We start from the raw sequence: 72,089 nt of genomic DNA on the forward strand, positions 1-72,089 counted from the left end.
CTGAAAGCAAAATAACTCAGTTAATTTCTGCACTGCTTCCATTTTATATTCTGAAGCATATCTACATTAGAGTTATGATGCAGCAAAATCTAAAAATAAGTAGACCAAAAGTAAACTAGTCAACTCAGAAAGAACAGCAGTTTTGCTAGTGCAGTTTGGTGCACAGCAAGGATTAATTTAACCTATTAGATACAGCTAAAGTAGTCCATACTGAACTCCCAACAAAGTTGACAATCAGAGGGAAGATACTGTATAGGTATAACCTGTGTTAATGTAAACATTTTGTAGAATTTGTAAGAGTGACAAATTTTGAGATATATTCATTAATGAGTTTATATATAGGAAAATGAAATAAAAACATGAAAAAATAACATTTGAAACATGAAGCACAGTTAGAAGAGCTTTCTTTCTGACAATTGACAAGACTTGGAACATCTGGCTACTTATTGAAATATTTGCAAAAAGCAGCTCTCTATGGCAGGAAGAACAAATCACTTTGAGGATTTTTGGTTTTAAAAGGTATTCAGATAAGTTAAAAACCATATTCCCTTAGGACCTATGTTAATCAGAAAAAAAAATGGTTGCAAAGTTCATGGCCTGGTCATGGTAATAATGATATATTTCATGGGTTAACACGTTAAAAGGAAAAACATATTAAAGATGCAATTATCTATGTTGCTTAAGCAAATTATTATCAAAGGTTATGCATGTCTTCTCAAGGATAAGCATGAATACAAATTAACATGTCTTCCAACTTGTGTTTTATTAAGTCTTCACATCACTGCAACGTCAAGTAAAGTTCTCACCCAATTGCACTTGACTGCATACAGTACAACAGATTCTCAATTGGTGTAGATCTGCTTACTTCAGGGGAATTATGATGATTTGTCTCAGTAAAATGTATTTCTGGGTTGTTTATATTATGAATCTAGGCTTCATTTAATTTTGCAGAGTTTTTAAAATCAAAATGAAACAAATGTTAACCCAATTATTTGCTTTTTCACTTGCTTCTTTAGCTATTTGTCAGTAGGATGAACGCACCTGATTCTCAAATACGTGTCCATATCTCTTGAGTTAGAAAATAATTGCACTTTTCTGAAATACAAGAAAGGTCACTGAGATAATTTGCTTTATCAACGTAATTTTACATCTATTCAGAGCACTTTTTTTTAACTTCTGTTTCATGCTTAGAAAGTCTGCAGACTGAAATGATTCTATGTTAAAATGTTTGCTTTCCAAGTCTCTCTATCATCATAATTAAAATATCAGTGTGATTGTTTACATTTTATAGTCTTTCATCCTGGAGGACTTTCAAGCACATCTCATTTTTTGGTAGTAGCAACTTAACAGCATAAAGTGAGGAGAATGGGTTAGCAAGAATAGTTTATAATCTTCCAATAACATTGTTTTCTTAATCTTGTCCACAGAGATGTAGCTAGAAAATGGAGATAGTAGCTAATTAGTATCCCAAACCCATGAAGTTGTAGAAATGTTGAAACTACTTGGTTTATGCAGCAAAATGTAACTGTAGTTCTTTCTGTATGCTACTGGCAACTATGAAGGCAGAGATCACAAATGCTTGGCTTGCTTACAATTACTCCATCTCTGCTGCTGGAAACAAAGAATAGTTTGAGAATCTGTGGTCAGGAAACAGAGGTTGGTTGCTTTGCCTCACATCTGCATGCCCACCTGAGGATCTTCAGGCACCCAGTTATTACACATACTGACAAGAGGAAGAAAAATCATAACAGGGCTACTGGAGAGCTGCTTAATTGTGATGGAGAGCTGTAGGGGTGAAGATACGGCTTTTGAAAGTCTATGAAGATGACAAAATAACCAAAGCAAGCTCAAATGCTTTTTCAGTCTTCTGCTTTTGAAAGTGTGCTAAGGTCTGTCTGGCCTGTGTTTCTGTTTTCTTCCAAACTGCTTTTTGCCAAAGGTAGTATATGTGTGTGTATATTTTCCTGGAAAACATTATAGCTGTAAAACACAACATCCTATCATTTCTGCATTTGTGCCTATCCTTCCAAAGTTTTTAGACAGCTTCCTTCTGTAAAATGGAAGGTCAGACAAATAAAAGCTATTGGTGATACTTCTGGTTATAAATGTTCTCTCCCTCCCTGCCTTAGCTTTTAAAGCTTGTGTTATTCCAGAGAGCAACTGGATGAAATTCATCGTCCCTTCAGAGACTGATCTTTTTTCAGAATGTCTTCTCTCTTCAGAAAGAATGATCTCTTTTCTGTATAAGTCAGGAAACTAGTACGCATGTATCACTTCTCCCATCTTATGTATGATCATGAACTTTTCAATGACTCTTTTGTGATATTTATTCTGTGGTGATGTTTTCTCCTTTTCACATGCAGCTATCCTTACTCTGTTTTCACAATCAATGAGGAAGTCAAATAGAAAAAATTGTCCTCAGTTTCCCAAGCAAATGAAAATGTCATCTCTGTAGTGAGTTCTTGCTCCAGCAGGAAGTAAAAATCATCAGTTTTGACAGAGGAATCTTGAAAGAGTCAGAGTTTCAGTCCAGGCGCTTTCTGAGGACTTTTCTGAAATGTCTAATGTCTTCAGCATCATTCTCTTATGACCCAGAACAGTTGTATTCCAGTTTAACATCATTGACCTCCTTGAATTATTCCTTATATTCCTTGCAAAGATGCGAGGTAGAAATCAGGCCTGCATGGTGGATATATGTGCTGAAAATCATAATAGAATTTTTTTTTCTTGTTAGTTTTATAACCTTTTCTTAGAATGAAGCAGAAATGCTGCTAGAAGCACTTCTATTTCTGAACCTGAGTGGCATAGATAGCTCAGAGCTTTCTGGAACTGAAAGAGAAAATTCTTTCAAAAGCACTTCGGAATTTTTCAACTGAAGAGGAAAAATGAAATCCCCAGTAAGGATTTGATGAGGTTCTGCTTTTTCTCAACAGATTTACTTCTTCAATTCTTGCCCTTTTAATTCAGCTTCAACCTGCAAGGGGTCCACCATTTAAATTATTAATTTTCTCTTTAAATATAGAAGCATTGTGCTTAGTTCCATGACCTTAAAAATATTTTCATATTGCAAAAGATGCAATATTTTCAATCAAAGAGATTAAATATTGCTATTGCATTGTCTTGGGCTTTTTGTCTCCTTTAGCTTTAGCTATGTTTTAATCTCCTAATTTGATTCATTGATGAGACTACAAGTAGACAGAGCAATGTCAGTTATCCTATGGATCCTTTTATTACGGCTTCTGGCTTTGCCTTGACACGGAGGAAAAGAAAAAAGCACAGAGAGAAAGTTAAACACATCTTGTGCTAATGTAATGATGAACAACAGTGATATAGCCCCATTGTGGCACTTCTGGCAGGGGACAACGACACTCACGAAACAGAGAGTGACATGAACAAGCAAGAGTAAAAGAAAGGAGCATGTAAAGAAGGTAAGAAGAATGATCTCATAAATTAAAAATTAAGTTCCTTCTTCAATTCCTGTAAAGTGAGATCCCCATGGAGAAAATCTGGCATGCCATTAGCTTTTGCTATTCTATTTTATTGAAAACTCTAAGGAGAGAGAAATTTACTCATTTACATTTTGGGGAGTGACTCCAAGCCCTTGCATTTATTCATTTATTGATTTCGAAATCAAATGTTTCATGATAGTCTTTATCAGGTAGCATAAGCTGCAGCAGGGAATCCTGGCTGTGCAATTTATTTTCTTTTTACAGCATTAATAAGCATTGCATTTAAGAACAGGACAGCCTCTTGTAATTTCTGTAGTCTTTAGGATTCTTGCGGCCGTTAAGTGTAAATCAGCAGAAAGACTGCCTGCATTTGCTGAAAGGAAAAAAAAAAAAAAGCTGATAGTGCCTTCCTGCTCTGCAGCCTCATATTTGTTTAGAATTTGGTCAACTATTACTTTCAACAGGAACTTGAATATCAGAATTATTTATACAGGGATTTTCAGTGATCCGTTGAAAAGATATGAATTCTAAAGTTCACCATTTGCTTTATTTGTAGAGCTGCTTCAGTCCAAATCATTTCACAGAGATGTCTTTTCCTCCCTGCCCCCCTGCCCCAATTCCTCTGTGAGATATAATGGATGTTTGCAGAGGTAAACATTTCACATTCTATCACTGAAGCTCTCTTCTCCCATATTAGTATAGGAGACATATGGTAGAGCCTTGTTAAGATGATTATCTGGGATCTACAGAATTTGCTTCTGGGTGTGACATAAACTAACAAAAGAGGAATTTTACAGAATGTAGTTGCTCAACTCTTCATATCTCATATGAGAGACATACAACACAGAAATGATAATCCTTTGAAGACAGAACAATTTCCTCTCTCCTGAGTGAAAGGCCCCTCAGTTGTAGAACTAATGATGCTTCCCAGCATAAAAAGCTCTGTGTTAATGGTGGAGAACGCAAGAATTCGGGGTGGAGCAGGGCAAAGTTAAAGGAATCACTTCTGTGTTTGTTTTTTCTTTTCTTCCCCCCCCCCCCCCGCCTTTATAGGACCAGGGGCTGAGGTGGGAGCAAGCAGAAGGGAAGGAAGGATTATTCTGTCTTTCTCATTTCTGTTTTGCCTGGCACCACCATTTGGGCTGTATCCTCGACTCCGTATTCAAGCGTTTTACCATCTGCTCATTCTATATGTCTTTAATTGCTTGCTTTAATGATTGAGATAGCAATATTCTCGGATTCCCTTTGGTTTGTGCCTTATATGACCTATGGGGTTCCCAGAAGTAACTGACTGGATTCTTATGTATGTAGAACAATTGCAAGAATGCCAGTACTAACCCATGTCTGTCTTTATGCAGTTATAATGTTAGCAGAATAACTATAATTGGTTTAGGGCTGTGTTAGAAAATATTTTTAACTGGTTTCAGCTGAGATAGAGTTAATTTTCTGTCTAGTAGGAGGTATAGTGCTGTGTTTTGGATTTAGTGTGAGAATAATGTTGATGACACACTGATGTTTTCAGTTGTGGCTAAGTAGTTGTTGTTTCTAGACTAAGTCAAGGCTTTTCAGCATCTCACACTCTGGCAGGTGCACAAGAAGCTGGGAGAGCACAACTGGGACAGCTGACCCAGACTGGCCAAAGGGTTATTCCATACCATATAACATCATGCTCCATATATAACTGGGGAAGCTAGCTGGCTCAGGAACAGGCTGAGCATCAGATTGTTTTATCTTCCTTCTGCATATGGTGAGCAATTGCATTTGTGCGTCACTTGTATTACTGTTATTATGATTGTTGTTGTTGTTGTTATCATCTTCCTTTGTTATCCTATTAAACTGTCTTTATCTGAACCCACAAGTTTTTTTGCACTCTCCTCCCCATCCCCTTGTTTGATGAGGGGTGGATGAGCGGCTGCATGGTGCTTAGTTATCAGCTAGGGTTAAACCACGACAGGTCTTAAAGTGAACCTCTCTGTATACCACTTTCCACTGTTAGCTTCTTATTTAAGAACACTTATTTTGGAGATTTTCATCCGTGTGATTGTTCAAATGAACTCATGTCTTAGAGTGCATTGCCTGAGACTTGGGTCTGCAGAATTACTTTTCTTTAAATGCTTCAAAATTCCTATTTGCTCTTGGGAGGTTGCTTTCATTATGCTTTCATTCTCCATCAGTAAAATATGGGCAATAGTGTTTCTCTGCCTTCTACAAGCAAGTTAAAGAGACTACTTGTAGTAATGAAAACAAAAAAGCCTAATTATAGAGGTAGTAAAACAGATTTTTTTTTTCCCCATACACATCTTCTTTTCCCTAATTTCTCTGCATCTAAAATGTGTGCATGGAAGATCTGTGATTGTACCTCAGTAGTTATGGAAATCAATAATTTTTGGATCCTATTTCTCTCATTTAATATAGAATCTGTGGTCCTATATATGAATGCCACAGTTGGTGCTGGACTATTGTCATGAAAATTTGCAACTGGCCATCCCAACCAAGGAGAGATGATAGGAGGCAAACTATACAATTACAAGAATAAATATTTATTTACGCACATGAGGTGTCCCATTCATATTGGGGCACCCTGAATGTTGTTTTACACAGGATTTTTATACCCTTCAAATGTTCAGGTGCAACACAATTTGACTAATCACTGAGTAGTTACTGATTACTAACCATAGTAACACATTGCAAAGCAACTGTATTTTTGTAGTGTTCTTGAAGCTTATCTATTGATCCTGATGCCCCTGGAATCAGTCTTGTTGTAGTGACTTACCTATGACACCAGATAATGCTGGTAGGATTTCAACGGCATGTTAGATGGCCTAGGATGCTGGCATTATCTCAGTTGTCTAGGGGTATCCTTTGTTCTTCATGGACAGCTCTAAGCATCTGAAAAGCAAAGTCCTTATTTCCAGGGCCAGGCTGTCTTTTAGTTTGTTTTACTTAAGCATGAACAATACCAAAGTCTCTAGTAAAATTTCATTAACTTATTACAATTCAGTATATAATGTGAACTAATAGATATATATTAACAAAGTTAATACATATTTGTACTATAAAGAGTGATTGATATAATAGTTAGGGAAGGGAACTTTCATAACACTATAGAAGATATAGCTCTAATGAAAAAGCAGAAATGTACCTAGGTAGATTGTCCTCCATTTGTCACAGCTACCATCATTGTATTTTTACTTGTAGAACATTTTTGTGCCTTCTTAAAAAAAAAGTCTTAAAGTCTACATTCCTCATTTCTGTTTGGCTTTGCAACACAATTAGAGGGATTTACACCAATATTTAATTTATTGATTGCAAAATTCAAGTACAAATGTGATGGACAGATCTTATAGAAAACATATCATGAGGTGATTTACTCAAGCAGAAACAAAATCTTTTAGAGTACAGGGTAAAGTTTGCATCATCTGACACCAAAAGCTTGTTTTTACTACAGATTAAAGTCTCTTGAAAAACAGGAGAACAAGGAAGAGGATTGTAAGAAAACAGTAAAGATAGCAAAAAACTCAATCGTATGAAGTCAGAGTTTAAAAAAGGAACAAATAATTCCTATAAGAAAATATGAACAGATCTTAATATAAAAGGTTTTCTTTTGTTTTATTATCCCTCACTGATTTTCTTCACTCTCTAAGATTTTCAACTGTCTCCACTGTCTAATGCATACTTTCATCACCTCTCTATTTTAATATCCTTTAAAGCTACTTCCATTATCACCTTCTTATCTTAAAGCTTGTTTCATACCCTTTTGATCTACTGATTAGTGTTTTACCTTCTGATCCCTTTTGTGTTTCCTCTTTATACAACTTGACTCTGTTTTCTCCTAATATGAATTTTTTTTTTTTTCACTCTCATTCTTTCTTTCATCTTTGGATTTATATTGTATCTCCAATTCTTCTTTTCTTTGGTTGAGCTCTCTTATTGTTTTTTTTCTTTTCCTCTTTCCTTCTCTTCCTTCCCTGAAAATGACCCATGACCATAAATGCCTCCTATAATTTCTATTTCTAGTGTGTATTTTTTAACCTTTTCCTTTTTTTTATATTCTTCTTTTTTTCTTTTTCTTTTTCTTTTCTTTTGTAGCTGGCACATGTACACAGCCCTAGCTGTTTTTCATGGCTGTAAGTCAGCTCCAAAGGTATGTGTTACTCTAGTAAAAAAAAAAAAAAAAAGTCAAACAGAATAAGAATTATAGGAAATCAAGTGCACTTTCTGGATGAGGAACTTCAGTAATTAAATTGTTGCATAGCCACTAGGTGAAGGGAAGTAATACAAAGTGCTTGAGATAGAACTAAGTGGAATTACGGAGTTGGTTAAATTGGATTTGAAGACTTAGCTAGTGACTAAACCCAGAAACACATGGAAAGCTATCCTTGTGTGCTACCTGAAACAATTAACATGATGTTTGAATGCTAAGTCTGCAGACATGATACTTGCCAAGTGAGGTAACGTATTGAAAAGCATTGTTATGAGCACTGTCCTGGCTGGCCATCTGTGGCAGAAGATAGATTCTTATTTAAGTGTAGAGTGTCTTTTAAAGACAGCACATAAAAGAATATGGAGAGCATTTGTGCTTTGAAAACAATATGGTCCTTTCTTCCTGAAAATACTCGAGACAGTCAAAACACTTTAAAAATACACAAGAAAGGGTTAGAAAGACTTTCAGTCTGATAGGCACATTCCCACCCTTGTTATGGGGTGAGGTATCAGGTTGACTGAAAGCAGAACCTAAAGGCCGTGCATAAAGACATCACAGTAAATGTGCTTGGGGCAGTCCCAGGATGATTCTGTAGTCTCTTATTTTATGTTTTCTTCTGGGAAATGTATTTAGACCTCTTTGCTGAATGGCATTTATTATAATTGTGCATATTCATAGGAAACCGATTCTGGCATGACTTGAGACAGCTAAGGGACGAAAAGTAAAGGGCTCATGATACTGATCTCCAAATGATTAGGTAGTTGGTTTTATGCTAAAACCACATTACATTTACAGATTCTTCTAGGTAACCAGGTTCAGGTGGGAGAATGTCTTTTGAGGTTGTTCCATTTGCACAGCTTTTATGTATAATGACCTAGATTCTGCAAGATGCTTTCATTCATGTAAATAGGATGAAGGCCGTTGAAGTGCTGTTTTGCCAGACTGGAAGGTGTGATAGCAAGTGCTTAAACTGCTGTGTTCTTTAAAACATAATGAATGGAAAATACATCACGTAGCTTTTCTAGACTTCAAGGCTAGGTTTGTAACAGTGACCCTATTTATTTAGGTGTGCTGTCAATAATTTGAAAGGATGCACAACAACGTATACAGCTAGTGAAAGCGGCAGCCTTCCAAAAAACTATCAAGAGGCAATCAGTTTAAAAAACATTGTCTAACATGTAATTGAACGAAATGGAAAGATATCTTTTTAAGGAAATGAAAGAAAGGCTCAAGGCAGTTATGATTTTAAAGGATGCATAAATAGTCAAAGTTGAAAAGCAGCAGCATGTTGCACACATATCAGGTCCATCTAGAGGTAATCTCAACAGAATCACAGTGAGAGTAACATGTAATTTATAACACACAAACTTTCAAACTGAAAAGGTCCTTTTAAATTTATTCAAAATTGTTAAATACTTTGTGGCATTTGGAGAACATTTATTCTCCCAATCTGTGGATAACCTGTGTCAAGAGAGGCCTTAAAATGGTTAGGATACTTGCATGGTCAGGGTTCTTCGTAAACATCGTTTGCCAGCATCTCACAGATGGCTACAGTTATTTAAACTTGTGGTATAACCAACACTGGTTACAAAACAGAGCATTTGCCCAAAGAATTTGCCCTTCAGACAACTTACCAGTGTCATTAACTGTATAATAGTTTGTGTGTTCAAATGAAGGACAAATGGTTCAGTGCAGGATTCCCTAGTATTTGGCTGCCATCATGATATATGGAAAAGAAAGATTGAGCTGGTTATTCACCTTTTCAAAAGAAATTTGCAAATGCAAAATTAATAGTTCCACATTTAGTTGGAATCACAGAAAGGCAGGGCTGAAAAAGGCCACAAGAGATCATTTTGGATACATAGGCCATTCATATGCATAATATTTCCCATCAGTTTGACCTGATACAGACCTAGTTTGCAGAATATAAGGCTGTCATACACTCCGGGATCTCTGTGTGCCCTTTTTCAACTTGGTCAGGGCAAATAGAATAGTCAGTGTGTGTTCATTGCATGCATATGGTGCCCAGGAGGTACTCCACACTTTCTTGATGAAAAATGTGGGAGCCTCGAACTAAGAAAGTTCAGCAAATGCTAGAAATGCTAGAGGTGTAGAAATTGAGTATGATCAAGAATGTGTTGGCATGATGAAGAGAACCTTAAATCATTCTGAGCTGATTTAGAGATAAAGCTACTACAGAATGATCCCACAGCTGACATACCCACTAGCCTATACTGACAAATGAAAGGAGTCAGTTCAGCAAGAGAGAGCCAGTATACAATACCACTTGCAATCTCCCAATTACCTCCTCCCAAAGAAGGGGATATTAAAATAGACATAACAGGGAAGAACATTGAAAAGTCTGTTCAGTGAGAAGAGCAAGATCTTGCCTTTGCCTTCTAGCTCCTGGAATACACATTCATACATAAGAAAACCAGACAATAGTTATTCTCTGTTCTTTTAGAACTTTTCTTTCTTTCTTCCTTTCTTCCTTTCTTCCTTTCTTTCCTTTCTTCCTTTCTTTCTTCCTTCCTTCCTTCCTTCCTTCCTTCCTTCCTTCCTTCCTTCCTTCCTTCCTTCCTTCCTTCCTTCCTTCCTTCCCTTCCTTTCCTTCCTTTCCTTCTTTTCCTTCTTTTCCTTCCTTCCTTTCTCTCTTGTTGGAGTATTGCATTTAATACTGACATGAGCTCAGAAAGAGAAGCAGATATATCAACATAAGCCTAGGGCAGACATACATGAAGTAAGCATTAAGCACAGCTCTCCAAAGGTGAAAAGCTAATGAATTAAAAACTGCTGCTCTTTCTGTCTTACTGCACTGACTTGTTAATTGCAGAAAGTTATGCATGATCTATGCTTCAAGTCAAGTGGGCAGAAGGAAAGTGAGTTGGTAAAATAGTTGACAACAGTTAAAAATTACACTAAAAATAACCCAGTCCTTTTACAATATATTATTTTCAAGTGCCTTGGGATATCGTGTTACATGAAAAGTGCTATGCTAATTGAAATTGCTATCTCCTTTCATAATAATTGGCTTTATTAATCCCTTTTCTCCCAACTGCTAGAAAGTGAAGAGGAGAAAGAAAAGGCAGAAGCCTCCCACTTCTTGCAGTTCAAAAACAGGGAAAGACAGTGAGACAATTCTCTAGGAATGGTGTGGGACAATTATGATCAAGTTATAGGCTGCAGACACACACATGATCTAGGTTAGTTAGATTCTTTTTGATGGGTAAGAATTCAAATAGGAAGAGTAGCTAAGTAGAGCTCTAAGGATAGAGGCCGCTAGGGTATATAATGGGATGGTCTTGTAATTTTCAAGGTGTTGTCTTTCTGGGGTTGTGTGTGCTTGGTGTTTCTTAATAAGAAAATCTTCTGCAGTAGGCACTGGTCAGGAGTAATAATAATCAAAAAGACATATGACTTCATTTGTAATCCGAGATGGCATTGGGATGGAGACATTTCCCATAGTTGTGTTATGAATGTGGTGGTGGGTTAAGAAACAGAGATGGGAGGAAGTTACATGGATGTATGCCCAGGATGGACAGTTTATTACAAAATTTAATTTAGTTGAAAGTCTGGAAGAGAAGGTTGTTGGCATTTATTTATTTTTTAAAAGAACACATACAGCTAATTTATTCATTTTCTCTTTAGCGTTTTTTTTTTCTTCTTCTTTTTGTCTTCTTTCTTCTCAGCCACTAAAACTGACCAAATATTAAGAAATTTGTAAAATTTTTCAATTCAAATATTGTGGTCAGATCTTGTTTGCTTGAAGAAAGGATCGTATGTGCAAATACTTGTATGTTTTCTTCCAGATCTTTCAGTGGGACAACTGATAATAAAATTAATTCTTCATACCACTTAATTCCAATTTTAATTCATTTTGATTGAACTGAATAATGAAAGCTTCTAACTTCCTCTACACACTTTATCTTTCTATGTGTGGACATGTATAGCATCATGGCATATCCTCGCACAGCATAGGTAAAGAAGCAATATTTGTTTATAAGACATGTAGTATGAAGAAAGGGCCTAGTATTTGGTCTGATTTGGTACAAATTTTAACTTTGTTGTGCTAACATACCGTCGTAATGGGTAGCTCTGATTTACAGAGGAATTAGTGAGATGGAAAGCTTTAACAGTAGATTAAGTGTCAATTTCACATGCAATGGCATGGACTTTTATGATTATCATCATTGTTTTCTGCATGGATATATCCAAATTGAGTTGCATAGTTTAAACTTTATATTTGGATTTATTTTTGTGGGGGTTTTAAAATTGCCATGGCTTGCTCTTTAGAAAAGTAAAGCTCAAGTTTGTTAGTAATTCTCTGTCCAACTGTTAGAAAAAAATCCATTCTCTGAGTCCATGATAAAGAATATTATTTAAAAACATTTCAGGACTTACTGAAACCCTAATGCTTCCCTAGTTCTGTTTCCGGGCAGCCATGCACCAACTATGTGGTTAAGGTATCTTCATTCATCAGAAACACATGATGAGCCATTTAGCAATCAATTTAGCAATGTATTAGCAATTGCCTGGGTAGGTAATTAAATAATGATAATAATAAATCATGATAATGTTTTATCAGAGAAAAAGCTCCATAGGTGTTGAGTAAAATAATTTTTGTTTCCAAAACTCTGGAAAAATATATGTCCATTCAGCTTTTATTGTTTCCATTTAGAGGAGGAGGAAGAAAGAAGATGGGCAGGTAATGATGGAAGGAGACCTCACCCAGTTCGGGTAGCAGTACTTTAGCAAAATAACATATACAGTGTGTGAATGACTGAATTTAGAAAGTGTTAGAGTGGATTTTGAACAGTGCCAAGTTGTATGTAGTATCCAGAGTAAGTATATCTGAAGAGTCAATGTCCTGGTTTAACTCCAGCTGGCAGCTAAGCCCCACACAGCTGCTCGATCACTCCCCACACAGTGGGATGGGGGAGAGAATCAGAAGGGTAAAAGTGAGAAAACCAATGGGTTGATAAAGACAGTTTAATAGGTAAATCAAAAGCTGAGCATGCAAGCAAAGCAAGACAAGGCATTAATTCACCCTTTCCTATGGGCAGGCAGGTGTTCAGCCACCTCCAGGAAAGCAGGGCTCCATCACATGTAATGGTTACTTGGGAAGACAAACACCATCACTCTGAATGTCCTCCCCCTTCCTTCTTCCTTTCCCCATCTTTATATGCTGAGCATGACATCATATGGTATGAAATATCCCTTTGGTCAGTTGAGGACAGCTGTCCTGGCTGTGTCACCACCCAACTCCTTGTGCACCACCAGCCTACTCACTGGTGGGGTGATGTGAGAAGCAGAAAAGGCCTTGACTCTGTGTAAGCACTGCTCAGCAATAACGAAAACATCTCCGTATTATCAACACTATTTCCAGCACAAATCCAAAACACAGCCCCATACTAGCTACTATGAAGAAAATTAACTCTATCCTAGACAAAACCAGCAGGGTCATATAGGTAAGTATGGAAGTCCTCCTGGAAATTAAATTAAATTAGATGGTTATGTATAGACAGACAGGATTCATGCATTTGTTATTATGGAAATATGGAAAATATTTCTTCACTTGTATCCAGGTCATACATACACTGTATTTACTGATTTACTTTTAACTCCCTTTTCTGTTCAGGTTTCTTAACCTGTTAGCCCAGCAGTCCAGGAAAAAAGTTAGTTCATCAAATCTTGATAATAAATATAAAGTCTGGTGACTTGCCTGACCTCAGATCATGTCTAATGACAATTCCATTTACCATTGACCAGATAGTCAGGATGATCTCAGGGTGTGTGATTATTCTGAGACTGTGATGATCAGCTTGTTGCAAACAAGTTTGCAATATAATTTCTCAACTGTGGCTCTCTGTTGATTCCTATTTACATTCTCCAATACCTTTAAGTTGTAAGGATTGAAACTGAGGAAGCTAAGAACTTCAGTTTTTGAAGTTCTAAAAAATAGATTTCCTATTAATGTTTTATTTAAATTTACTTAAATTAACTAAATGTTTTACTTAAATTCACTTAAATAAATAATTAAATTTACTTAGGTTTACTGAAATTACTATTTAACAATTTTCATGGCATAATGTTGCTCTGCTGACTCTCTGAATAATGTGATTGGACATATATGTAGGAACAATAGGAAGAATTTCTCATACATTTGAAGCTTAGAGAAGAAAGATAGGTGTATAAGGCTGCTCCACAGGGAGCAGGGTTTATGGGCAATGTATGAAGCTGTAGTCAGAAAGTTAGAATAATCAGAGGAGGAGACCCATGTATTTTGAACTAAATTCAGCCACAAAATAAATGCTAGTGCAAATGATATGTCCTTTAAAACTAACATCACTTGGTACCCTCTGTCTGAGCTAGGATTAGAACTAGGCATCATTTGCCTCAGGAACTTATGTCTTGAACCTTTGCAGAGCTAGATTGCTGCTTCCTCCTCCTCTTTTGTTCCTTTCCAGCTGAGGAGAATCACTACTCGAAGTTTTAAGGTTATTAATTTAATCTATTTTTTAAACATTTAACTTTGTTTTCCTGGTGGCTTTTTCTATATGAGGTGCCTTAATCCTAAAGACCTGTGCATTTACAGAGTTGCTTACAGTGGTGAGGCACTGGAAGAGGTTGCCCAGAGAGGTTGTGGATGCCCCATCCCTGGAAGTGTTTAAGACCAGGTTGGATGAGGCTTTGGGCACTGTGGTCTAGTGGAGGGTGTCCCTGCCTGCAGCAGGGGGGTTGGAACTAGATGATCTTTAAGGTCCCTTCCAACCCTAACCATTCTATGATTCTATGATTCTATATATGAAATACTTTGAAATGTCATATAAAGTATTAGGTTATCATCATCATCTAGTTGCTAATAATAGATTTCCACAAAACCATCAATAACATTTAATTTATAATTCTGTATAATCATTAAAGTTTACTGTTACATTTCTTCACATTATTTTCTTTAAAAATTCAATAACAAGTGAATTTACTTAGATTTACTGAAGTTAATATTTAACAATTTTTGTGGCATAATGTTGCTACTACATAAAGTTGTAGGCATCATATGCTCCTACATAAAGATGTATATAATACTTCCTTTAAGTATGACAGAGTTAAAGCTTCAGATGTGCTTGCTGAAGGAAAACGAACCAGCAGCTCTTAAAAGGCTTTTGGTACTACTGTGGGATAGAGCTGTAAATTTCCACTGATTGATGCTATGAGATCATTTGGGTTTATCTATATTCATTTATATTGCAAAACCCAGTATTTTTGTCACAAGTTTAAGGCTCCAAAGTGATGTGTCATACAACGAAGATTACCCCAAAGAATTAAGAACAAAGTTTGTAAAATGATTCCATAGCTAAATGAATGTGGAGTGCTTAGTCTCTGATGATCTCAGATTTGAAAGGTAATTCTACTTTTTTTTTCTTTTTTGTGACCCTTGAGGAATGTTACATCTTGTTTAAAAAATCTAAATATGACTGGGCTAGTATATCTATCCTTTCTTATTTGAAAGCAGGAGTGATAAAAATACCTTGGAGAACTTCTAGTATAACCTTTGCAAGCTTTCAGAAATCTGAACTATTCTCATTGCTGAGCTTTACTTTATGCTTAATCAAAATCTTGGAGAGAGGTCCTGACTACATGGCAGACAAGTTTGCAGTCAGTCATGATCTCTCTCAAACAATGAAAATATGTGACAGCTGATTCTAGCATCTTCTCTTTGACCCTAGTGTTAATAACGGGGGCTTGCCTCTCTTTAGACAACATATAAACACATTCCTTTTTTAAGCTAAACCAAATGTATGTAAGAGTTATTTAAGAGTGAGAGAGAGAGGAAGAGGGAGTGAGCTGAATCTCTCAGAAAGCTTTATTTTACTTAGATAGATAGGAGCTGCCTTGAGAAAACTAAATTTATGGAGTACTCTTTTAATAATATGCTGGGTTAGTTCCTGAGGTGATATATAGTTCTCATATGTGTTATGTGAACTCAGGAACTCTTTTATGTTTGGGGCCGAATTACTCATACCTGCATCAATACCAAGCCAAGTTTGTTACTACTGCTGGGCAAGGAAAAAGCTGGTAACTTATATCCAGTGTCAACTCTCTGATACCATTTGAACTTTGTAGATTGTACTACAAAGCCTATTCTTGTACTGTGTGAACTGCACCGTTAACTGTGATAGGATTTCTGCAAACATTGTGAACTCTATCAGTCATAATAATTTTGCTAACTTTTTTTCTAAAGTTGGGTGAAAGGGAGGCCATGAGCTCTGTTGCAATTGGTCCAGTGATGAAGAATTTGAATTTACTTTTCAAAACTTACTTACTGATCATTAAATACAAAAATAGAAATGTTATGACTAAATCTTAAGTATTTTAAATCACATAGGGCTCTTTAAAAATAGTATGTGACCTGCTACATAAACTCTGGGCATCAGTGTATATAGCAATGCCCTTTAAACACTGTATTGAATTCAAGAATCTTATTTAGAAAAAAGGATGTTCCTGTTGTGCAGTAGATCTGGGGATTTTTCTGTTTCGAAGATGGGGTTTGTAATAATATCAAATCTGTCAGAACTATTGAAACAGAAGGCAGACCATTTTCATACTAAGAAACTGCATCAAATATAAGCACTAGCTGCAGATCACCATAGCTCACAGCTAGCCATTCTTTGCTCAGCATCCAAGATTTTATGGAGACTTTGGTGTAAGAAACACCTGAGATCTAATACATATAGCTTTAAATAATTCCTGAAGAAATGGAATGAAACGGTTTTGCAAAGAACGTGTAAACTGATTTGCGGACACGGACTTGTTTAAGCAGAACAGTGCATGATTTTACACAAGTTCTTGTCAATGTTCGGTATTTGCTGTACTTCAGAAGTCAATTGAACTTTACATATACTTGGCAGCAGTTTGCTCCAGGTGAGCTTCAGCGTATTGCCTATCATACTGACTAGTACTGTCTTATTCATTCCTTGTAATTTCTGGATCTGTCTGTTGCCATCTCTTGTCTATGCAGCATGTTATTTCACTGCTTTTAGAGTACTTAGTACAAAAGGATTCAGCCTCAGGATTAGAGTACTGACATGATATGGTATTACAAGTAATCCAATAATAATAACAACAGTAAATCACAATGGATTAAATTGCATTTTACAGATAAAAAGAAAGATTATCAATTACATAGGGTCATAGAATCCTAGGAATCAGGTCAGAAGGGGCCACAGGATCTTATCTATTCCAGCCTCCTTTTCCAAACAGGTTTGGGAGACATACTGCGTCTGGTTTTCAATGATTCTTTGTATGTACAGCCATGGTACTGTCCCTTTCTGCTTCATGTCACAAGAAAAATACCACCTCGATAGACTTCTTTGGGTTTTTTCCTGGAGTCATGGAAACTACACGATATGTGCATATATATTCATGGTCTGATTTTGGCAGGTTTTGTGTGAGTGTGCCTGTGTGTGTGTGAAAGTTGCAGTACAGCTTCCTAATGAAATAGATAAGGAAGTTCATTCTGCTTGTTCTGTGTATGTCAATTGGATCATTCCCCACGAAGAGTAACAGAATAGAATAGTATACTCTTTTCATAGTTACACTGTTGTCCTTCCTTGGGAATAACAAAGTTAACATCTATGGTACTGAATATCTTTCCTGAGCTTTCTGTTTGCAGCATACCTCTGGCATACTAGCTGTTAGTACATCACAGTTTTTGTAAGGAATATAGTGTAGCTTTTGAATTTGGGAAACTTTCAGAGACTTCAAATCTTAAAACAGCTTATCATTTTAATAGATCAAAATGCCTTGAACATCTGGGGAAAAAAAGCTCATCTTTTTGTAAATTATTTATAATTATAAAATTAAAAAACCATGATAGATTCAAATACTGGATTTTCTGTTCAAGTCAATAGTTCTCCAGTGTGGTAGAATGAATGATATGTGTTATTATTAAATTTAGGGGAGTGTGAAAACTGCTAATTCTACTTTTCTTGATATAATTGCTATATTTTCAAATGGCATTTTAAAACATTTATGCTATAGTTTAATGCAAATTTCAAACCACCATGTTTAAAAAATATGAAAGCACTTCATTTAAGAACATCATACGTTCCCACTCCTCTTAATCTGAAAACAACCTGATACTTTTTGATGGTGTTTTTGTGAAATGCAGTCTCGCATGCACACATGTACGCACGTACGCACATGCTTTTCCCTCTCACTCACTTACGTTCCAGTGTTGTAGCTGATTTGTGCTTTTGAGTCCCATGTGTAACCTTTACAGTTGTGACAGCGATTAAAGTTTATCAAATGCCTTTGGTGACTTGAACTGTCAGAAAGCGGCAAGAGTGGCTGATGCATTTCCTGGCCCCACCTTCTGGGGTAAAAATCCAGTTCCCAAATCCCTTTCCCAACATAAGGCTTTCTAAGCTGTCAAATGCTTACTTGTAAAACAAATAAAAAAGAGAAAGTGAAAAGTAAAAAAACAGGTACTGAATATTTTTTTTAGATGAAGGGAATGCAGCTTTGTATGAGTTTGTATGCAGCCTGTTATGTGAGAAACCCCCAAACAATGTGCCATTATGGGTGCATTTAGGCAATTAAAGACAGTTATTTCAATCTGTAAAATATATTTATAGGTTTAAGGATAAATATCACCTAATAAGCACACTGGCAAATACTGAATCTTACAACTGTTACCAACTGTTCTGTAGAACAGTTAAGTGCAGGGAAAAATCCATATTTCTCAAAACTTACAGGCTTTAGATCAGAATTAAAAATTGTCTCACTCCCAAGCCACAGTCAAATCTCCAAGCACCCTTGGAGCTGGATAGAGTACGATTCCAAATTTTGAATCTAGGCTGGGTTTGATCTGATTGTTTTTTGCTCAGTGAGCTTGTTTTTTATTCCTACAATTAAGTAGCTGAAACTGCAGAAGTATCATTTTTTGCACAGCATTTAAAAGCTAGCCTCTCTGTCTCTCCGGGTGCCTCCTATGTTTTATCTGCTTTTACTCCATAATTGGTCTCCTCATTTTCTGACCCATTATACTCCATGCCTATAGAAAAGGTTTCTCTTCAGCCTGAGTGCAGCGGAAGAGCTTTATAGGGACAAATTAGATAAAAAACTTTTGAAACTAATTTTTAAAGTCCTGGGACTTTTAAAAGCGCACTTGTATTAGAAATATTGTAATCATAAGTCTGTTTGTTTGTGCAAAATAGTAATTCATTCTCTAGAAGAAGATCCTTCCTACTCACTGCCTGTAGTGGCTATGTCTGTGATGCTTTTGAATGTGAATGGTCCTTGCAAAGAGTATAATTACTGTGCTGTAAAAACAAAGGCAAACTACTTTAGTATGCAAAACTTGATTTTCTGAGTGCGCCTGCAATTACAATTTACTTACAGGCATAGGAAATTACTGTAACAGTCATTAAATTTGCTCTTAAGTATTTCTATTTGACTCAAAGGGTCAAAGGAGATATTACTTTTGCCTGATGTGTTATTATAATACACCACAGTGAATAAAAGTTGTATTTTAAGCTGCAGTGTGGAAGAGACAAGACTTTCATTTCAATGCAAAGGCCTGGAAATCAGGAAAATAAAACCTTTCATAAGCCAAAAACATGTCTTTTAGGCTAGGTATCAGATCAGTGGAGAATAGATAGTCAGCATCTTTGAAAATCAGACGTTACATTGCTAGAAATGTAGAGACCTAGGAATTGCTATTGCAGATCACGTGAGTTCTTCAATTAGTGCAGTTTCCTATATCTCACAGCAACTAATGCCAAATGCTTTAGGAGAAGTATAAGTACCAAGGAAGGCTATGCCTGAAGCATGAAGCTTGATCTTTCCACATTTTTATTCTTACAAGGAGGAAGATATTCTTTCTTATTAATGTCCAGATTTCTCCCTGCCTCAGTTGATTTCTTGAGGGTGAAGGAATGTTAAATAGACTTTTCTCCAGCTGCAGTTCCTGATTATTGGAGGGTCACCTCTGTGCTCCTTACCTGGCACACAGATCAGGGAAACTGCAGTAAAAAGGACATTTATGCTCCAGAAAAGGACCTTTAAGATAGGACACTAGCCTGAGTTTTAGAAGTGGTCTCAGTACCTTATTGGAGACAGGGTACCTTGGAGACCTTTTATCAGTTAACTCATCTGGGCCTCAATATGTCATTTCTAAACTAGGGATAATGGCATTGCCATTGGATCCTTGGAAAGATATTATGGGAGTTAGCAAACTAAAGATTAAAGAATGCAAGGAATTTGCACAGTCACAGTTACCATATGACCGAAGTGACACAGATGAATGCATTATTTTAGTATTATATTCAGTACTTTGAGATGTTAATCTCATATGACCATGACATTTTTATTTGAAATAAATAATTATTAAGAAAATGTATATTCTGATGACTTAATATATTATATACTTCCCTTGTTTGTAACACTTCTACAGCAGGCATATGTTATGTCCTTCAGAGCTAAATTTTTTTTGGTGCTGTTCTACATGTTCCTGAGCATGGATGCATGTTTCAGATCAAAAAAGAAACATACTCTGCAAAGCTGTAGATAAAAACATGAGAGGCTGTTGACTTTCTGACTACACAAGACATCCTTGTACCACTATGATTAGTGAAATTTCAATGTAATAGGAAATTTTAGGAGAAAGACTTTGCCGAAAAAGGATACAAGAGTTGCATGATGACTTGTTCCTGTAAGATCTATTTTTGCAGATAGTAAGGCATATCAACTTTTCCCCCAGTTAAAACTCCTTTTCAGTTCCACTGTGAGCAGTTTCCTCTGCTTTTCAGTCATTCAGATACCAAGTCCCTGATGACCCATTAGACTTCAACCAAACCAACAGTTATAAACACCCTTCTGTATGAGGAATTCATTATGAGCCTTTAACCTTCCTTTGTGAAAAGGACAACAAAGGAATGCTAGTGCTTAGCAAAAAAAAGGAAACTCAATTTGCTGTTTCACTGTTAAATTCATATATATAGTTATTTCATATATATGGAATATATATAACTATATGTAAGCTTTATATATTAGAAACTATATATAAAACTATATATTAAACTATATATAATTCATATATACAGTTATTTCAGATAACACCATGAGGGTATTGGAGAGTGGAAGAAGGGATAAAATCAATGAGATCAAGAACTTTTGGATTTCTGGCTAAGCAGGGTATATGTACAACAAAAATGGGACAAACAGAAGATAAAAAGCAAATATTACACTTCACATCACTATGTATTATTCTATTCTGCTGAACAAATTGAAGATTTATGAGGTGATGCATACAAATATCTCTCTATAATATGTCTTTTGTCCAAATGCTCCTTTGCTAATTGTGGAACACAAGGAAAAAAAATAAATAATGAAATAGATTTAATTAATCTTCAAAAACTGAATAGAAATTTACCTGAATCACTATCTTAGTATTATATACAAGATCTGTTATAAAATGACAAATTCCTCACTGGTCTTTTTTTTTTGTAGACCTGGATCTTATACTAGGAAGAGCATATGAATGATAGGAATCTCTGTATATTTGGATAATTATGCTTAATTTATAATTTCTTTCACTGTCATTCTATCAATTCAGTTGTCAATACTATAGAAATAAAATACGTTCATTGTTCTAGCACTGTTAGCTTATGTTTCATAATGCCAAAAATAAGCTTAACTCAAAGAAGGGGTTATTGATAGACAAGAAACTAGTTTCATTGGAAACTTCCAGCTTGCTTGGAGAAATGCAGTCATTAAATTAGGCCACAGAAATTAAGAAAAGCATCTTACTCTGGTTTGGAAAACAGGACCCAGTGAGAAACCTGCTGCACCTAAGACCACCCCAGAGTGTTTTAGGAAGGCAGAGAGCCCATCACTCAATGTTCTGACACAGTGGCAGAACCTTGATCTTCCTGGGGAAAATCAAAGGAGGGACTCATTAGATCTTTGTTTTCCCTCTCCTCTAATCAGAGTTAATTCATCCGTTTTGCAGAAGTATACATGGGTATATGTTAAGCAACTTGAATCTTTTGTTCAGCTTCCAATTTACACTTGTCTTAATGCATCTTGGTTTTGCTAGTACATTCTTACATAGTAGCACCACATGGTACTCCTTACTAGGAAATAAATTCTACAGCCTTTGAGAAGAGTTATTGCATAGAGCAGTGTTAGAGGAAAATGTATCGTGTTGGATCCAACAGCCTGAGACAGGTGAGGCTGCTGCTGCTCCATGTGCCCAGGTCAACTTGTCGTGAGGCTGAAGATACATTCCCAGTAGGCACATGCACACAAAGCACACATGTACACTGCATTTGTACATACATTCATACAATATATACATACATGGCCAGACACACAGATCACAGACACTCAGAGCACTTACATGAACACAGACAGCACCAACAACCTCATCCTTTTCCCCCTTCTGGCTGGGCAGGATGGATGTCCACTAATGAGAATATATATGGCAGGCTGGAGACATGGGCTCCTGTGAACCTCATGAAGTTCAACAAGGCCAAGTGCAAGGTCCTGCACCTGGGCAGGGGGAATCCCAAACATGGGTACAGGCTGGAGAATGAAGGGATTGAGAGCAGCCCTGAGGAGAAGGACTTGGGGATATTGGTGGATGCAAAACTGAATATGATCTGGCAATGCACGCTTGCAGCCCCAAAAGCCAACCGTACCCTGGGCTGCATCAAAAGAAGTGTTGCCAGCAGATCAAGGGAGGCAATTGTCCCCTCTACTCTGCTCTTGTGAGACCCCACCTGGAGTACTGTGTTCAGCCCTGGGGCCCCTATATTAAGAAAGACATGGACCTGTTGTAGTGGGTCCAGAGGAGGACCACAAAGATGATCAGAGGGCTGGAGCACCTCTCCTATGAGGACAGGCTGAGAGAGTTGGGATTGTTCAGCCTGGAGAAGAGAAGGGTCTGGGGAGACCTTATAGCGGCCTTCCCGTACGTAAAGGGGACCTACAAGAAAGCTGGAGAGGGACTGTTTACAAGGGCCTGTATTGATAGAGCAAGGGGTAGGGGCTTTAAACTGAAAGAGGGTAGATTTAGATTAGATATTAGGAAGAAATTCTTTACTGTGAGGGCGGTGAGGCACTGGAAGAGGTTGCCCAGAGAAATTGTGCTTGCCTTCTCCCTGGAGTGTTCAAGGCCAGGTTGGATGGGGCTTTGAGCAACCAGGTTTAGCGGAGGGTGTCCCTGTCCATGGCAGGGGGATTGGAACTAGATGATCTTTAAGGTCCCTTCCATCTCAAACCATTCTATGATTCTATGAATATAGATATGTACATTGTGGATCTGTCCAGCAGCTGGGGTCTGACACTCAGTCTGCCCAGTATCTACCCTGAGATCCCAGTCTCCCCAGTTGCTGACACCTGGACATACAAGCCCCCAGGGCTGCAGCCTCACTTCTGTTGCTGGCATAGACCATCACAGACATAGAGCTGGCAAGTAATTTCCAGGTCCCAATAGCTGGCCATGTGCTCTCACCCCTAGAGACTCATGGTCACTCTCATACCCAGAGCTAGCCCTTAGAGACCCACTCAGCCCCTTGCTCCCAGGCCACTTCTCCTGCTCACTAGCTGGTCCAGCTTGGTCTCCACTGACATGCTTGCACAGTTGTACTCACTCCAGTTGCTGTGCCACCGACACATGGTCCCTCCAGCCTGTGGTCTGACCCCAGTGGCTGGACTCAGATGCTGTGCACACGCAGAACAAAGCTTGTCACCCAGGAAAGAGAAAGCAATTTAGCAAGTAGACGAGACAGGACAGGCTGTGCTGACCACGCACAGGGCAGACAAGCGTACTGACTAGCACGCTGTATACACATGACCAGACCTTTTCATCCCTTTATCCCTCTATTTTCCCACTCTTGTCCCTCCTCATATCAGCTAAACACCACCCTTGCCCCACCTTTGGTTCCTCCCCTAAAAATCCTGTAATAAATCCTATGTGCTCTGCAACAGCTTTTCCACTGCATCCCATAATGTGTCCCACCCTACGCAGCAACTCTTGTTAGTCTGAAAGGTGATCTGGAGAGTTGCTTCTAGTCACGCATGGTGATGGGTTTCACACCTGAACAATAGGGCTGAGACTCAGCTGTGACAGTCCTGGGAGGGACGCGGACAAGGTGGTGGTTTCTGCGAGTCCTTCATTTGTTTTCCCACCTGCCATGCTGTTCTCCTCCAGGCTTGTGGAGATGGAACTTGGACGGGCTGATAGCTTCTGTAATGGGCCTGGGAGTAGCCCACTAGGGTGTTATTTGGGATCCTCCACTATGTCTGTGGGTGTGCAGTGCAGCTTTTGTCACATAGACAGGACCTCTGGACTCCTCAGTCAAGGTCGTGGCAAGTCGTGACTTTCTCTTAGGCAGCTTCACTCCTGTTACGCTGAGCATAAAATCAAGGGGGACAAGCTGGAAGACTGAGGAACATTAGCTAATGGTACTCCCATGTTCAACAGAATATCAGTGTTTGCACTGATGAAATCAGAGGCTGAGATAAACTGATGTGGGGAAAGGGATGGATTTTAAAAACAGATGTTACAGTATTACTCTAAATGTTCTTAGATTATTTGATACTAATTTAGAAAGAACACAGATTAATATCTATCCCATAAACAGCTAAGATAGAATTAAACTTTGAAAAGAGCTGCTAATTGGTTCCAGTGTACGTGTGTGCGTGTTTCTGTGTCTATGTGTCTGTCTCTGTGTGAATACTGTTTTTCCAGGTGTTTGGGCATAAATGTTGATGATGGGAAATGAAAGGCTAAACAGACAGAATACAGAACTTCAAACAGGAGGCACAAATATATTGAGCAATGCACAGCAAGTGTAATCATCAGATCTGCTGCATCGACCTTACAGAGACATTTTATGCTGGCTAATGTCCTATTGAAAGTACTAAACAAGCACAGAGAGCTTTAAAGCAATCCATTGAATCCAATTTTAAAGATATTGCTGTTGTGTCAGCTGAATGACAAGTGCAAGCTATCTATTATGGGAGTCAAATGCACAAGTAGTGCAAATCCAAAATACATTCAAAGCAAATATTTGGTTATTTTGATATAACTTGTAATTGAATAATGCGCACATTTGGAAGAGTGTTGCAATTTAACTTTATATTCTTTTGTGTTAAGTGAAGAAAGACATGGGAATGATGGCTATTTGGAAGATCGTTTATTGGATTGCATGGTTTCTGAATCAGTCATTTTTTTTTAAATTGTGACCACTGGTGTTGATACTGAAATGTTGCAAATTTTTTGAACAAATTTTCTATTTCATAACTGCAGATAATATATTTTATTTACTAAAGCCATGAAACTAAAGCTGTTTTCCAAATACTATAGATGTTGGTTACAGTAAGAAGAAAATAGGCGTCTTTCAAAATTTTATTGATGACCTAGTTTTTTTGAAATAGATTTTGATAGCTTTCCCTGTAGCAAACTAAGGTTTTACTGGTACCTGGAGGGGAAAAAAAAAAAAAAACAAAACAGGCTAGATTCTTGGCTTGTGCACATGTTGTGGGAGAACTAGTTGGTTTCTATACACACATATTGAACAATAAGCCAAACTTCTGTTCTGTAAGTAGCTGTAATCATACGCAGAGTGCGTTAGTTTTACCAACACAGCAAAATTCTCTTATTTTCCCTGACCATGTTTCATATACCACAGGGACACCCGCCATTCCACACCACAAAGGAGAGTACGTTCAACAGGAAAGCTAAGCACCACATTGAAAGGGTGTTGGGTTTTGTGTGGCAAGGTTTTGGTAGCGGGAGGGGCTACAGGGGTGGCTTCTGTGAGAAGCTGCTGGTAGCTCCCCCTGTGTCTGACAGAGCCAATGCCAGCCAGCTCCAAGATGGATCCGCCCCTGGCCAAGGCCAAGCCAATCAGCACCTCTGTGATAACATATTTAAGAAGGAAAACAAAAGAGTTGCAAGAGCTTTTTGCAACCGGAGAGAGGAGTGAGAAGAGGTAAGAAACTCTGCAGACACCAAGGTCAGTGCAGAAGGAGGGGGAGGAGGTGCTCCAGGCGCCGGAGCAGAAATTCCCCTGCAGCCCGTGGTGAAGACCATGGTGAAGCAGGCTGTCCCCCTGCAGCCCATGGAGGAAGGATGAGGGGGTGTAGAGATTCCACCTGCAGCCCGTGGAGGACCCCACGCTGGAGCAGGTGGAGGCACTTGAAGGAGGCTGTGGCCCCGTGGGAAGCCCATGTTGGAGCAAGTTCCAGGCCGGACCGGTGGACCCATGAAGAGGGGAGCCCATGCCAGGGCAGGTTTGCTGGCAGGACTTGTGACCTCGTGGGGGACCCAGGTTGGAGCAGTCTGCTCCTGAAGGTCTGCACCCTGTGGGAGAGACCACGCTGGAGCAGTTTTCTCCTGAAGGTCTGCACCCCGTGGGAGAGACCACGCTGGAGCAGTTTGTGAAGGACTGTAGCCTGTGGGAGAGACTCCACGTTGGAGCGGGGGAACGTTGAGAGGAGTCCTCCCCCTGAGGACAAAGACGCGGCAGAGACAATGTGTGCTGAACTGACCGCAACCCCCATTCCCCACCCCCCTGTGCCGCTGGCGGGGGAGGAGGTTGAAGCCGGGAGTGAAGTTGAGCCTGGGAAGATGGGAGGGGTGGGGGGAGGTGTTTTAAGATTTTATTTCTCATTCCTCTACTCTGTTTTGCTTAGTAATAAATTAGATGAATCTCCTCTCTACGTTCAGTCTGTTTTGCTTGTGATGATAATTAGTGAGTGATCTCTCCCTGTCCTTATCTCGACCCAAGCCTTTTCTTATACTTCTCCTCCCCGTCCCGCTGGGGGAGGGGTGAGTGAGCAGCCGCGTGGCACCCAGCTACCGGCTGGGCCTAAACCACGACAAAGGCATAAACCAAGCAGCACAGTACGCCAAATGAAAATAACATATGTCCTGGGGAAGAAACAATCAAAATATGAAAGCACAATTATAGTTTGGCTGCAGTGCCAACATAGTGACTATATAGGAAAATATAAATTTACAGATATGATTTAAATCTGTATTTCAGACAAGATTCATGGAAATATACCTTGATTACTGTATATCATAGGCCTTGAATATTGTACTTTCCGAACTAGATTGCTTACGACCTGCCTTATATGAAAATAAGAAAAAAAATCATGTAACAACAAAGATGGACAAAATTACAGTTTTAACAACAGAAGATAGTAAATCTACCATTTACCAGCAGATAATTGCACTGTTTAAATAAATGATTGTGCTCTAATTCCAATTCATACTTATCTTTGTTCTAGCCTTGGTATTTCTATTACGGCTTTCAGTGTTAGGTCAAGCAGCTTACCTTGCTGACCCATATTACTTTGCTGTGTTTGGTTGAGCTTAAGTTGCAAATTCATTGGCTGGGTCATGGACAGTTACATTAGAATTTTATCCATTTAACAGCGGATAAGGATGGAAGAGGTATAGCACAGCTCTACTTAGAATAAATACTCTAAACAAGTGATGGTGTATGTGGTGGGTTGACCCTGGCTGAAGGCCAGGTGCCCACCAGAGCCGCTCTCTCACTCCCCTTATTCACTAAACAGGGGAGAAAAGGCATAACGAAATGCTTGTAGGTCGAGATAAGGACAGGGAGAGATCACTCACTAATTGTTGTCATGAGCAAAACAGACCGAACTTAGGGAATTCATCTAATTTATTACTAGGCAAAACAGTAGAGGAATGAGAAATAAAATCAACTCTTAAAACACTTCCCCCCACCCCTCCCATCTTCCCGGGCTCATCTTCACTCCCGGCTTCAACCTTCCCCCTGCTCAGCGGCACAGGGGGACGGGGAATGGGGGTTGCGGTCAGTTCATCACACGGTGTTTCTGCCGCTTCTTCATCCTCAGGGGGAGGACTCCTCTCATCGTTCCCCTGCTCCAGCATGGAGTCCCTCTCACGGGGTGCAGACCTTCAGGAGCAAACTGCTCCAACCTGGGTCCCCCACGGGGTCACAGGTCCTGCCAGCAAACCTGCCCTGGTGTGGGCTCCCCTCTGCACGGGTCCACCGGTCCGGCCAGGAACTTGCTCCAGCGTGGGCTTCCCATGGGCCACAGCCTCCTTCAGGTGCCTCCACCTGCTCCGGCGTGGGGTCCTCCACGGGCTGCAGGTGGAATCTCTACACCCCCTCATCCTTCCTCCATGGGCTGCAGGGGGACAGCCTGCTTCACCATGGCCTTCACCACGGGTTGCAGGGGGATCTCTGCTCCGGTGCCTGGAGCACCTCCTCCCCCTCCTTCTGCACTGACCTTGGTGTCTGCAGAGTTTCTTACATCTTCTCATTCCTCTCTCTGGCTGCAAAAGCTCTCTAAGTGTTTTTCTTCTTCTTAAATATGTTATCACAGAGGCGCTGATTGGCTTGGCCAGGGGCGGATCCATCTTGGAGCCGGCTGGCATTGGCTCTATCAGACACAGGGGGAGCTTCTAGCAGCTTCTCACAGAAGCCACCCCTGTAGCCCCCCCGCTACCAAAACCTTGCCACGTAAACCCAACACATGTATGTACATATGTACATTTTTTTACACCGAAATAGTTTGTCATCTCTGCATTAGAACTACAGTTAAATGTATTGATTGTCTGGTTGCAAGTGAATAATTTAGTACGTTCTGCCCACTACTAAAAAACAGAAAAAGCAATTGATGCATCAGTTACAGATCTGAGAACACAACCACATGTATTGTAGCTATTTTAAATTTTCTATATAGAAAAATATCAGTCCTCCAATAGGTGTGAATACTTAGTATGCATAAGAATGAAATGCAAATGTTTTGTCTGTTCTAATTCAGTGGTTCAAAGGAGTGAGAGTGCTATATGGTACCATCACGGCAATTTTCATAGCATACATCACTAAGAGCAGGAGGCAAATTTCTGTCTTTGCTAACCAAGGTTATCCTGGGCAGATATCCCTTTAATTTCCTCAAATTGTTAATCTGTAAAGTTGGTTCAAAAAGTTTAAGTGGCTCAAAAGGTCCCTGTGAGTCAATTTACTTTTGTTTTCCCAAACAAAAACTTAGTTCAATAAATATCGAAGTCTGTCTGCCATTTGTGCAATTGTAAGTAATTCTTCCAATAGCACTTATTCTATCTGGCCGCTTTAGTCTGAATGTATACTGCCAGCATCTGTACTGAAAACAATTTAACTGTTGGATGGATTTGTTGACTTTCTATGATTTGGATTTATTCAGATAGATGCATGCTGAGAACATTGCTTAATATTTGATACTTGTCTGTTACTGTGAGCTTCTAAAAATGGGAGCTTGCCTTATCACAGATATAGCCACCAGATTTATGTTGCGTAGGCAAGTAAATACAATAGTTCTGCAGTGCTTTACCTTTTAGAGATGGTGTTATCTGATGTCATTTTATGTAGCTAAACTTTTACTTTTGACTTATTGGTCATAAAGACAGAATTCATGAGCAATTCTTACTAAGCTGTAGGTCTTTTATTGTGTTTCATTTATCATTAACTGCAAGGTGCAGGTACCATCAGCAAAATCGATATCTTCAGGCATTCCAACCAGCCTCCTATTCTTACAATTTGTATTTTTAGGCCGGAAGTCTCATAGGAAAATGAAAAGTGACAATAAGGACAATGATGTCAAAACACATCTTTGTTTAACTGGAGTAGTGCCCACTAAACAGAACTGATGAATTCAGTGTATTTGATATCTTCTTGAAGGTTCCAGAAGGTATATGCTTTTTCATAAAGGAATTAGGATTACTGCTGCTATCAAGGGCTTTCTGAAAACTGATGAAATGCAGAAGGAGTGGGAACTTGTTTTGTTTAGTGATGATATGTTATATAAAGGTAAATCATAAATAGGGAGACTGAAACTATCTCCTCCAGATCTGCTCTTGTTGGCACTGGCATTTTGGTTCAGATAATACTGTAAAGGAATTTCCAGGGATGGCAGGGTGGAAGGTAGCAGGGAATAATATGGCTACTCCACTCATTACATTTAAATTCCCTTTCCAGGCAATGCATAGATAACTCTTTTCTGCTTCATTCTCCTGCACTTATTTGCATCTTTCATATTTCATAGATGTCTTGACTATTTACTCTGGATAGATTTGCAGCCATTACTTTCCAGACTTATGGTTTAGTTTTCTGACAGTGGCTTTAAATTTCCCAGACCAAACTTTCATCTTCTGTGTACAAGTACTGTGTTCAGTTTAAGATCAAATGTACTTGTCTTTCCATTTGCTCTTCAGGACATGTTGAAACTATTTCCATTTCTATTAGCCCTGTGATGGAAGTTAACATGACTTTTGAGAGCTATTGCCTCCCTCTCCAGGATTATTGATCAATGTAAACTTTTCTTTGCAATTTGTCTAAACAATTTCTTTTTTCTCTTGCATTGATGATCTTCCCCATCATTTTGGTGAACCATTCTTATATTGCTGTATTTAGGGTTTTATACATCCAGTTTGTTACCAGCCATATCAATATTTATCTTACTCAATATCAGTGAACATACATACAAATCTAAATCCATAAGAATGCCAGGGAAGAAACAACTAAGAGACATTTGAATACAAGGTAATCAATAAACACTACAGAGTGCTCTGCAGAATATTCAAGATTTCCTGTCCATGTCAGACATCTGATGTCTTTTCTTCATGTAAAATGACTAACATATTTCTAAGGAAAGCTGTCTAGTGTCAAGGCAGACTCAAGAGTTAAGAAAGAGTATAATATTTAAAGAGTGGGCCTAAAATGAATCAAACTGGATAGCAGTCTTGCTGAGCATAGTGGGATCATACTTACTGTAAGTGACTGTTTATTTACTCAATGATTAAACTAGTGTCATGATATATCATGCAGTGCTTGTTTAAACAGTTTGATTGTGAAATGTTTTGGTAGTATGGACTTGTTGCTTAATGCTGTTCATGTTATTTCTTCAGAGTACTTCTGTGTATTTGTTCCCTTGCATTTTTAATTGTTTCATCTGAATTGTGTTTTAAAATAAAATAGATTACAAAATCTATTTGTGTCCAGAGAATAGTTAACGTCATGAACGAATCTTCTATTTAGTACAGAATGCCTATGTCTATTTACTTTTACTAAATCAAACTTTTTTTTTTTTTCTTTCCTGGAATGAAAACAAAATTCAGAAGAGAAGCAATGACTCTAGCTTGTCAGTTTATACTATTTTTTTTAAAAAGTACTTGGACACTTACTGGATATTCACAAAAGTAGTTATTTATTCCTAAAGATTTATAACTTTCAGTAAAAATTATTATTCTTTTTAGATTTCATATTTAGCATCAGCTATTATTTTGTAGTTTTTCTTAAAACTTTCAGCTTTACTCATCAGAACCTGAGAATAAAGCATCATAAACAACTATCTGCATGTAGCTAAATCAATTTATTTCCAGTTGTTCTATTTAATTACATGAACTATATGTCTACTAATCATGAAACATAAACAGAAATAAAAATGATTTGTAAATGAGAAAGAGGCAATTTAAAACCAAACCTCATTCCTCTGCTATTGTCACACATATTCTACAAGAGTATTTAACCAGAATTGAAATGCCGCAAAGAGCAAGTTAAACTACCCTTTAAGCAACTTCAGATCAGAGGAAAAGTAATGACAAATTAGTTTTTTGGGTCAGTTTTACCTGTAAGGAAGGAAAGCATAATATACAGAAAGAATTTTTGCACCAGTGACTTCTCACAAGGGTTTAAAGTAGATTGTTTTGGAACTATACGCTAATGAATATAATATATATTTTGTCAAAATGACAAATCTTAAAAAAAAATTAAAGTTAGTTCTTCAAAGTTAAGTGTTCCTAAATACATAATATGCCTAAGACTTGTGCTTCATCCTTTTGAGTTCCACATTATGAATTATTCTGAATTTACAGGAATAAAAAAAGCCATAAATATATAAAACAGCTGGGCCATACTGTACCTGAGAACCACATCAGCTTCTAGATTAAGGTTACATTTTATCCATCTGTATGTAATTAAGCAGAGTACTTCAAGACTTCTAATTTAGATTGCACTTTACTTTTCTTCAGTAAATTGTCTCCACTGGAAACAAAGTGGGAAACTTGAGATATGTAGAAATATTGAACCATCTGTTGTTTGAGACAATAGACGATATAATCTAAAATTGCTCACTCTCAGTTAATTTCAAGGAGGGAAATGGGAATCAGAGATTGCTTATTTAATTAAAATTAAAATTTCTAGAAATATCAGTTGTGCTGTGTACTATTTTAACGTACTATCAAAGCATACTACTGAGTTCTTTTTTTAAGAGTTGGGCGACTTTTTTTTTTTTAAATGTTCAATTAAAAGTTGTTATGCAAAGTTACAAATGTCTTTTGTTAAAAATTAATCAGTAGAGAAACCAAAAGAACTTATGACTTGTTCTATAATAATTTGAAGTGGAAGAAATTACGATGGCAACAACAAAGAGACACTATGAACCGCTTTTGCCTCCAAGGGTCATCCTGCCCTTACAGGCCAGTCTAGGCTTTTTTTTTCTTTTTCTTTTTTTTTTTTTTTTCACTCTCACCTCAGGTTTTAACATAAAACACAAATCCGATGGCTTTTAAATTCAAAATATGTTACAGTTTAAATTTCTCTTGAGAGGAAAACAAAGTATCCTTGAGATAGAAAAAGCAGCCAAACCTGGCAATAAACACTAAGGGTTAATTTTAAGAGTGTGTAGAGTGTGTAAACAGTAAGAACTACATTTCATAGTGGAAGGATATGTAGTACAGCAGCCGCACTGAAATACAGTTTCGGTCTGAAAGTAGTACATGCAAGTGTAAAATAAAGAGCTGCTGAACGTGCGTGTCTGAAAACATTTCCATAATCCAGATCTCCTTAACTGGCGAAACTGGCTTAGTTAGCAGAAGACATGGCAGTAAGAACAAAGTTCAAAAAATGTCTTAGACACTATGGCACACATGATTTCCATGCTTAACTTTTTAAATGCTTCCTGTTCACTGTGGAATCCACAACCCAGAGTGAAATACCTAAGTTAAATGCCTTTGTTAGCCAATGAATGTTTAGGAGCTTTAGCATACTGTTCAAAAACAATTTAGCATTCAACGCAGGGATCTGTCTAGACATTGCAAAAAAGAAATACTGAGTATATGTTAATGACTGCCATTATCTGCATCCATTCTAAGTAATTCACCCTTGAAGATGGGTGCCAATTCTGCTTCCTTGAAGTGTGAAGCAGACAAATCTTCCCAGTAGAAGAGCCTCAACAGGAAGGAACTATCTTGCCCAGACAGAGACACTTCTGAGCATGTGAAGAAGTGATACTGTAGGCATTTGGAAAAGATAAGTAAAGAAATGCAGCTGCTTATGGTGTTTACAAGGCCTTTATAGTTAGCCAGGAGGATCATTGATTTGCAGGTATTTCAATTCCCACTGTAAGCATCTGAGTCTTTATGATCTGGCTGCAGGTTATTTTCAACGCTGTTATAGAAAACAGCAGAATGGAACTTGGTTTCTCTGTGGGATATTGTATTAGTCCGCCTACTTTAGCAGGAAAATAAACAACTGTTTATTTAAACAATTTATATATTTAAACATTTATACATTTAAACAACTGTTATAATGGTTGACATCTATCAGGTAATTATGCTATCCAACAGACACCATTCTCTGGCTCTCTCCCTCCCTCTCTGCACAATTCTGTGTGGGTGTGAGAAACAGAGAGAAAGAGAAGGAGATAAGATTGCTCCAAAATAGCAATGGAATTCCTTTGAAATGCAAATAGAGGTTGTACAGAGCTGTTGTTAGTGATATATAATTTTTCTTCAAACTTCCAAATTTTGGAAGTTTCTGTTTCAGAAATTATTTTCAGCTGTAAAAGGGCAAAAAGACTTTATAACAAGGATTTGATGGGTTACAAGCCTTTAAGTTCACCTTTTGCATACTCTGTTAAAATCCATAGGAAGATGTAATAAATAATATTCTGAATGTGACTTTCAGATTGTAAGACTGATAACAATAATGGAGAGTTATCCTGAGACTGTATTCCCAAGAGGCCACTTGCTTTCTTATTTCAGTTCCAGTGTCCTTGTGTATGTGATTAGGGCATCCATTTTAGCTGATCAGTGTAAACTAGCTATATACATTAATACCCTGAGGGAACATTTGAAATGCACATAGAATTGACTGCGACAGGCAAGAAGGTAATCTTCATCTGTTAAGTTGAGAAAGCTTAGTTGTAGTTGACTTTCCATCTACATGCACGGACAAGGCAAAGCCAAAGGATTTGGGTTATTTGATTATACCTTAATTCAGCAATATCTGTCTTTGATCTGTGAGCAGAAACCCCTCATAGTAAAGAATACGATCATGAAAGCAAGATGAAAAAAGGTATTTAAAATCTTAATTTTTACTTCATCGTAGTAGAATGTGCTTTTTGTTATGAAGGGACATTTGACTGCTTTCTCCTGAGTATGAAGTAAAAGAGGGATAGTTACTGTTATGGTAGTAACAGTTTTGTGATTAACAACATAATAATAATCCTGCTCAGTGTCATTAACATTTGTGCATAGTCCTTACAGCATATATTAATTTTATGTGTTATGAAATACATTAACAGCTTGTTTATGACCCACCTCATAAACAAGAAAAAGGCTAATCTCTATTTTTCACTATCAATCTTTACTAAAAACAGAGCTGTGTCTAAGACACATAAGTAGAGGCATAACAATAAAATCCAGGCCCTTTCTCGCTGTTAAGCATTTAATTATTTTATCATTTGATCTACTATCCTGTGACAGTTGTGACACTCTAATAAATATCTTAGCTATAGTTTATTAGGGGATTACTGAAATATGTGATGACTAAATACTGTATTTGCTGGTTCAATGCCTACAATACCTAGAAATGGCAGGAGTAAAAGTTATTTCCTGATGTACAAATGGTGCTTAGAAGAAATTTTTGAAGGATGTGTTTCATGGGGAATGTTTGGATTGACCTGGAAAAGTTCCTTCTATTACTTTTTTTCCTTCCTTACCACTATCATCAACTCTCATCACTATTCTTTTAACAGAATACTGTAAGAGATCTTCCTTACATTCTTTAATTCATTAATAGTACTTTTCATTTCTGGAGGAACTACACCAAGGATAAAGCTATATTCTTGCTAAACAGCTGTCAGATTCTAGTGGAGGTGCTACTAAAAAGCACTTGGTGTCTAAATCATTTACCAACACTTCAAAAAAACCCATAAAGGATGTTATTCTTAAAAAGCTGAAAAACATTGCATTCATAGTAAGCAACTACCTCTGTTTCATGATTTAATTCTTACATTTTCCTTCAAAAAACCAACCTGCAGAGCTGCTACCATACCCTTCCCCCTCCATCTAACTTCATTCTCTGAGAAAATTCATGAAATTCCAAAATTTACCATAAAATTCTGTCAAAGCTGTTAATTATCAGCAGATGACCTACATAAATATATTATGAGCTGAGAGACTGAACGTTATAAATACATATTAAATCCAAGTTTTCACAAAAATTGAAAATCATTGGCAACCATTGCCTCTTGTATCACAAGTCTCTTTATGGAGGATAAAGAGGATGAAAGACCTGCTGCTTTATCTAATTCAAAGTGAAAATCAAAGTGTATGTGTGTTAGTTGATATAGTGCTATAATGAGTGCTACATAATATTAGGGTTTAATGGAAAAACTAAGAATGTAAAGAAGGTGTAATTTTAATGTCGGAGCTTTCCTTCACTGGGCAACCATGTTCTTTTTACTTCTATTCCACCATCAGTTGTTTTTCCTTCTGCATAGTACATACTAAAGACAGCACAGTAGACATGAGTTTGCCAGCCTCCAGCAGGTGTTAAGGCACAAACATTTAACAGCTGTTCTGCTTATGGGACACAGCTGCTATTATTGGCTTCCCTTTTCCTACCATGCACTGCTGTTTCAACACCCTTGAGTAAGTTCTTTACTTTCAAACACCTGTTTTTTGAGTTTGAAGGGTTAGTGTCTTACAGCTATCTCATCCTACAAACTAGATGGGCACATGGGAACCAATTTGGGAAAGGAAGAAAAGAAAACAGCAGAAAAATGAAAACACAAATATTATGAAAAAGCAGAGGCAGACATTTATTGTCAGGGCTAGAAATCAGATATTGGGCTAGTTTCTGATCCAGCTTTGTATTCTTACAAGGTGGGAAGGGAGAAAAAGGAAGGGGCACAATAAACCAGGGAAATTGTAATAAGTACTGTCATCTCATTAGTTGTGTAGGAGGACATGAGAACTGAAACGTAGGTGGGAAGAAGAGTGTTGTGACAAGCCTTAAAAGTGAGGACAAAAAGTTAGAACTTTCCTGCTAAGAGAAACCAGGATTTGGCTGTAAAGAGGAACTAACTCAGTAAGTGTGGCAAGAAAATAATATGCTTTTGACAGCAGCAAGTTTGATGCACTGAAAAAGAGCAAATTTGGATGCAGAGGAGGATTGCAGCAAGTGCGGTATATCACACACAAGGGAATATTTTTTGGTAAGAGAAGATGGAGACCTTGCGGTGAGTTGCTACTAATCATTCTACTTTGTGTTAAGGATTCTAGGTAGTGAAATCCAAGAGGCACTTCTTGTATTACAATTAGACTATTAAACCTGGGAAAATGATGTGTTTGATTCTTGTTTCATAACAGAATTAGGTCCTGCTATATTTGTAGGAAATAGTAGAATTACAACCAGTAATCAAGATGAAATGACACCTGCAGGTTTCTTTCTGATGAAGAACATAGGAAATACATAGAGATACTTACTGAAAGAGCAAGTAAATGTAAAATGACAGTGATATATTTTGACCTTTCGCATTCTCTGATTTCAGAGATTTGCTCATCATGATTTCTACTATAAAAAAGAAGCTAGAAATACTGAAGAGTGCCTGTAAGAAAGAGTTGGAGAAAAAAAATGTGAGCAGTGTCACATGTCTTATTCTGGTGCTATGATATGCTGAGAATTAATACTGTCTCCCAAATTGATTTTGGGTTATGAAAAATTTTTTGCTGAAGAGAAAAATTTAGTAAGCTCAGAGAATTAAGCTTTGAAGGTACACATATAGCACAAATAGAGATTTAACAGTTTTACTTTTTGCTAGTATAAATTTTCAGCTTCTGAGGAAAAAAAGCGAATTTTCATACTTTAATATTGGTGGCAATTAAGAACTTGACTACTAAAAGTGAATTTAAAACTCGTATGGCTTCCAAATAATGTTCTATAATTGACGTTTACTTTTGTCTTGGGGCTTCTTTAGCTAAATAGCATTCAAAATGATGGAAGTTTTACAGTTTATCATTATTTTATAAATACTTATACAGGCGTGCTTGTTTAAGAAGCGATAGTGTCTACTTGAAGCACAAACCAGGAAACTGTAGTCTGACGTATATTTGTCTATCCATTGTTTTAAACATAATTTTAAAAAATTACCTTTTCTTCTGGACATCTTTTGGTTGTCTGGCTCTGTTTAAAGCACAGAATAATGCAAAAGTCAGTAAGGGCTTGGTTTGCTGGAAAAACAGCTTCAGGAAAGATATATTCTTTTTTTCCCAAAATATTCTTGAAGATGTAAGAGAGGCTAAATTTTTAGCTTGCTATGGCAATTAGTCATCTGTTTTGACCATTTAAACCTCTGTAACACCTTTGTATGGAAGTCACATTTGACCAGCCTGATAACCTTGTACAATGGAATGACAAGGGGACAGCAGCGGATATTGTCTATCCTGACTTCAGGAAGGCTTTCAACACTGTCTCCCGTAAGATCCTCATAGGCAAGCTGTTAAAGTATAGGCTGGATGAGCAGAATCACTCTCATAGTGATTTCTGATGTTCAGTGTTTCCTCACAGTGATTCCTGATGTTCAGACAGCCTCCTGTGTTTCAGTTTGTGCCCATTGCCTCTTGTCCAGTTACCTGGCACCACTGAAAAGATCCTAGCTCTGTTCTCTTTGCACCTTCCCTTCAAATATTTATACACATTGATGAGATCCCTCTTGAGCTCTGTCTTCTCCAGGCTGAACAGTCCCAGCTTTCTCAGCTTTTCCTCACAGGACAGGTGCTCCAGTCCCTTCATCATCTTGGTGGCCCTTTGCTGGACTCTCTAGTATGCCCATGTCTCTTGTACTGGGGAGCACAAAACTGAACGCAGTATGGCAGGTGTGGTCTCACCAGTGCTGCGTAAAAGGGAAGGATCACCTCCCTTGACCTGCTGGCGGCTTGTCTCCTAAGGCAGCCCAGGACACCATTGGGCTTCTTAGCAGCAAGGGCACACTGCTGGCTCATGGTCAGCTTGTTGTCCACCAGGACCCCCAGGTTCTTTGCTGCCAAGCTGCTTTCCAGTTGGGTGGCCCCCAGCATGTACTGGTGGCTGGCGTTGTTCCTCTTCAGTTGCACTTCCCCTTGTTGCTTCATGACATTCCGTTCCTGTCAGCCCATTTCTCCAGTCTGTTGAGGTCTCTCTGGATGGCAGCACAACCCTCTGGCCTATAAACCCCTCCTCCCAGTTTGGTGTCATCAGCTGACAGGCTGAGGGTACATTCTGCCCCATCATCCAGCTCATTAATGAAGATGTTAAACAGGATTTGACCCAATATTGAGACCCACGGTACACCACTAGTTGCTGGCCTCCAGCTAAACTCCTTTACCTCCACTGGATTCCAGTTAGACTCCTTTACCTCTCTTTACCTAAAAAATTATCCTGTGTTTTACACAATAATATATACTTATTGATAAAGCAACATTACACTGTGGAATCTATTCAGTAAAATGAGCAATTCCTTCAGTGGCTGGTGTGAATACTTGAAACTCAAAAGTAAACTGGAATACTGTGGTCTGTATCTGAATTTATCATAAGATGTACAAATTTCTTCCAGCTAAGATGTTTCTTACCTTTGACATTTTCTTTAATGCAGGAGCAATCTTCCTATAGATTGAAAGCTCCCAGATCTTGTTACATTTGAAGATCATTTGCAGTATACTGAATATCCAGCAAATTAGTGGTGCTTGCCAGTCAGACTCTAAAATACTGAGTGCTGTTGTTTCAGAATAAGATAAAGCTGAACATGGGTACTGTCAGACAGCTCTGAAGTATATAGTTGGAATAAACTCAAGAGTTTTGGCAAAAGGCTTGTGATGAGAAGATCTTCAGGGGAAATATGATTAAGTATTCAGGTTACTTTCCCAACCCAAAAAGGTTGTTCAGTGTGGATAAGAGAAAGCAGTAAAATACTTAGTTTAGGTCTTATTTAGTCAAGTATATGTCTTCAGCTACCTTTATTTATATTTTTAATCCTTCTCAACCCTACCCTAAATGGTTCCATTTATAGTTCTAAGAATATAGTAGTAAACTACAAAAATAGATAGTGGGTATATACTGTTACTTCACTTGATCTTAACATTACTTCATTCTCCTTTGTAGACAGCTAATGTTAGATAGTACTTGCCAAGTTCCTTTCAGGCCAGAAATTCTCAAACACTTAAAAAAGCTAATGTAGTAGAGGTTGCATATTAGATCACCTTTCATCCTATTCATAATTGTGTAGATCACTCTCCTTCTGATTAATCCCTCTGTGGGGTCTGCAGCAATGGGTCATACAAAAAATTATACCATGAATTCCATTTTATGTCTTTTAAAGGTGGAAGCAAAGAGAAGACCCAGTGATGTTTCTCCCATTGGTTTGATTGCTTGAGCACTGCCACCTCAGTTCTTCATAAACTCAATATATAGACCTGAAAGAATAAGGTACACACTGCTCTAGTGAGAACTTAGTTGCAGGAAAAAAATTTACACCTTTTCATGTTTTCTCTGTCATTTGTACAAAGCTGGTTTTGCCAAACCACACACAAACACTCGAATTATTTATCCCATGACACACATTTCTTTAGGAAGATAGCTTTAAAAGGACCATCTCCTATTGCTGTTATTCAGACTCCTTTTCAGTCCTTGACAGAGGATTATAAAAGGATAAACAGGGCTGCTAAAACAGATGATAATTCCTTAGCCAAAAATTGATAACAGAAACTGACTTCTTGTCACTGTCCATGGCATCAGATAATTCTTGATTTATTGGCCTACAGCTCAGCAAATGATTGCTGTGGCTGCAGGATGCACAAGGCTCTGTCTACATGTACCTGAGGTCAGTTGATGTAATGCCCAAATGCCAAAGCATGTGAGACTATATTGAATGCCTCCTGTATTCATTTAGTCCCAGGGCATGTAATCTGTTCCTGTGATAGGTGCCAAATGAATTTAAAATACTGTGTTGTACTGCAGAAAATTTTTTCTAGCTCTAATGAAATGAGTTTATGTAAGACTTTGAAGAGTTCTGCCCAATGTTTTTGTCTTTATTATTGGTAGTAATGATAATAAAAATAATAGGAGTTATAGTTTGAGCATTAACTAATAGGGAGATGTTTGATTGTGGAGCTGGTTAAATTACAAGATGCGCAGGAGGCTGCATAGGTGATAGACTAAAGTAATGATTAGGGGTCCTGTGGAGAGAATTTATTTGGACGCCAGAAATGAAGAAAATGGATTTAGGAAGAAAATTGTTCATGTGCCAGAAAACTGTTTGGTAAGCCTGGGAGAAGAGAGAGGATGAATTGCTGGCAAATTAACTAAAGGATGGAGAGAGGTGTTGAAGGGGAAGGAGAAGGTAGATCAAAAGAGACAGACTCTTGAGTTGTTGGATCTCCAAGTTACTAACAATGACCTGGACAGATGATGGAATGATGGTGTCATGACCTAAAGGGTTATCTGGCCTGTGGGTGCATAAATAAGATAACCATAGATTTCTGTAATACACAAGGACACTATGTGGTGCTTAAGGATATGGTTTAGTGGTGGACTTGGCAGTGCTAGGTTTACGGTTGGACTCAATGATCTTAAAGGTCTTTTCCAACCTAAATGATTCTGTGATTCTATGATACAGAGGCTTTACTCTGTACAATTCTCTACTTTATTACAGATTACCACAAATACAAAAAAATCACCACTTGCAATATAACTGGTTGCTGCTATTATTTACTGCTACTGATTGCTGATAGCTTTCTATACATATATATAAGTATAGAAATCATACATATCATATTATACATCAATAATGTAGCACTAATCAGTAGTGTGGTAGCAGTAAATAATAGCAGCAACCAGCTATACTGCAACAATCAACATAACAGCAACAGCCAAGTAGGTATATGTTATTACAGTTTACTATAAACTTACCATTAGTGAACAAACTTATCAACAATATGACACCAGATATACTTACAATAAATTACTTATATGGATATATAGAATACCAGTATCAAGTGAATTATACAGATTTCAGAAGGGGCCAGACCCTACCAAAGGGGAGGACCAGCTGATCCCAGAGGGGGACCCAAACATCCCAGAGGTGGGAACACAAACCTACAAAAAGTGGGTCCAAACAGGGAACCAATAAGATAACAGACAGAGTCTCATCTCAAAAATGGTCATGACAGGAGTCTAGTGCCAGCCAGGCATCCCCAGGGGGAGTCCAAGATCTTGCAGAAAGTTTGTGTGCAATTCAACCTGCTTAGGAAAGGAAAAGTAGATGTCATATTGGAAGTTCTCAGAGGCTCCATTTCGGACAAATATTAAGTCCCTTTTATATCATTGAGATAAGAGGGCATAGGACACCGCAGCTTCAACCTGCCAATAGGTGCTGTTAATTTCTATTTTTCATCTGTAACAGCCAATGATGATGATGTTTTCTGTTCTTTCAGATCCACTTTATTTTTCTGGACTGTTTCCACGTCTCTACATAATATGTTGTTGTTAGTGTTTCTTGGTTTTGTGGTTATTCATGGCAGCTCAGGATGTCTCTGCTTTCTGGGTATTGAAACTGTACTTTGAAGAAGCCAGATGCACTTCTCAAGGATGTTTCTGGTTCCAAAGCCTAGTTCCCAGGCTCACAGCTCCCAGGCTGGGAGGAAATTTCTCAGTAGACATTTTCTTCTGTTCACTTATTTTCTCCTTCTAACCAGGCCACCTTTATGGCTGCTCACATCAGATGGCAATAGGGCTGGGAGCTCTCTTTGGCCCTTGGGCAAGCAGAATTTTTGTGTTCACAGCACTGCCTCCTTGTCCTTGCTAATGCCCTGCCACTCATTCTTATTCCTGGTTCTTCACACTTAGCATGGAAACAGAAAATGGGTGGCAGTTCCAGCTGCAAGCATCTAGAACAATACAGAAGTAATGGGGGCAGCATGGGGAGGAGGCATTAGAGAGAGGAAGGATCTTTTTAGCCAGCTGGCTCTTTACTATTCAGCTGCTCTTCTCAACTCCCTGTGCTGTGATGTCAAACACGGAAGATGAACACTAGAAAAAGCAGGAAGAGAAGTCAACAGGGAGTAAAACCTCAAAGCATTGTCTCTCCCACCTTTGGGGAGAAAACAAGATAGGGAAGAAGTGAAAACACTCAACAGGGTCCCAATTTTTGTCAGCCTTGCCCCAGGCCAATGAAATTCAATGATGTGATTTAGTTACAAGCTCATTAACATGTGAAAGCAATTTGGTTAGAATGAAAATCTGAAAAGAGGAAAGAACATGACGAAAAGAGAGTCCAGACAGGCATAATAAATATTAAGTTATACATACAGTTTAGCTCCAAAAACATTTATAAGATGAGCCAGAATAAAACCAGGTTTTCCACATGTACAAACTGCCAGTGAAAAAACAAACCCCCCTTTAATTCAGGCATGACTGTGCTTTTCAGTATTCCTTCATTGTGATTAGAGTTGACTAGAAGTTTTTATGTAGAGATGTTTGTCGTGTTGACACAGTATCAGTCTTAATGATACATTTGAATGAGGTAATAAAAATTCAGATTCTACACTGAATTTGAGTTATGTGACAGACATCACCCTGTTGTGGGCTTACAAAATAGCCTGTGAAACTTAAAGTGGTGGAATTCTGGACCCAGTGAAGTCATTGTCTAGCCCCAACATCAAGGCCAATTTACAAAATCTTTTCTATCTTGGTATTTGTACCATATTGCTTATGATTGCTGTGTAGAAGTAAAAAAAGTATTAAATGAAGAAATACATGATAAGTTTTGAATATCAAATATACTTGAGAAATTTGATCTTAGTTCCTAAATAGAAAAAGTGAAATTTGATTAATAAATTATTTGTTATGAATAATTCACTGAGTTCTAATTTAGAGTCAGCTGGCTTTTTCTTTACAAATTAAGAGTGAACAGTAGACAGTGATTTGTAATTTAAAGGGTTTTTTTAAAAGTTTGATATTATTTCTCACTGTCTCTTTATTTTGTCCTCTGTCTCCTCACAATTATTTTCATTAGCAGACACCATGCAATCTTGCCTCTGGCCATAAGCACAGAAATTAGTGCCAATGTATTATTTACAGAGGTTGATCAAGTCTTCCTAGTGTGGGTAGAGAAATGGTACATAGCACCATCTTTTGCCTTCAGAAAGGCAAGCATGAATGCTGAGCATGAATCAGATGCACTATTAAATGAGATGAAACTTTACCCATACTGAATCCCTAGCCACAATTAAAAAAAAACCCACCTCCTCTCATAGCAAGATGAAAAATGTTTTATTAAAAAAGCAGACTGTATACTGAAGTAAGACTGAGATTGTCTTACCTTTTAAGCATATTAATAAGATTTCAGATGTTCACATTTTCTCTGAGCTCTGGATAAACAAAATGAACAATCTGGCCAGCTGCTCTGCACTATATTTTAGAGCATTAGAACAAAGGAACTAAGGTGCACTTGATGTGTGAAAATGACGAGTAACTATAGAATGCAGCTGGCAAATATGATATGAAGGTTGAAGTCAAGTTCACCACAAGAGTAGCTGCATTTTGACAGTCAAATAATTACATCTTTCTCTGTTTCTCTGTTGTGTATATGTAACATCCAAAATGGATTACATACAAAAATGTTAAGATTTCAAGGTCAACTGCTCAAGACCTGGGTAATTCCTGAAAAAAGAATCTGCATAAGCTTAAAAAAGACCCCCTGAGTGAATGCTTTATGGCACAGTCTGCAATTAAAAATTACTTTTTTAATAGGAAGCTTCCAGCATTGGGGTGTAAATCTGCCAGTATCAGGAGAGAAGTATCATTTGTGCTACAGGAGTGTGCAGACATGCACAAGCCGTCAGCTCTGTTCCAGCCTTCCACAGGTTCCGGGCCCTTCTGCTCCTTCTGCCTTTTTTCTTTTCCTTTTCCCTCTGCTTCTCTTTTCTCTCCCATCTGACCGTTTCTGCCTCTGTTACCTTTGGTCCTGCTTTTTTTTTTTTTTACCCCACCCCCCACCCCCCTGGGTTCCTGTCTGTTTTCCCTCCCTTCTTTTCTATTTGTATTAACCTTCCCACTGCTTTTGACCTGAATTCCCTTTTTGCTCCTGTCTTAACTTCCTTCTCACCCACATCACCTTTTCTCTCTCTCTCTTTACCTTTACTGCTAGATGATACTTTGCTTAGTTATTGTGGTTGTCCTGGGGGTCAAGTTATTACTGTATAGTACCATTCCTGCCCTGCTGAAAACAAAAAAAATGTGCTACATGTATCTCTCCAGTTTATGTCCATGAAGGTGATAACATTGTGAAGAAATGTCACTGCAGCAGGGTCACTGGTGTCAATGCAGGAAGAGCGCCCTCCACCCATTGTAACAACCTGTGAGTGGTGTTTGGTATAAAGAGAGTCCCTCCATACATTAGGGGCTGGAAAACACACTTCTCATGCAGAACCATGCCACAATGTAGAAAAGGAAATCAGATAGGGAGTGTGACCTCTTTTTTTTCCCACAGTGATTACATTATTGGTAAAGCAATCTCTTGTAACATCACTGCTGTCTGTGATGACACTTTCCTGCCAGGTAGACAGATAATTTTTAAGAAACACTAGTAGCTCCTGAGATCTTATCTCATAGTGACATTTCTGATTTGCTTTTGCACCTCATTATGTATCCTCATTTATCTCAGATACCTGGTCTAGTATCAGATTTTTGCTTACAGCTCTCTGAAGAAGTTGTTCCCAGGTGACATCAGTGGCTTGTAATTTGCTGAGGCAAAATCTTGACCGGAGTCCATGTCTCAAACCCCTTTTCTCAAAAGGCAACTCATAGGAGTCACAGTAGAGGGAATTTACCATGAGATTTTTCAATTTCTACAGCAGCGAAAACTGCTGAAAGCATTCCATTATAAAGTTTGGCCTTACTGGCAATGCCAAAAAGAGGTAGTTTCAGTTTGTTTGTCTCCCACAAATAAAACTTCAAAAATATGTACAAAACTTCAGGGAAAGGCAGAGCTTTCTTTTCTGTTTGCATGTAATGAATTTGCATTGTTGTCGTTTTGCTTCAAAAGCTCCGTAACTTGTATGTGTCTGGTCACTAGTTTTTTACACCCATATATTGTTCTGAGAGTCTTCGCTGGCACTGTAGAAATCTAATTTTCTCCTTACTGGCTCTTACTGTCTTATTGTGGTCTCCTCTAAAAAGGCAAATCTCTTTAAGTTGCGAGTTCGATTTTGTGATTCAATGTTGCACAGCATGTTCATCGGGCATCTCGATGTTGTATCATTCTTGGATGACTGGTCTGGACAAGAAGTTTATCCTCCCGAGGAGCTCCTTCAGCTCTTCCTTGCCCATGCTGGTTAAGTTCTATATTGTGTTGCATCCCCCTGTACGCCTTTGTTGTACTAACTTATTAACACCTTGCTACACTAAATAACACCTGTGGTATGTCTGTATTATGGAATTTTTTTTTTTTTCAAACTTTAGTCCAAGAGCTCCAGCTTTTTTCTAGAAGTGTTTATTGTGTCTGCTTATAGACATCTACTGTTTTTCCTTCACAATTAAAATGAAAGGTCAGTGAACTTTACTGCCTTCTATACAATTAAAAAATGGTTATATATTCCTGTGAATTACTTTGCTTATTACCTGGAGAAACTGTTCTCCAAAACAGATGTTGAGAGTCTGCAAATGCAAACTTTGTGTTTCTGTTTCATTGTCCAGAACTCTGCTGATTCATGGAGCCTAGGAAAATACTTGGCAAGGAATATATCTTCCAGTATTTTCTACTCACAAGGAGTGGAAACACTTTTATCTTTTCACACCTATATTTAGCAATATTTTAGCATATTTTGAAGCCAAAGCTTCACTCTTTTTTCCTCACTGCTTCCTTCCTTTGCTTTCACTAATGTGACAAACCAGCATAAAAGCCTTTTTTTCTTTTTCTACTTGCTCTATAATTCCCAGAGAAGTGAACCTATCCAATTTCTTTTTCATCCCCTTCCTTGAGGTCAGAAGAATTTTCACAGGGGCAGAAAACTGGGTGCCTTTAGCTTTACTTTATGCTTTATTGACAGCTTCCCTTTTTCCGAGAGCAATTACTCTTTGAACTTGTCCACAGTTGAGGAATCAGTTCTATCAGTGAGAACAACCTCTTGCGAAAACTGTGGACATGACATGTTTTGAATCCAGTAATTGGTACTTTTCCTCAGTGCTGTTATAAATTGAATACATGCTCTTCCTCAAGCATTTGACACAAATGTTTCAGAAAGATAAGCCTTTGAGCCTTGAGTTTCACCTATTTACTTCCTACTGCTCAGTTTTGGGGTTTTTTTTCAGTACTAATTCACTGTTACAAACATAACTTTATTCACCTGTGCCAAACTTACTAGACTCCTCGTTTTGCTTCAACACTGCTTGTAGCTTTTTTGAAGAGTTCCTCTGAACTAACAGCTCTCTTGTTAACTGATTTGTCCATGCTGTGGATGCTCTGCTGGGGTTTGCAAAATGATACATTTCAGTGTAGTTCTTTCATCTTTCTCCAAATACTGTGTATTGTCTTCACTGGCGATTCACGTGCAGATCCATGTACTATCATTTTGTGAACTCTGATTCTGAGCACGGCATGATTTTTGCGTCTCTCATCTTTTCTTGTAGTATTTGGATTCTCTAGGGTTATTGCTCTTCCTAAGTGATAGCCTGGAAGAGATGACATCTTTGAATCACTTATTGTGGATGGTTTGCCAAAATTTAATTCTGTGTATTTTAGCAGACACGCTTGGGCTATTTTGTCTTAGATCCAAACTGGGTTCATGTTTTTTATCTGGGACTTAGCTCTGTAAAATTGCAGCACTGACTCTTGGCTGCAGATCATTCACAGTCTTCTGTGTTCTGTTGAGTGTTTCCTTCTTCATCAGATGAGAGTTTTCCCTAAGTGTTGTTCAAGCTTTCTCCATTTGTCCCTACATTTCTGGGTGCGAACTCAAAAGATTCTTAATCTCCCCCTGATTCCACTCATGGTCTATTTTTTCCCCAGTTTATTTTCTTTTTGGTCCAAGCAATGTTCAATGATCATTAATAGTAAAAAGCAAGAGAAATAATTTCTCCCTTTAGAAGTCTGTTCTAATTTTGCGTAGCAGGAAAGACCACACTAGGTCTGTTTGTCTCCTGGCTTTAAGGTACATATTCTTCATAGCAGTCTTTCTGCTTTTAGGCCCAATGTCTAGGCACATGTTGGTTGCGGCAGATGAGTCCATGTCAATTTCCTGGAAAGCTGGTTAAGTACCACCCCTGTAGGCAATAGTGACACTAATTTTGGAGGTCCTTGCAGCATCATAGAAACATGAGAAGATGGAGCAGACCCAGCAACAAGTTCTACCTTTAGAGCATTTACCTGCCTACATATAATTCTTAGAAAAACATTTATAAATTGTATTTGTAAATGCCTTTTTCAGACATTTCAGATGTTGACATTTTTGCCAAATATGACTTTCAAATGTTGGTTACTTGGCCAAATATGGTTGTTAGTCATGTAAACAACAAAGTACTTTCCTGGATTTGTTTAGTCTATACTATTACTAATCTTACCATATTTCAAGCCATTACATAAAATTAGATGATGGAAAATACTCAAACTTTTAAGAACATTTTGCACTTCATCAATAAGGCTACTGAAAGAGCCAACTATAATTACTATAGTTTATATGTGCACAAATTAAATTCCCCCACTACATCTGTCAGAAATGACAGATTTCATGCAAATACTACTAAAAATTACCTTCAGGACAACAGAAAACAGGAAAAATTAAATCAAAAAGTTCAATTTTCAGAATGATATGCCTGACAAACATGCAGGTTAAGAACTATCATAGAAACCTGAAGCATAACAGATTCTTCAGAGTCTGATGGAATAACTAGCATGAATTTGCTCCCTTTCTGACTGACTTAATAGTGGGCTATTGCAGAATAAGATCTGTAATGAGAGATGGAAATGAAAAAGAAAAAGAAAAACTTAAAGTACAAATACAGAGCTAAAACGTTCTAGAAGGAAAACAGAGTACATTATGAAAATATAGATTAACCCCAGCAGAAAATGAGTTCTCTCCTTTTGCCATTCAATCCTTTGATTAATGGTACAAATGAAAAAAACCATCTGTTTATGAACTAGAACTTCTGTGGAAGCTGTTTCAAATCTGCAATTCCAAAACATTCTGGTTACTTATGTTATAATAATTATAATTATCTTGGGTTTGTGGATTTTTTGTTTTCCTCACAAATTTATCTTGCTGATATCTTGCCGTTTATCTTGCTGATGGATCTAAGGACCATAATGCACATGATTCTCCCAACTATGCATTATTATTAATAAGAAATACCAAACTAACACACATGTGGGTGTTTGCATTTCTGATCCTTGAAGCAGACTATCCATTGTATATGGCCTTGTCACTCCTGATTATGGCAAGTAGTACTCCTTTAGCAGTCTCTAATAACACATTATCTGACATTTTTAATTCATGCACATATTCTTGTGATCAATATTCAGAGACTTTTATGTTAGGACAAGATCCGCTAGGGATAGAATGAAAAGTAATACTGAAAATTTTAATAATGTCATTATGTAAATAAATTGCTCACCATTAGCTGGAATCTGGTCTATAGCATTTCATCTGAAAATAGATATTCCAGAAGTGGTGAAACTAAGGCCAAATAAAATAATGAGGATAATGGAGAAACATCAATCTAAAACAAACAAACAAACAAAAAAAAAAAGTGAAAAAGGAGATTATTTTCCTCTTGAGAATAAAATCACAAACCCTAAACAACAGGAAAAAACCCTGGAAAATAACAGGTGCTAAAGAGCAGGGAAATGAGATCCCACTTTCTGTCTGTTTTATTATATAAGAGTATGATAATCATTAATGTAACTGAAAGGAAGCCATTTAAAAAAGAATGAATACTCTTTTCTAGCAATTCCATTATTTAATTAATACTATTTAATTCTACAAGCAATGATTGTTTAGAATTAAAGTGATCTAAAAAAAAAGGGATTCTAGGTGGAATAAAGTCCCACACTCAAAGAAGCAAGTCAACCTTTGCTTCTTAGGCTTTAGGGTGGAACTTTCTTCAGAAGGCGGTTCTAGCAAATTAGCCTTGTACAGGATTTTCATACCCTCATCAAACGCACCTAATGGCATCCATTATCTGGCACAGGATATAGTACTAGGTGAGTTGTATCTATATTCCAGAATGGAGATGTTTGTATTCTAACATCATCATCATAGGGAATGGAAAATTTTACTTGACTTCAGTGAGTTTGGGGCTTTATCCTCAGTTTTGAAATTCTCATAACTATTGCAAAGTTATCTTAAGGAATATTTTCATACAGTTGTGTCTTCAAAACTGTAAGTCTTAGACAGGTAGGGAAAATAAATAAATCACGTAACACATTCCTCCTTTTTGTTTCTTCCCGTTAAACTTAGCTCTCTCCATTGGGAAGTCTGTTAGCATTCAGCTGAGTCTCTGCAGTTTGTGTACCTGGTTCTTAAGAGAACTGTAAGTCTTTCATGAAACAAATGTCTCTTTTCTGCATAGAGCTAGGAAAATGGATTATTCCCTACAACTGCCTTCAGAATTACTGGCATAAACACAGCAGTGTAGTCTTTGTACTTTGACTTCAAAGTTTCAACTTTTCTGTGCTATCTTCTTTTTAATATATGGCCCTTTCTACCATGTGCTTAGTTTCTTCCCCCCCTCCCACCCCCTTTTTGGAAGCACTTAACTGTCTAGCCCTTCAAGGTATTCTGTCAGAAGTTCATCATACTCACCAGCAATATCCTTATTACTAAGAGTCTAGTCAATCACTAGGCTTTTCCACTGAAATAAAATATCGAGACTTTTCCACTGAAATAAAATATCCAGACTTTTTGAAATTGGATGGATTATATTAGACATTTGGGATGCCTATTTAGATACTTACTGAAGTGACCTAACTTTTAAAAAAATCATGTATTCATTGTCTCCCAGTAAATTAGTGAATACTCTGATAAGATTTCTTGGCTGATGATTTTTTGTCCATCAAAAAAACCCAACAATAATTATCTGACAACAAATCAAGGTAAAGTAGCAAGAAGAGGCCTGTTCATTACTTTGCTTCATTCTGATGTCCAGCAAAAGCTTGAAGCTGCTATTTCTTGTGATTAGGCTCCATGTGAACCCAGCTGTTAGTTCTTAAAATTTGAAACCCAAATCTGAAAATCTATAGGCAACCAGATGGCAGTCATGAAATACCAAGAAATCTTCATAACCTGTTTTGTTGCTGAGTGAACAAAATGTCTCTTATTATAGCTAAAGCAGATTTCAGGTAGTGGGTTTATAAATCCTCACTAGGGTTAACATCCCTAATTCAAAATTAGATGAAAAGCAGAATAGGAAAAATTGTCTTCTGGCAGAAGAATATTATTTTTTTGACCATCCTATTAAGATGATGTGGTTGAACAAGCTGGTAGAATACAATGGATTTGTTTCCATGTAAACAGTCAAATCTCTTATTGCACTTAATGAAAAATTTACAAATACTTTTAAAAAACATTTTGTTTTCTCAAATGGGAAAAGTGACTGTTTATCTATGAATCTATGTATAGCTCTTGTGTTTGTTTGAAAATACTAGTTCTACAGGCAAGGTGCTATTTAGCCAATAGTATTTTTTTTTCAAATTATCATTATGAAGAGAAAATTTATGAAGTTTAAATCTTAAGTTTCTGTGTCTTTAATAGAGAAGGCATTAACAGATAAATGAAATACTTTTTTTCCCCCTCATATTTTATTTTAACAGATCACAGCCCATTGTTAGTGAATTTTGAAAAGTAGCAGTGTGGAATAGCTATTTATTATCAGCAGTATTTTTCAAAGGATTCACTATAAACAAAAGTTAAGCATTAACATCAGTAAGTCAGTTGAGTTATTCTTTAACTTTGTTTATATAACCATTTTGGTGCTGTAATATAATTCACAGCTGTGTAAATAATGATGTTCATAAATACAAGTCAGTTCATTACTCATTCAGCCTGCATGAACTTTTTCATTTCTGTTTGCATGAGGAACATGGATATATGAGAAAAGAGGCTCTCCTCTATTCATACAATTGTTAAAAAAGAAGATGCCTTTCCTGATTCCCTCTGTAATCACATAATTATCCTACCACAAATAATTTATAATTCAGTTGTGACAGATTATCAGGCATGAAACAATACTTGCCACAAGCTTGCAAGTTGTCTTGCAAGCTGACAGCCCTTATTCATAAGGGTGGAAGGGGGGACTCTAGTATTTTTAAGTTTTTGTTTCTTTCCTCACTTCAGAAGGCATCTTTTTAGCACTATGTGAAATAATTACAATTGCCATTTCTCTCATCAAAAGTGTTTTGAAGTAAATTGGAGATGAAGTGACCTAAATACACCACTTAGGACTGTGATGATACCTATTCTAAAGGCGTGACAGTAAGTCATGTAACACATGGATGATTTTATAGTTTCATGTCTGGTGACTCCAGATGGTATCTCTGCATTCTGGTGGTGTGCTATGTGTAAATCATCACAATCAGGATTAATGCACATCCAAGAGCATTCTACTTTTTTTTCTAGTCACAGCTATTTACATCCACTTATTAGACCCTTTTCAAAGAATAACTCTGAATTGGCATGATGAGAATTTGCCAGTGGTTTTTTTTTCTTCAACTATCCTGAAGCTATCAGTAAAGACTATCCTTTTTTCTGGCTCCTGTAAGCTTGCTTTCACATAGGTGAAATTCTTGTCTCTGGGCTTTCAGCATATTCCTTCAGCGACACACATGCACTTGGCAAGGAATATGGTCTGCATTAATGTTACCCTGTTACTCTGTCAGTATCAGTTCCACAATGCTTCATCAATCTTAATAAGCAAACAAACAAAAAAATTTACTGTTCACTGTTAGTGGAGGTTCTAATCTGGACTCAGATTTTTAAATGAACCTATTTCCTTCATGGCTGAGAATCTGCTTGTATAACCAAAATTGTTTCCCTAATGTGGGAAAATGTAGATCCATGACTGACACAAGACTTATTTGGCCAGACCATATGTATTATCTTACCTAGGAAGTAAAATTTAACTTTTCAAATCAAAAAGTGCCTTTTTTGTTTTTGTAATTTATCTTGAAACCGTGCTTAGTGCAGATATCACTGCATTGCTTTGATTGTTGAGTTTTTCACAGCTGAGTAGTTTTCCAGTCATGGGCTTTTCTTTGGTCAGTATCTCGTGGAGGTCATTTTGATTTTGGCAGTGGTGCTCCAGACTCAAAAGAAACCCTGCAGTGTATGTGGTCTTGGTGTGGAGCAAGCTCTGGAACATCCTGCTGCTATGAAAGTTGATTCTGAGGAGAGTTATTATCAATGAAAGACGTTAAGCATTCAAATGCAAATTGAACTTCCATAAACAATGAGTACCTAGGCTGATTGGAAAACTGGAAAATCATGACCTGTTTTATTTTTGAAGATCTGGGGTTTTGTGCACTGATTTTCAGGCATATGTTAAATGCAGCAAGGTAGATAGGTTTGAAAATTTTAAATTGTGCAGCCTGCTGAGATGATTCATTCTGTGGCAATGCCACTATTTGCCTTCCTAAGAAATCTCCACAATTCTGTTAAGATGCAATATGTATCTGGCTGGTCTGAACACCTACAGGACATTTACACAACTTTCACTACCTTTCTGGATTCAAAACATAGAACAGATGCCTTTGATGAGCTCTGAGAATCGATGAGGCTACAGATTTGACCCATTACAGTCATTGCTCTCTTAATAATGATAGTGCAGGAGTGCAGAAAATATTGTGATTTACTGTGGAGTAAGTGGAGTATCCTACGGCCCTATTTTCATGGTTCTCTGTAGTCCTAGGCATAGTTGCTCTGGTCTGGTAAAACAGAATGAGTTAGGGCTCTCATTGTTCTATGAGCATGAGAACAGACTTCAGTACATACAGCAAGTAGCTGTTTTGAAAAGATGAATGTTAATTTGAGAGTGACTTTATTGAATTTCTATTTCTGGACATGTATTTGTTTGCAACCTAGATAGTAGCTTTTAGTATTGATGTTTTCTCTCTAATCAGTTAAATAACAGGTTAATTAATCAAGACTGTATTAAGGAATCTCAGATACAAAGCTGTCACTGAGAAAACATTAAGCTAAATTCTCAGCCTCTCATTTCTTCTGACATGAAATAGCATTCCAGACACTGCCTGTTGCTTTGATTTGCCATGTCAGCATCTTCGTCTTAGGAACAGAGAAATAAGTGAAGAGAGGAAGGCAGATTTTTCTGTGAGGAGTAAACAGGAAACGTGTTAATTTAAATTCATAAAGTTTTTCTGAAAGCTTACAAAATCAAATCTACTGCACCTAGAGATGGAAATGTTCTCTATGGTCTCTCTATAAACATCAGAGGAGGGCCATGAAACTAATCAGAGGGCTAGAGCACCTCTCCTATGAGGACAGGCTGAGAGTTGAGATTGTTCAGCCTTGAGAAAAGAAGGCTCCGGGGAGATCTCATTGCAGCTTACCAGTTTCTGAAGGGAGCCTACAGGAAAGATGGAGAGGGACTGTTTATGAGGGAGTGTAGTGACAGGACAAGGGGTAATGGGTTTAAGCTGAAGGAGGGTCGATTTAGATGAGATGTTAGAAAGAAATTCTTTACTGTGAGAGTGGTGAGGCACTGGAAGAGGTTGCCCAGAGAGGTTGTGGATGCCCCATCCCTGGAAGTGTTTAAGACCAGGCTGGATGAGGCTTTGGGCAACATGGTCTAGTGGAGGGTGTCCCTGCCCGCAGCAGGGGGGTTGGAACTAGATGATCTTTGAGGTGTCTTCCAACCCAAACCATTCTGTGATTCTACGATTCTATGATCAAAGTATATCCCAGGTAGTTAGTATAGCAAAACTCAAATGATGAGGTCAAATCACATAACAACACATATTATAAAGTATCTACCATACAGATATTTGAAACGTGTAGAAAAACCTACACTAACATACTTGTGTCATGGTTTTACCCCAGCCAGCAGCTGAGCACCACACAGCTGCTCACTCACTCCCCCCCATAAGGTCCTGATAACAAGTGAATGTCACAAACATCTGTCTTAACCCTAGCAGGGATAAGCTGATAATGAGGGAATGTTGAGGGAATGTTGAGGGAATGGCACAGACATCCGTTTCGGCCAAGGACAGAACCTGCAGAGGCAGGATCCTGTCTTGTAAGCCCCTTCTCCTATTCCTGAAACATGTAGACAAAACACCATCTGTGTCCTGTGCGTGCATGCCCATGAAAGGCCATCACTCAGTCAACCCCGAAGTGGGGGGGGGGACAGTGAGACCCCTAAGACCCCCACAACGCAGTGACTCATTGCTGGAACATTCCTGAGCACATACTGCGCCTGCTCAGTGATGACAGACCCCTGCCTATGCGGAGCATTTTGGGTTATAAAAAGGGGAAACACAAGCTCTTGGCATGCGCCCACCACCTGAGGACTACAACTACGAGCAGAGAACATCTCTGGATCCAAGGGTGGTGATATCTTCTCTCTCTCTCTCTCTCTTTCTTTTCCTCTCCATCACTCTCTCTGTCTCTAACTTCATTTTCGGCACATTAAGATAATATTGTCACAAGTTTTGCTAAGCTATTACCTTTCGTAGTTCTGCTGAGTTTTAAGTATTGTCATAACTTTTGCCAAGCCACTATCTTCTGTAGTTCTGCTGAGTTTTAAGTAAATTTGTGAATTGTTTGAACCTCTAGAGTAATTGTGATTACTCCTGAGTACCATGCAGAGAATTAAAAAGCTAACCTTACCCTAGCCCACTGAGTGGGACAGGACACCCCCGTCGGGATAGAGGAGAGAACTGGAAAAGTTAAAGTGAGAAAACTCGTGGGTTGAGATAAAGACAGTTCAATAGGTAAAGCAAAAGCCGTGCACACAAGCAAAGCAAGACAAGGAATTCATTCACCACTTCCCATGGGCAGGCAGGTGTTCAGCCATCTCCAGGAAAGCAGGGCTCTGTCATGTGTAACAGTTACTTGGGAAGACAAACACTGTCACTCCGAACACCGCCACCCCCCCTCTCCCTCTTCCCCCAAGCTCCTTATAAACTGTGCATGACATCATATGGTATGGAATATCCCTTTGGTCAGTTTGGGTCACCTGTCCTGTCTGTGTCCCCTCCCAACTTCTTGTGCATCCCCAGCCATCCCACTGGCAAGGCAGTGCGAGGAGCAGAAAAGGCCTTGACTCTGTGTAAGTGCTACTCAGCAACAAGAACATCATCTCTATATAACAAAAACATCTCTGTATTATCAACACTGTTTTCAGCACAAATCCAAAACATAGCCCCATACTAGCTACTATGAGGAAAATTAACCCTCTCAGCTGAAACCAGGACAACTTGCTAAGTCAAAATATTTATCACATATTTAACAGCTTTTGATGTTACACTCTTGTTTTGACCACAAGCAGCAGAGGGCAGGCTAGTGGTGGTCACTGGCGTAAGTCTGACCTGTGGCCGTGGGGGTGCTTCCCAGTCTCAGGTCCCTGTGCTCAGCTGATCTGCTCCTCCTGAACCCTCACTGCAGCCAGGGGAGGCTTTGCTCCACAACGGCCCTCAGGCTTCGCAGTTGTGCCTGGGCTAGAGGCATAATCCATACAGCTCCTGGATAAGTGTGAATAAATTCTCCTGACCAGAAAAATAACTCATCCTAATTCTTAATGTTAAAAAGGCTAAGTCGTCTTTGTTTATTCTGTCCTCCCATTTTTTGTTTTCTCAGAGGAGACCTTCATGGTATCACAGCATTTGTTAAGGAACAAACTTAGCCATCATAAATATCTTTTGATGGACAGCCAGTACCAATTAACAGATTAAATTAAAATTATTATATTCATCCTCGGGCTTCTCAGGTAAAAGTTATCTCATCTTAGCTTAAGGAATAGTTTAATTACAATATTTAATATGAGGCAAAAATCTCTGTGTCCGTGTCTATGTCTCTCACTTTGTGTATTCCATGGAGTAGGAAGTACTTTATGCGAACAAGCAAAATCAAAACCACCACCAACCAGAGATATTATTCCTGTTTCTATTATTGGCTGTTTTAGGAAGTGGTTCTGTTATTTTGATTATTAAAGTCAGTAACTATACTTTAAATTAAAGTTAATGTTTTGACTCTCTCTGCAGAGAGAACTATGCTTAATCCAAAAGACTAGTGAACTATGCACATATATTTGTGTAACACAGCTTTCTGTGAAATCATGTACACATGATTTGAAACCAGCATAATTTATAGATGTTTTTCTGTTCATATCACACAAGACGTGGCAAAACTGGCAACTATGAAGAAGCTAAAGATTTTCTTCTTATATGTAAAAGGAAAGAAAAAGTTTTAATTTAGTTTAAATGTTTTGGATTTGGATGATAGATCAGGTAGTCTACTTGATTAGTGTAGCTGTTTACTGATTGAATTTGCAGTACTTGGAAGATGTTTACAGTTTAAAATCTGATTTTTAGGCCAAGAGTTCTTCAGTCAACGGAAACTGTGCAACTGGATGGGGGACAGCCCAGTTTACTTCTTACCAATCAATAGTAACTGCGCTATTTTTGTTTCAGACGGAAGCTCTTATGAAATCATTAGACAATGTGTTTTTAAACAGGGCACCAGTTAATTACACAGAGGGATTTTACAAGGACTATTGCCATCTTAAAGATGCATTCTTTTAAGATGGCAGCAAATAATTACATATATTGACTGCTCCCACTATTGTGTTTGTTAACATAGTATTTTATTCTCTTGAAGATTTGTGAAAATTATGCCCAAAATTTAGTTCCCGTGGATTCCTGAGTAAAGTACAACACTATATAGAGCTCTCAGTTCTTAGTAAAGGATTTGTATTTATCATCATCACAGAATTTTATCAGCAAAACAAAGTCTGAAATGAGTCTTTAAGAGCTGATCTGCCTGGTAAACAACTTTGAGAGTTATTACGGAGCTGGACATTAAGGACATTAAGGAGAAGATAGTGTGATTCACAAATTCTCAATGAGAAAGAAGCACGAACATTTCTTTCCCCTGTGAAACTTCTGCCAGAGGGTAGGAAATCGCAGGCAGTAGTCCTATGGTGAACCTGAAATATTCCCTTATTAATTAGAGCAAGTAAAAGCTACTTTGGACTCCAGAATACCTCTGAATCTAGAAAGAGATGTCTTGCACTTCAGTACTGAAGGAGGCCTTTCATCTGGACTTACCTGCAACATTAGTTTTAAAACAAAGGATTGGGAATGAAAAATAACTTTATACCTAGTAAGAACACATTAAATTTAACAGCAAACAGCATGCAAAAGACAGCATTTTTATTCTCTAGGTGTTACATTCACATAATCAAGAACTCCAGGATAGTTTTTCTGAGTTTTTAGCAAAACTGGTGGGGAAATGTAACCAAGGTATCACACTGAAATTCAGTCTGGCTGGAATTCATGGTGTTTTGATTCTTGAAAAACCAAATAGCCAAATATGGGGAGCCTCTATTTTGACTTGTTTAATCTAGGAAGTTTTGTTACCTAAATATTACATATTCTTACCAATGTTAGTAACTTGTCATCTATTCACATGATAGAAGTTAGGAGTTAAGGGACTGTGGTGGCCCGACCTTGGCTGGCGACTAGCCTTCCCCGCCTCCCCCTGCAGCTGCTCTCTCATTCCCTTACCTCAACAGTACAGGGAGAGAAAATGAGATGAAAAAGCTTGCAGGTCAAGATAAAGACAAGAAGATCACTTGCCAGTTGCTGTCATGGACAAAACAGACTTGACTTGAAGAAAATTAATGTACATTATTGACAATTAAAATAGAATTGGATGGTGAGAAAAAAAGACAAAAACCTAAGCCACCTTTCTACCCCTCCCCTTCTGCCCAGGTTCAATTCCACTTTTTCATTACCCACCTCTCCACCTCATCCCTGGTGCAGGGGCATGGGGATTGGGGTTGGTCCCATAACAGCTCCTCTGCTGCTCCTTTCTCCTCATGCTTTGCCCCTGCTCCAGTTTTGGTCCTGTCCATGAGCTGTGGTTCTTCAGGATAAACCTGCTCCTGAGTGGGTCCTCCACTGGCTGCAATAATGGGTCTCTGCTGTGGTCATCTCCACAGGTTGTGGGTGAACCTCCACCTGGAGCACCTCTTCCACCTCCTTCTCTGACCTTGGGATCCCCAGGGATGTTTCTTGCACTTTTTCCCCCTCACTCTTCTCTCTGATGTTTTTGCCCTTTCTTAAATACATTTCCACATAGAGGAAACAGAGGTGGCACCACCCTGGCTGAGAGGCTCAGCTGTGCCCTGTGGTGGGTGGGTTGGAGCCGGCTGGAACCAGTTGTGTCCAGCATGGGGCAGCCCTGGCCTCTCCTCACAGGGGCTGTGGTTACAGCCCCTGCTGCCGGTGCCTTGGCACAGATGCCCGGTACAGGGACTAAGCATGTGTTATGGATATTGAGAACTCAGATTCCTGAATTATCAGTGTCTCTCAGCTCTTCACTTTCCTGTCTTCTCCACCTCCCTCTTTAACAGGTAGAACCTAAATCAGATTTACACAGCCAGCCTGCACAGTACACTGTAAGGACTACGATGAAGTAGGGAACAAGTACTGGCGGGAAACCATAAGCATGTCAGATGGAAAAAGAGTTTAGAAGATGGGAGCCCACAGGGAAGAGACAACTAAGGCACAGAAGAGCATGTGGAAGAGTCTGGGTGCCGGGTGTGGCCGGGCTCTTGCTGGTTCCGTGTGAGTCTTTGGGCCATGTTGTGTCTCTTAAGTGTGTTAATAAAATGATACTGATATTGTGCTTATTGCTCCCATTGGTTATTCTGTCCTTGTCAATCTTATAGTCAGCTGTGTTGAGCCATAGGATGTGGCACCATGCATAGCTTAATTTCTACATAGTAAAGTGCATCATAAGGGAACTGAAAGAGTCAGCAACAGAGAATTCACTGTCTGGATCTGTGGATGTTATTGCACAGCAGAGGTCACTTTTTCAGTCCTAGAAGTAATAGTTATCACAATAAATGCAGAACTCTGATCTATATGTGTTTCATTATATCCTGTATGTCAGTTCTCTAACCCACATGTTCTTTAGCTTCCTTCAGTCACTCACTGCCAGGAATCCTGAAACATTACCAGCCATCTTGAAAAAATACGTTGTATGGTATTTGAATGTTATACTGAAATTTTATATTTTGTATGAAGTTGGCACATTGTCTCTTCCTTAAGGAGACAGCACATTTTAAAATTTTATTAGTATGTAATTTTCATTTGGTCTTTCATGTAATGCCCTGTGTTACACTGTAAGTTTGCTAACAGGAATTTATTGGCAACCTTTTCACAGGCTGTGCACAACAGTCAAACAGAATTTTCATAATCTAAATTAGATGCTAATAAAGAAGGTTGCTCCACTTTGACTTCTAAATTAAATTTACCAGGAAGATCGTTTAACACTGCTAAATCCTGACTTTTTTGAAAGGTTATTTCTTTCAAAGAGGAACTAACCTTTAGCTAACATACTCCATTCTGCTTATCCTCTTTCTGCCCTGGAGAAGGGATGCCGCATTCACCATGTCTGAGACCAGGATAATTCTCTTTTGTGCAGGTTCCTTTGCAACTGAAGCTGTTCATCCGTGAAATGTTCATCTCTTCCCTGCCAGCTTCTGAATGCCAGCTAACCATACAAAGGGAGATCTCAGCAACATTGTCTTAACCTGTTTATAGACTCTAAAAGACAGTCTTGAAATAGGTTGTGCACAGGTTAAATCCTTTGTTGTAATTGTTGCCCTTATGGAGAAAAACATTTTAATTTGGTATTAAAGTCCAGTTTAATTTAGCCTGGAAACACAAATACCATTATGCATTAATGAGAATTCTGTCATTACTTTATGGCATTGCTATAGACAGAATTAAGGTTTTCATTTATTTAAGGATTTCCATAGCTTCATGTCTTTGGATTTGTTTTAGTTTTACAGGTGACATCTGTATTTCCTGGGCTTGTAAAATTTTGGGAAAGAATTAGACTATTGTTTTTGCATTTTACTTCAAAATTCTGAGTATTGTTTTTATGGAGACACAGATTTGAGGTTTTAAATAGCTGGAGTTCAGGTGAATATACCAAGCAGGTAGGAATAAAATCAGTGTTCACAATTTCTCTTAAAGCCTAGCAGATATTTGGCATGGCAAGAGTGAGGAGCATACATGAGTGGGCATTGTGCTCACAGATGTTGCCATCTGTTAGCAACACTAGCTGCTTGAAAAGGGGGCGACAGAGAGTTCTTTGGCATTACTGGAAGTGATGCTGCAAACAGTGCTGCTTCTTCTGTCCTTTGTGTGCATATGGAGCAAAATAGATGGCTGTGTAGATTGATTTAAATCCCGTACAAGTGTCTGAAGTGAAGACACTCAGCTGAACTGCTTGTCTGGCTGAGAGGAAGAGGTGATCTCTGAGTGGTACTTGAAGCCCTTTCTCTCAGTATTATTGTTACACAGAGCATTTATTAACTAAATCTGCCTCATTGCTGTCAAAATTAGCGTGCTTGCTCATGCTTCTGAAATTCTCCATGCTCTCCCTCAGGGAAAGGAGATAGAATTACGTGATATGTGTAAACAGGGATTAATTTAATCTTCAGCCAAATCCACACATTGCCGTGCAACTGAAGTTTGCATAGGATTATGAAGGCGATGTAATTAGATACAGCTAGACATCTTGCTTTTTGAAGCTACATATATTTCTAGGTTTTTTAAAAGACTAATTCATCATATCTCCTGATTCAACATTAAAAAGAGATTAAGAACAAAATCAAGTTTGCATTGTATTGCATATACAACGGGAAAAAAAGTTGCTTGGCATCTAAGAAAGGGAGTAGATTTGATGTGATTCTAAAAGACACCTCAATCCTCTCTGCAAAATGGCAATTGTTTTGCCCAGGGACATATCATAGGATCATAGGATATCTTGAGTTGGAAGGGACCCATGAGGATCACACAGGACCAGCCAAATCAGAGCATATGACTGAGAGCGTTGTCCAGACGCTTCTTGAACTCAGTCAAGCTTGGTGCTGTCACCGCTTCCCTGGGGAGCCTGTTCCAGTGCCCGACCACCCTCTCAGTGAAGAACCTTTTCCCAATATCCAATCTAAACCTCCCCTGTCGCAGCTTCATGCTGTTCGCTCAGGTTCTATAACTGGTCACCAGAGGGAGGAGATCAGCGCCTGCCCCCTTGCTCCCCCTCCTGAGGAAGTTGTAGGCTGTGATGAGGTCTCCCCGCAGTCTCCTCTTCTCTAGGCTGAACAAACCAAGGGACTTCAGCCTCTCCTCATACGTCTTCCCCTCTAGACCCTTTGCCATCTTTGTTGCCCTCCTTTGGACACTCTCCAATAGTTTTATGTCTTTTTTGTACTGTGGCGCCCAAAACCGCACGCAGTACTCGAGGAGAGGCCACACCAGCACAGTGTAGAGTGGGACAATCACTTCCCTAGACGGGCTAGCAATGCCGTGCTTGATGCACCCCAGGATATGGTTGGCCTTCCTGGCAGCCTGGACACCCTGTTGACTCATGTTCAACTTGCTGTCGACCAAGACCCCCAAGTCCCTTTCAGCATGGCTGGTCTCCAGCATCTCATCACCCAGTCTGTATGTATAGCCAGGGTTGCCCCTTCCCAGGTGCAGAATCCGGCACTTGCCCTTGTTAAACCTCATGCGGTTGGTGATTGCCCAGTTCTCCAATCTATCCAGATCTCTCTGCAAGGCCTCTCCACCCTTGATGGAATCGACAGCTCCTCCCAGTTTGGTGTCATCTGCAAACTTGCTCACAACACCTTCTAGTCCTACATCCAAGTCATGTATGAAAACATTAAAAAGAACTGGCCCTAAAATGGAGCCCTGGGGAACCCCACTACTGACTGGCCACCAGCCTGATGTAACCCCATTTACCATAATTCTTTGGGCCCAACCTGTCAACCAGTTGCTCACCCATTGCACTATGTTTTTGTCAAGCTGTATGCTGGACATTTTGTCCAGAAGGATACTGTGAGAGACAGTATCGAAAGCTTTACTGAAATCTGAAAAAAATGACATCAACTGGCTTCCCTTGGTCAACTAGATGGGTGACCTTGTCATAAAAGGAAACTAAGTTTTATTAAACAGGCCCTTCCTCTCATGAACCTGTGTTGGCTGTGACCAATGACTGCGTTGTCCTTTAGGTGTTTTTCGATAACTCCCAGCATAATTTTCTCCAAAATTTTACCAGGCACTGAAGTGAGACTGACAGGCCTGTAATTTGCAGGGTCTTCTTTCTTGCCCTTGAAGATTGGAACAACGTTTGCCGGCTTCCAGTCAACTGGGACCTCTCCAGATTCCCAAGACATGTGGAAACAATGTTCATAACTTGGGACATCTTGCACATTTTGATTCCCAGCACAGTTCATCAATTGATTGAGTGACATTTATTCTGCAACAGCATATGAACTTCAGAATGGAAGAATGAAAAAAATCCCAAAGTCAATCCTCACACTCCCTGCCAAAACAAAAAAAAGAAACATACCCTTCACATGCTACAAGAGGCTGAAAAAAATAATAGGGTATCACATGTAATATTATAATACTTTATACTGCTATATCTAAGTAATTTTAATCTTAATTTCAAACTGTGGTTTGTTTGTTTGTTTGTTTGTTTGTTTTTAAGAAAAGAGTAGAGTACATCTGTTTTGATACAATTTTGACTTACTTACAATTATCATAAAATTTAAACAAAGAATGTAATTTATCTTACCTCCGAATACCTAAAATCCTTCAGAATTCAGACATAAGTATGATGTCTCTGTGACATTTAATTGCTGAAAAAGTCAAACATAGAAAAGAAACTCCAACCTCATGCACTCTAGTCTTGGACTTAGGAAAAAAAAATTGTAGAACCATTATATCTTCTTCTAAAATAGTATGTGTGTTATTAAAAAAGGAAAGTAAGATGAGTTTTCTTGAATTTTTTTGTGAAAACTTTATCAAATATTTTGATTCTCTATATTTTTCCACAGTAACTACATTACTGTATTAACGCTATCTTCTAAAACGTGTGAGCCAGGAGGCAGCTGCTTAGGATGAGCAGTTTATTACAACAGGACACCATGTTAGTAATCATGTAGCAGAGGAAAATTCATGTGCCTGATGTCTGGCCTTGAATTCTAGGATTAGTATTAAAGCAATAATATTAATAGTTTTGAGAAAGAATGAGACTGAGACATGTGAAAAACAAATTTAACACCTCAATTGAAAAAAAAAAAGAGGTAATTTAGGCCTGACCCTCCTAAAATCAATGAAAAAAAAGTCTCTGATTTCCAGTGAAAATAAGAAAAATCTCATATTCTTTTATTGCTTTGCTGGTAACTACAGTCTTGTTAGTCTGAACTCAGCACAAATTTGGAAGCTTTTCTAATGAAATAAAACCAGATAAATTAAAAAGAAGATATTGTACCTTCTGTATTTTTCATAGATAGATCATGTAATGTATTGATAATCTGTGTTTTAGATGAAGAAAATGAAATTAACCTGGTCTGTCAATTGGGAAAGCATTTACTATGAGATCACTTAGGAAATTTGTTAATAAATACAGTGAAATTAAGGAAGAATTGTGGAAGAACTGTACAATAGATGAGGACCTGGTAAGAAGCAGGTTTGGGATAGAGTTATTTGTGTTATTAAAGAAGTTGGTCATGGGACTAGTTTCATTTACTATTTTCACAAATATCAAGTTGGAGTGTCCTAGTGAATCTTTAAGATTTCAAGATGGAAACAATTTGAATTCTGTGGAGGGGCTGGGATGATATAGAAAGACCTGAAGGAGCCTGTGGACAACACAAATAGAAATGAGATGAAATTAAGCAGTACAGAATGCAAAATTCCATTCTTTGTGACTAATAAAAAATTATTCCAGAAGCTGGAAGCTCATCAGTTAAAAATATCAGAGAAGAAAGCATAGCTATATTAATTAAATGCAGAATGATTGAAGCACTGATAAGAAAATGGCAAATGCAGTCCTAAGCTGTCTCAGATAATATATTTCTAGCAGAGACACAGAAGTATTAAAGCCATTCTACAAAGTACTGGGCACACATAATTTTAAATGCTATATTCAAGAAAGATGAATTCAATCTTAGTTGATGAGGAGAAAGAGAGCCTACCGGGAGGTAAAAGAGCATGGCTTATTTAGGCTAGCAAAACAAAGACTAAGAAGGGATGTAACAGATGTTTATGAATACAGTGGGAGGGATAAATAAACTATGAATAAATTGAAACTGGGACTTTTGTAACCTTCAGGGGAATGAGATTCTGAAGTGATCTTTCAGGAAAAGTAGTGAGGACAAGACACAAAACTTCTATTAAAAGGTAGTAATTGTACTGATATATAGATTGCGATTGCTTATGATATCAAAGGATTAAGCTGATGAGCTAGGAAGTCTCCTCCAGTACTGCATTTTTGCACTGACCAATCATGCCAGAGAAGACAAGTACCCCCTCTCAGACAGGGTTTAGCGTGAATGTCAAGGAACACATGGTAATTTTCAATAGCAGATTAACAGTCTATGTACTTAATCAAGCACAACACTGTTTTAGAGAGAAAAACTTTAAATAGCTGTAATCGAAAAATATTTATTTAAATATCTATACAATATCATTATGCAATAAAAATAAATTTTATTAATTTAAATAAATGAAAAAATAAAAAGACCCCAAAGTCTCCATAGCAAAATAAATAAATAGAGGGAATATTCTGACATCTGAATGTTTTTCACTAAGTATGACAATGAAGACTGCAGATCTGCTCCCTGCACGCATTCAACCCTCCTTGTATTGAAAGCAGGTTTCAGCACAGAGAAGGGAATAGATTGCTGTCCTGTTGCCTGATCTGCATGTTACTCTGGACAATGATTGCGAGATTTTATTGACTCTGTTTTGTCCAAGTATGTCCTATGTATGCTTGCATGTGTTGAATACAGCTCTCAAGCTGTCCCAGTTTTGGCTGAGATAATTTTCTTTCTAGTAGGCGGTATAGTGCTGTGTTTTGGATTTAATGTGAGAATAATGTTGATAACACACTGATGTTTTCAGTTGTGGCTAGGTAGTTGTTGTGTCTAGACTAAGTCAAGGCCTTTTCAGCTTCTCACAACCTGCCAGGTGCACGAGAAGCTGGGAAAGCACAACTGGGACAGCTGACCGAGACTGGCCAAAGGGACACTCTCTACCATGCTTGCTCTGTATGTACCTGGGGAAGCTAGCCAGGAGGTGGGATTGCTGCTTGGAAACAATCTGGGCATTGGGTTGTTTTGGGTTTTTCTCTCCTTCTGCTTGTGGTGAGCAATTGCATTTGTGCATAACTTTATTATTATTATTATTATTTTTGTTTTGTTTTGTTTTGTTTTGTTGTTTGTTGTTATTAATGTTATTATGGTTACTATTGTTGTTATTCTTATTCTCTTCCTTTGTTATCCTATTAAACTGTCTTTATCTCAACCCATGAGGTTTTTTCCATTCTCCACCCCATCCCCTTGGGAGCGGGGGGGAAGGGGTGAATGAGCAACTGTGTGGTGCTTAGTTATTGGCTGGGGTTAAACCACAACACAAGCTTAAATGAGTTTTCTGAGTAACATTCCTGGAAGTCTTTAGGGTATAGAGACAGAAGAAACATCTGTCAGTGAAGGCCTTTTCAGCGCTGATGATTACGTGTTGCAAACAAGAAAATCCCCCACTGCCTGGAAGAGCTTTTCTCCCTGGCTGGCAGTTGCCATCCAGAAGAAGTCGACTTTGAACAGGAATTTATCTTGCACGGTCATTCAGCATATTAAGATTTTATAAAAACCTGACACAGCAAGCACCTACCATAAGACACATTGAAGTAAATAAGAAACTTTCAACCAACAATTAGCTTTGGATAAGGCTTAAAGTATTGAAATTTATGGCAATCTAATGTTTCATGTTTAGTCACATGTATTTAAACTTACCTGCATTAAGCCTTTGAATGACAGTTCTGCCTCCAAATTAGTAAATTCTGCAGTCTCAATTACTGGAGAGCCTGAATACTACCCACCATCTTTGTTAGAAAGTGTTTTCTCCTAATGAATGAAGCTTTTTTTCTACTGAATTATTTTTTAAATGGATGCAATCTTCCTCATTTGCAATTCCACACTGTCCTGTGTTGCTTCATTGAAGTTCTCATTTTAGTACCCCAGGCAAGAGCATATCTTATCCCCCATGCCAACATGAACTGACATTATACCCCTCTGGTTCGTTATGGACTATTTTAGTCTCACCTGTTACTTTTGTTGTTTTGTTTCTTTGGTGTACATTAAGTTTAGATTAAACAGCAAGGGTGATTATTCTATGTTTATCTTTCACTGGTTCTGTGTCTACTTTTTTGTTTTCTGGTCCTCCTTGGGGAATGATTACACAGTCTCTGGAGGTGACAAGTCAGACAGTTGAAATGTCAGCAGAGCATCTGCTGAAGAAAATAAATAAGTACAGAATACATACCCTGACTGTGGGAGTGAAAATTCATTTTTTAACTGGCTTTGGGCTACTTATAGTGTACTGCAAAAAATGGAAATAGAACAGTGTTTTATACCTCTGCTTGGCTTAAAATCAGATTTTTGCTGCAATGTAAACATAGACTTATACCCAATGTTTATGGGAAGCTGTCACTTGAAGAGATACTGTGCCATTTATTTAAAAAATTGTCATATTGTTGATCTGTTTTTGAATTCTAGAGTATGTATACGAGTTTAATCACATTAATCTCATAAATCAAACCAACCTTCTCTTCCAACTCTCCCTTAGGTTTTTTGAGTGATTTTTGGGTGATTTTTTTGGTGTGAAAGTGGTGAATTTTGGCACTTTGTTTTTTCTTACAGCTCTTGCATGCAGTAGTTGGGAGAAATGTTGGACAGGGATGTGAAATGAACAAAGATCTGTAACGTGGCAAGATTCTGCTATGTCCTTTTTCTTCCGCTTCCAATCAACTTAACAGTGGACAAAAGAAAGGATTTCCTGACTCTTCCTCAAAGAAGAGATTTTTCTTCCACTGTGTAAGGCTTAACATTTGTGTTCTGAAAAAAAGTTGCTGCAGCAATATTGAGAAAACTAAGGCTGAATTATATAAAAATAAGAAAAAAGCATCGCTTTATTTCTTTAAGCAAAAGTGTGGCATTATGGACAAAGAAGAAGGAATTTTTTCTCTTCTTCAGAAAACATTTTTTGCTAGAAAAAATTTTACACAATTTTTACACTGTTGTAAAATGGCGTATAAGTATCTCATGTTACGTGTAGTTCTAGATGATCAGCCAGAAGTGTTGTCCAGGTGGAAAACTGCAGTACTATGATCCTATGACATATTTCTCTCTCGAGAGTGGAAGAATGTCTTTATGATATTATTATCTGAGGTATGTGTCTAGTATAACATCCTCATATCACACAGAGAATGTCTTTCCAGTTGCAGTGTGGGTAGGTGACAATGAGGGAAAGGGGAAGATTATAAAAATGAGTATGTATTTAAGAAGCTTACCTCCTAATCAATATGATACTCATATTTCTTTAGCTACAGAGATGATAGTCGCTATTGATGTTGGAAAATAAATAGCTTGGTTCTGTACCAAATAAACATTTTGACCTCATTATTGTATTAATTGTGCAAATTGTGGAAAATTTATCCTATTTTCTGTTTTCAGCTTCATTTTTTTCCATAGGCGTAGATGTTACACTAAAAATGTCAGCTGACCTCCTAGAGGCAGGAAATGAAACTCATTTCAATTTCAAACTACATTAATTCTGAGTGAAATCAAACTCATTCTCACATTTATTAAGGCAAGCAAGTCCTTGTGAAAAATTGCAGATTTTTAATAAGGGCATTTTCAGTGATTCCATTCCATTCCAACAAACTCATAAATCAATTGCTGTTTTTCAGCCATTACAGATTTATCAGTTCATGTGAGTAAATGTGACAGCTGAATACTGCTGAAATCCTCCGTACAGCAATATCTCTGTTACCATGATGAACACAACTTGGCCTCAAAGATGCAGTTTGGTTTGTTGAGGCTTTTGGTCTTTGGTTTTGTTTTGCTTTATTTTAAGCATGACAGACTATAGGAAACAAGAGGAAAAGCCTAGCCTAAAAAGTGGTATGTGCTCTCCCCCCTACCCGCCAACAGTACAGCCAATGATAAACACATTTTCATTATTACAATATCCCAACATTTTCTTTCAGTTAACACTTACGACAGAGAGGAAAATATAACTTTAGTTATGACATCATTTATAATAAATAGAGGAAGGAGGATAAACATTATTCACTTCTAATATTTAAATAAAAATCCCATGATCAGCATCTGTAGGACTCATCATATTTGTTACATGTGGACTTTCCTTTTCTTGTAGTGACGACCACATGGCAATCATTTTACGTGTACTATAAGGCTGCCATATTCACTAATGACATGCCCTAAGTGATTTATTGGAGTATATGTAGTATTCAGTACTCACTGTCTTTCTAGGCTAATTAAAAATATCATATTTTATGGAAGGTGCCTTGCTGTTTATTTTGTTGGATTGTAAATTGTGAGAATGCTTTCAATAAATTATACATGCCCAAAGCAGGGGGAAAAGTGCAGAAAAATGCTAATGGGGTGCAATCAGACTAATAAGAAGAACATTCAAGGTCTATAATTTTGCATTGACAAAATTCTTCGGAAACTGAATTTTGAGAAAGTAGAGACAGAATAGTGAGTTTATTTGAATGTTTCCAAATTTATGACAGTATCCAAACACAAATCCCTTTTCAATGGTGCTGAATATATACTTGGAACATTCAGTAGTACTAATTTGTATCTATTTCTTACTGCCACTCATGTAGCTCAGTAATTGAAATGCTGAGTAACAGTTTCCCTCCTCATTTCTAATGATGCCCTTTATAATCATCTTTTTAATGCAGTGCCTGAACCTTAGAAAGGTTGTTGGCTGCCAAATGTCAGTCCACTGCAAGATGCAGCAATGGAAACCCTCTTGTTTTATCCATTTTGCTAGATAAAATTGTTGGGGACCAATAAGGTTGCTAAATGCTTGGATCCTGTTTCTTGTTTATTAATTAAAAAAAAAAAAGGAATAAAATAAATCCAATAAAACCAGCAATTCTGGGCCAACCTCCCACTGATACCAGGAAAAACAATGTCGTTTTATTAAATTTAGCGGGAGAAGAATCCAATTAGCCACATTATACTTCAATAGAAAAGTCAACCTAGAAACAATTTCATAAAGAATTTGACCTGTTAGCAAAGATACAAAAATTAGTTCATAATTGTAATCTGATGCAGACTTGACAATGTTCAGCATTGCAGCTTTCATCCAGATCAGCAACTTACATCCACTCTCAGTTTAAAATATGAATCCTTTTCTTTGCAGGGAAAGCTCAACAAACTTTATGGAGAGTTATCCTAGTATGAAATCACATTGGCAAACCCTAGCCTGCACTGGTATTTGCATTAATATGGCTGCATTGATGCAATAAGTGCCTTGAAGTAGGCAAAGCTTTAGTATAAAAGTCAATGGAAGACATTGTTTTCTCTTTCAGTAAAACTTACTTTTAGCCCTGAAGGGCTACATAACTGGAAGGTTTTTCTGTCCACGCTGTGCTGTCCACATTAAGGCTGTTTTCAATCTATTTGTGTGTGTGTAACATTGGACTTTCCTGTAATGCTCACAAGCTACTAGACTATCCCTGAAGTATCGCTACTCCAGACACCACTAAAGGCTTATTCCTATCATAGAAATAACTGTGCTTTACTTTTCTTGTATCAGTTTGGAGAGCGTGAAGAAAACACATTTCTTCTGTCCAAGACCCTATCTCTCCAGCTAAAACAAACACTCAGCCAGTCTCTCACCTCTCATTTGAAAGCTGTCCAGCAGCAGAAAAGGACCTGGGAGTGTTGATTGATAGTTGGCTGAATATGAGCCAGCACTGTGCCCAGGTGTTCAAGAAGGCCAAGAGCATCCTGGCTTGTATCAGAAATAGTATGTCCAGTAGCACTAGGACAGTGATTGTCCCTCTGTACTTGGCACTGGTGAGGCTGCACCTCGAGTACTGTGTTCAGTTTTGGGCCCCTTACTACAAGAAGGACATTGAGGTGCTGGAGCACGTCCAAAGAAGGGCAGTGAAGCTGGTGAAGGGTCTAGAGCACAAGTCTTAGGAGGAGCAGCTGAGGGAACTGGGGTTGTTTAGTCTGGGGAAAAGGAGGCTGAGGGAAGACTTTATTGCTCTCTACAACTACCTGAAAGGAGGCTGTAGCCATGTGGGTGTTGGCCTCTTCTCCCAAGTAACAAGCAATAGGACAAGAAGAAATGGCCTCAAGTTGCTCCAAGGGAGGTTTATATTGGAGATTAGGAAAAATTTCTTCACAGAAAGGGTTATCAAGCACTGGAACAAGCTGCTAAGGATTGAGTCACCATCCCTGGAGATATGTAAACACATGTAGAGGCGGCACTTAGGGATGTGGTTTAGTGGCGGACTTGACAGTGGTAGGTAACAGTTGGACTTCGTGATCTTAAATGTCTTTTCCAACCAAAATGATTCTATGATTCTATGATTTCATTTGAATGTTCTGTCTGTAAGCACCTTAAAAAACCATGAGGTTTTCCTCTTTGCTGCATGGTGGGCAAATAAGAGGAAGAATCTGAGGAATGCCAAGGAACAGCCTCCTTGAAAAAGATAGCTGACTCTTTGGAGGAATACAGAAGAAAACAGAAATCACCTGGAAATACCTGTACAATATTCAGTGTCTAGAATAAGAGCAAAAAGCTCATGAATCATAAAACCACATTGTTCAATTCCTTCCATAGTTCAAACATAATGCATGAATAACTTAATCAGCGCTTATAGGTGTAGTTGTGCCCTTGTCACAGATCTAAGTGAGAAGACCTTGACAGTGTGGGAACTCTTGGTTGAGCAGCCAGGCCTTGAATCATATCCTAGGTCTGTCTTGGAGTGCTCAGCCTGCAGCGTGCTCAGGAAACTTTGTTATCTTTAACAAGTGGTTTAAAACCATCTCAAATACCGAAAAATTTGGTGTGTGCAACAAGAAATGTACAGTACAGCTTAAGAAACTTCAGCATGAACACTTGCTCTTCTGGCTGCTCTCCTCAAGCTCCTGTGCGCAGCCAGGTAAACAGACAGCAGTGAGAGTGTCTGCATTCTCCTGACTTTGTTCTGAGTTAATTGAAAGGGATGGGGGATTAAGTGGCTATAGCCACCATGATCTCTGGCTGTCACCCTGATTACAGTTTTCCCCAGGTTTTGCTGTCACCTTGATTACAGTCTTCCCAGGTTTTGCATGGGCTGCCAGCCCAATGGCTAGCTGTGAACTGTCTCCTTTTAGAGCTGAGGTCCAAATAAGCTTCTCTACAGAAGGATTATACATGAGCCTCATTGGACAGGGATATGAAAGGGAAAGGAGGTTTGTCCTGACCACTGACGTGTAATGGACTCTTGCAGTTACTTTATTTAACATATATGTTAGTTGCAGGTACCCCAAGAGTCTTTGTGCAAATCTGGATCTCAGCTGCCACTTGTTTCTGACTGTACATTGCTGTGTAAACTTTACCCATGCCCAAACATTGAACCGTACACCTGTGTTGCCCCTTTAAAATGCAAGACACTTACCATTTGACAGTTCTGTTTCCAGACCTTTGCTTTGACTGTCTTTTTTGATTCCAGACTTATGCAAGACACCCCCCCGCCCCGATCACGGATGTCCTTGCTTGTGACAGAATGATATGGTGTGAAAAAGATGAAACAGCAAGCATGAAGGAAATATTGGCTAATGACACAAAGGCAAATTCAGAAGCCTTGAAAACTGTCTTTAATATTCAGAATAATCTCCTAAAGTCTCACTGAAATATTGAAAATTTGGGTCCAAATCTCCATAGCACCTTGTGCCATACGATTAAATAAGATGAAGATTGTTACAGTGTGAGCA

At 38.2% G+C, this 72,089-nt stretch overlaps 1 long non-coding RNA gene across 1 annotated transcript; it reads left to right on the plus strand.

The window, feature by feature from the left end:
• Window positions 1–35,729: 35,729 nt before the first annotated feature.
• Window positions 35,730–58,781, plus strand: LOC129199774 (uncharacterized). Its single transcript, XR_008574740.1, has 3 exons — window positions 35,730–36,231; window positions 39,346–39,452; window positions 58,608–58,781. It is a non-coding gene; the product is annotated as an uncharacterized LOC129199774 (long non-coding RNA).
• The last annotated feature ends 13,308 nt before the right edge of the window (window positions 58,782–72,089 follow it).

This window comes from Grus americana, chromosome Z (genome assembly GCF_028858705.1).
Source record: "Grus americana isolate bGruAme1 chromosome Z, bGruAme1.mat, whole genome shotgun sequence".
NCBI lineage: Eukaryota > Metazoa > Chordata > Aves > Gruiformes > Gruidae > Grus > Grus americana.